At 41.2% G+C, this 72089-nt stretch overlaps 1 long non-coding RNA gene across 2 annotated transcripts; it reads left to right on the top strand.

The window, feature by feature from the left end:
* Positions 1 to 22407: 22407 nt before the first annotated feature.
* LOC124605727 lies at positions 22408 to 71155 on the top strand. 2 transcript variants are annotated; one of them, XR_006978673.1, is made up of 3 exons: positions 22408 to 22493; positions 42924 to 43034; positions 69169 to 71155. It is a non-coding gene; the product is annotated as an uncharacterized LOC124605727 (long non-coding RNA). The 2 variants fall into 2 exon arrangements; XR_006978672.1 differs by having other exon boundaries at positions 22478 to 22609.
* Positions 71156 to 72089: the final 934 nt, after the last annotated feature.

The following is a 72089-nucleotide window of genomic DNA, read 5'->3' as shown; positions in this document are numbered from 1 at the left end:
TGGGTGCCTCATTTGAAACGTTTTTACCTGCGTGCGAGCGGCGCGGTGTGGCTGGCCGTGCTGGGACCGGGAGGAAGGGCTAACAGTACACACGTCTGGGGTCATGTCGAACGCGGAAGTAGCCATGTCTAATGTATCTTGTCTGTCTAGCAAGTCCACTACTTCCTGCAAAGACGGATTTTTAAATCTGAGGATTTGTTTGAGGATGCGGTGATCCGCCACATTCTGCGCAATAGCGTCTCTAATCATTATATCCGCATATGAGCGTCCACATGAGCAGTTAAAGTCACAAGCAGATGTTAGTCCCTGAAGGTCCGCTAACCAAGATTTATTGGACTGAGTAGGGCCACACCGGAGGCGTAAGAATTTGTAGCGTATAGCTACCACATTCACACTGTCACGGAAGTGGGAGTTCAAAGCATCAATGACTTCGTCGTAAGTTTTAGTTTCTGGGCGGGTGGTGGGAAACAATTTCACGAGCACACGGTACAACACAACACCCGCGTTGGCAGTGAAAAAGGTAAGCCGCTCTGTACCTGATATGTAGTATGCTGCCAAGTGTGCCTCGAGCTGGGCGATGTATTCTGGCCAGCGTTCAACGTCAGCATTGAAGGCACGAAATGGTGGCGCCGTCGGCGACGGCGTCGGTACAGGCGGTGGCGTCGGAGGCCCCAAAGTAGCTGCAGTTTGTAGTGTGAACCAGTCCATTTATGGCAGCAAGCAGCTGCGCCATTTGCTGAGCCTGAAAACGGATAAGATCGGACAGCGAAGCCATGGTTTACACAAGTCTTATACTGAGGCTAGCACGAAAAGAAAGCAGTACCGAGCAAAGAAAGGAAACGATAGGAGACGAAAAAAAAAAAATTTAATTCCATCCTCGCCCCCAGCTTTTGTATCCCACCTGGAAGGGGGCACGTGGGTAGGAGCAGGAAAAGATAAAACACGTCGGTACTGCAGTCTTAATTTAAATCACCTTTACTCTAGCAAGAAGAATACATAACTTTGCAATGTGGTGCAAAGTGTCCCAGCCGTCTGCTCTTCATCAAAATGGGGAGAATCTGGAGCGGAGCTCGTGGAGCTCTCCCGCTCCAGCTAGAGAGTGCTGTCGTTGGTGTCTCATAGTGCCAACTTATGAAATTATGCCGTGGCATCGTTGCTATCGATACCACAGAACTGAACTTTGTGGTGTGTCTTAATAATCTATTCGGCAGAAAGCTGGCAGTCAAAAATGCCAAGCCTTTTCTCATTATGCAATTAGCGAGGTCCTTGCCAGTCCAGTGATATGCTGAGTCACATTATAAAACAAATTTAACAGAGCCTATCTGACTCTACCCCAATTTTCGTTTGAGTTAGCCCCTCTTTCAACCACAATATTCCGAAATTCCTCAAAAGCAGAACTGTATACAGAGGTTGGAAGAAAGCACAGGTCATACCTATCTACAGGAAGGGGCAGAGAAGTGATATATAAACTTACCTGGCAATTTTATCACTGACATCCATTTGTTATAGGATCTTAGAATCATTCCAAGCTCAAATGGAAGGAGACATCTCGAAGAGAATGACCTCCTCCAGGCCAATAGCATGGTTTCTGAAAACATAAATAATGTGAAACTCAACTCACACTTTTCTGATATGGCATACTGAAAGTCATGGATCAAGGCAGTCATGTAGATGCATTGTTTCTTGACTTCAGAAAGGGATTTGACTCAGTAGTACATCTATGCATATTATCAAAAGTACAATCATATGGGGCATCAAGAGAGATTTGTGACTGGATTGAGGATTCCTTGGTGGTGGGGAATCAGCATGTCATCTTGGATGGAATGTTATCGACAGACATAGATGTAACTTTAGGTGTGCCTCAGGTAAGTGCCCATGTAGTATATTAATGACCTTACAGAAAATATTAATAGCAACCTCAGGTTTGTCTTGGATGTTGCAGCTATCTCTAATGAAATACTCTCTGAAGAAAATTGCACAAAGAGTCAGTCAACACTTGATACAATTTTAAATGTGTGCAAATATTGGAAACTAGCTTTAAATGTTCATAAATGTAAAACTGTGCAATTTATAAAATGAAAAACGCATAGTATTTCATATAGATCAAAAGCAAATGGTGGATAAATATGCCAGATTGGTTTTAAGCTGACATTAGGTACCTTCATGCAAAGGTATCAAACATGTTGAAGGATACTTTTTGAGCATGTAAATATACCCTGAAAAACCAGTTTAATACCATTTTTTTCAAATAATAATGCTAGCCTCTGTAACGCAGAGCACGATGTGGCACAGTTAGTAAACAACAGTTTTAAATTAGAAGAAGAAAGAAATCCTAAACATGTTTATCATTGGCGATGAGAAACCCGAAAGATAATTTTTGGCACATAAGCACAGCACATTGATAAACACAAGCAGTTGCGAAGATTTTCCTCGCTGATACTTGATCAAAAGCTTGATTCATTCATTTTCGTTACAGAGAAAAATCTTTGACACATATAAGTAGATCCAAACATGGACATACCTATTGCAGCTTGTAACCTCCCCACAAAATTCTTTCTCATTTTGAAACCTCCCTACAAAATTCATTCACATTTAATCTAAGCTCAAAAACAGAAAAATTCCTAAACTTGTCAACAGTAAAAATTGTAATTATGTCGTTCACATTCAGTGTAATGTCCCAACAAAGAAAATAAATTCAGTAACCTGGTAATAATACAATGGAACTAACCTCTCAATTAAATTGTCGCTCACTTACAACTTTTCAATAATTGACTGTGAATTTAACCTGGTAAATTTTGGACATCAGCAGTGCTGCGTCGTGGCCCTGAAAGATCATTCTGAATAAAAAAGAGAAAAATTGTTACCTCAATGAAGTCACCGGATAACGCATATATATCTGCTCTTAAAATAATGTTTTCTGGCACAGCCCTGTGTAATGCTGGCCGATAGATTTGTCATTTATGAAAGCAAGCAACTGATTTTTCTTTTGCAACAATCGGGATGATCATGGATGGGAGAAATTAGTAAATTCTTTAAACTGAAATGAATGGTTGTTAAAAGTTACTTTTTATGAGAAAGATTATTAGTACAAGATTTTTAAAACTTTTACATGCGACTTGAGATGACATTACTACATATGCGCAAGGCTGCTTTTTACCTTATACAATAATACTCAGGCTCTGGCATCGCTGCACCGCGACCGGCCACCCAACACGATACACCAGACCAGACCAGAGCAGACTACCGACTAGCAACAACTTACTGCTACAGCTACACAGTTCCTACTGCAGTCAACACTGCTCTCTGGCCAGAGATTCTCTTATACCTTGCATATCGTAGGCAGCGCATGAGCAATACATCGAAATTACATCTGCTCAGACCTCTTACATAACCCTCCACTGGGGGGGGGGGGGGCAAAAATTTGGCAGCGATGTTGAGTCAATTGGACTTGCCATGGGCAACAAATTTTTCTATAATCTACTTAATTAACGAAGTTTACAGTCACAGAGTATATACATATATATAAGTGCAGAACATGAAATGAAATAGAGTGCACATGCACTGAGTACAGAACATATCAAGAAATGACAAAATGCATATGCAATGAGTACAAAACATATCAACAAATGACATAAAGTGCACATGCACTGTATATATTTTTACCATTTTACAAGAACTAGGAAAGGAAAGGGAAGGATTGCATCATGGTTGTAGCACAGTAGCTGCACTGAAAGCCCATATCTTTCTACAGAAGCACAACACCAAGTGAGACAATCCGAAGTTCTCTTCCCTGAAGTATTAATCAATGTAGCCAAGACACTGAAATGTTGTATTAATGTTCAATGTTATCATTTTAGTAGTACATTAGGTCCACCAAACAGTAGGACCATAATAACATTTCCATCGTTCAAGGTAGTGGACAGGATGATGTGTCAACACCACATTCTTGTAGAATCCATATTCTTTCACCAACGTAGAATTAGTGCAAAATCCAAATATAGTGCTCCATGATCATGAGGATGGACAGGACAAACGGATATTGCAGTAATTTCTGGTAATTAGGTCAGAAGGTGAAGGACATTAAGTCTTATGCTAGTCATCATTGAGAATTACACTAGTCTATCAACCGATTTGAGTAATTGTTGCCACTCATTGCCTAGTTACTAAACATTTCTGTACTATGTATGAAGTATTACAGAACATTATTCATAAGTCATCTAATTACAGTAAATATTGGCACTCATTGGCCAGTTACAAACCATATTTATGCATTATTCAGAAGTGATCATTCAAAACAGGAGTTAATTAATGGCATAGCATTTACATAATTCATTTAATTATAGTAATCATTAGCACCCATTGGTCAGTTACAAACCATTTTTATGCATAATTCAGAAGCCATCATTCAAAGCAAGAGTTAATTATTGGCATAGCATTTACATAAATCAGTTTTGCGCCCTAAAACCATAACATAACATTTACATAAATCATCTAATTACAGTACTCATTGGCATTCATTGGCCAGTTACAAACCATTTTTATGCATTGTTCGAAAGTCATCATTCAAAACAATAGTTAATGAATGTAGCATCAAGCTACTGTTATTCATATATGATATCATGTAAGTGACATAAGGCAAATTTAAAATATAAGAAACAGTGGCATTCATTGGCCAGTTACAAAGTATCCATATAGTTTTGAATGCAAAATCAGAGTTAATTATTGGCATAGCATTTATAGAGTATAACAAAAATATTATTTACACAAATTATTGGCATAGCATTTATGCATTATTACAAAACATCATTCAGTATTACTCAGAAATCATCATTTAAGTGACATAGGACATATTTAAAATGTAGCACACTGTAACTATTACTCAAGGTCTGTGGTCCAATAATACATAGAGATAATGGATTCAATGCATCTGAGAAATTTGCATTATATTTCGAACTAGAAATACATCTTAAACTAGTAGCATTATTTGGTTATATACTGGTAATACATTTTTTTGTGCTAGCAATGCATTGCGTTGAGATCGATAATTAAGTGCTGGGGCATGAAAATATTTGCTTTTGACTTATTGCTGGAAATAAGTATTAATAACGTCATTCGTCATGAGTCAGCTGTAGCAAGGTTATGAAACAAGTAGAGTATATGTAATCACATTCATGAATCACACACAAATGGGTAAAAAAAAATGCAAGTACTTGAACAGGTTTAATGACTAACTGCTTATAGCACATTAATTTCATGAATAGCTTCTCCTGGAAAAGGAAATACAAAATGGATTATTGAGCTGAAAGAAGAAACGCATATTGTGCTGAAAAATAGTGAACTTCGAATTAACAGGTAATGAAACGTGTACTCAATATGTATGTACTCTAGCTGTCCTTTCCAAAACATTCAGTCATTATACCATGTGACATAAGACATACTGTCAAAACGAAATGCAACAAAAACTTAAATAACTACATAGCATTTCTTAACTAATAGTAAATATAGAAACTTCATCATTATTCTCATCTGCAAAGAAAAACTTCATTACTATCATCACCTGCAAAGAAAAACATCATTATTCATATTAACATATTCTTCATATCATTATTCATTATCATCTGCAAAAAAGACACTTCATTATTCATATTAACATTTACTTCATACAACTATTCATAGTATAGAGTTTCTTATTTCTAGCGTATTTCGTCACTAAAACTAAGATGTGTAGTTCTGTCTGACAGCATTCATCAATCGCTTCGTATTCTGAAAGAAAAATACTTTGTTAAGACTGTTCTCATACGATGTGTATAGTATATTCTTGTTAATGCTTGTTAATTCTGATCTATTTACTCTTCATGACATGGTATTGCATTTTCTTTCGTTCATTCCGAAGGTGAAATTCCCATTTCATAGTAATTCACTGTGGTTTGTTTAAGTTATTTCTTTTACACGTTATTGCTTTCTGAAAATGATGAATAAGGATTAATATCTTGCATTTAAATCATATACTCATTAAATAAAAACTTGTTTCTAGTGATATAATTAAGCATACAGCATAGCATGACAGAAAACGTATTATGTCAAAAACATAGAGAGTGTTCAGGTGCAAAAATGTACACACAGTCTCATAATGCAGTAGCCAAAAGTGTAGAATAGTCAAGATATTGAGATATCATAACGAAAAATGTCAAAGTCAACTGGTGTTTGTTATATCTTAAAGATTTCGTATTGCATACAAACAAAACAGGAAAACAATCATACACACACGAAAAATGGAAAATGTGCACGGTCTGATATATAACGACAAGAAAAGCGACCTGCTAACCTTACCTTGCCGGGCACTTGCCAAGAAAAAATATGATAATCATCAGTAAGTAGTCACATAAATATAATTGCTTAAGTGGTCATAAAATATGTAAGTTTATCTGGAAAAATGTGCTCGGTCTGATGTGTAATGACAAGAAAAGCGACCTGCTAACCTTACCTTGCTGGGCACTTGCCAGGAAAAATATGATAATCATCAGTAAGTAGTCACATAGATATAATTCATAAGTGGTCGTATAAAAATCAGGAAATGGCATTACAGTGTGGTAAATCATAAAGTATATTCATTCAATAAAGGGTTTAATATTGGGGACATGGTGATTGCCTTTGCTTTTTCTGGTTCTCAAAGTTTCGACGTGCACTTCATTGGGGTGAGAAATGCTGCGAATTCGATATGGACCTGCGTATAGAAGCTCAAATTTACTGCATCTACTCTTTCCTCTGTTGGATACATAGTGTGTACATACTAATGTCTTCTGTCCAACGTGAAAGTCACGGCGTGTACAAACCTGTTTTTGCTGTCTTCTCCGGCGCTCTGCGGCACGTTTGATGTTGTTCAGCTCAATGTCAATTGACATGGTGTCGTAGTCGACGAGATGTAGGAAAGGATACTAATTCTTTAATTTTGTTAGGTGATTCAACATTTATCAATATAACAGTCGGAGATAGCATAGTAGATTCATTTGGTATGGAGTTAATACATCCTGGAATGACAGTATGTGTGTATCCCAATCAATATGTTTGTTATGGCAGTATATTCTACATAGTTTACCAAATTTCTTTCATTAGACGTTCACAAGGGTTCGAAGAAGCGTGGTACCTGGATATATAGATTGGAGAAATGTTTCTTGCTCGTAACATTCGTGTCCATATAGCAGATCGAAATTGTGGTCCATTGTCGGAAATTACTTTCAATACATGCCCTACATGAAATAGAAAATGTTTTAGAAATGCATTCAAAACAGATTTAGCAGTAGCTTTGCGTAACGGAGTGAAGGTAACAAATTTCCAAGTGAGTTCAACAGCGACAAAAATGTAGCAAAAACCTCCATTAGTTCTGGGAATCGGAGCAAAAATGTCTACAGCGGCCATGTGTCTCAATTTAACGGGTACAATGGGATGTAACGGACGAATATGTGAAGTCGTGTCTGACTTAGCTTTCTGGCAGATTTTACATGACGCTAAAACTCGTCGAATACGTTTCTCCATGTTGGCAAAATAACGGTTCTGTCTCAGTATAAGAAAACATTTTCTGGCTCCGTAATGTGCATAACTTAAATGAGTATACCAAATTAATTTGTTAACAAGTTCGTCAGGAATGCATAGGGTGCTGTCAGGGTGAGAGCGGCGAAACAGAGTATTATTGCGTACAGTGGAATGGTTTCTGATGGTAACATTATTCCTATCTTGCCAAAGGCGTTTAATATCTTTCCATACGTTGTCTTTGCTCTGCTCCTGTGCTATGTCTCGTAATGATGCCTAAATAAAATTTTCGAAAGCAACTTGTTGAATATACATGGCGTTAAAATTTGCTTGGCGGAAGTTGGTTACGATGTCTTGCTGATTGTTGCTGAGAGAACGAGGTAAGTCGTCTGCTACAACATTTTGTGTACCGGGAATGTGAACAATTGTAAAATTAAATTCCTGTAAATAAAGTTTCCATCTGCTTAATCTGTCATGTGTAAATTTTGCTGAAAGTAAAAACTTGATAGCTCTATGATCTGTGTAAACAGTAGTGTGTCTTCCATAAAGAAAATGCCTGAATCTCGTAACGCGATGTTTTTAATTACTGTAGAGCCATCTTCTTCAATTTCCTGAAAAATGTGTACGCCTAAAGCAGTGTTAGAACTGTCGGTGGCAGTGGAAAAATTTCTAGTTCGATCTGGGTGTGATAGAAGTGGTGCGTTCAACAAAGCTTGTTTCAGGTTGACAAATTCAGACTGTGCTTGGCTATCCCAGGACCAAATAGTGTTTTTACCCGTCAATTGACATAATCTAGGGGTGTCTAAAGCAGAGTAATGAATAAATTTACGAAAAAAGTTAATTAAACCCAAAAAGCTGCGTAGTTGTTTCTTCGTCGTAGGTACAGTAATGTCACGTAAAGCTTGAAGTTTTTCCGGGTCAGGCGCAATGCCTTCTGCTGAAATTACATGTCCAAGAAATTTTATACAAGTTTTGCCAAAGTGCGATTTGCTAAGATTAACTGAGAGTCCTTGTGCACGAAAAGTTTGCAACAGTTGTTCAAGAATCAGATTGTGTTCAGACCAGTTAGCTTCTGCAGTAAGAATGTCGTCTACATACGTTGTGATTCTGTCTTTTAGTTCTGTCCGAAGTATAGTATTCAAACCGCGAATAAGTGCTGCTGAAGAAATAGTTAAACCGAACAGCAGTTTGCAAAATTGATAACAGTCACCAAAACAGAGAAAAGCTGTGTACTTTCTACAGTTCGGAAGGAACTGAATTTGCCAAAATCCAGATTTCAAACCTAACGTGGAATAAATAGCAGTACCATGAAATTTCTGTAGAAGTTCTTCTAGTGTTTGAGGGCGATCTGTTTCATTAATAATAATGTATTGATGTGACGCGAATCAAGTACGAGGCGAAGTAAACCATCCTTTTTCTTATCAATATGGAGCGGGTTTATGTATAGACTAACTGCCGGTTCAATAATTCGTTGATCAAGCATAGGTTGCAATTCTTTCTTAACTTGATCTCTGTGAATGTATGGAAGAGGATAATATTTGGCTTTAAATGTATCGTGCTGTTTAACTTGAAATTCATACATAAATCCATACATAGTACCAGGGATGTAGTCAAAAACTGGAGCTTGCTGTAAAAGAAGATTGCGTAGTTGCGTGCGTTCGTCGTCTGGATTTGCACTGCTCTGTTTAACTTTATCAGAAATCATTTGCATAACGTCATAGTCGGCTTCGTCTGGAGTATTATAGTTGTGTACGTACGTATCTGTGAACAATGTGGAATGACAGTCTATGTTACGTGATGCAGAAATGACCTCTGTATGATTAATTGTTTGTTCTTCTGCAGATAAAGAGTGCTGAAATTCTATAGCCAATTGTACATTTTCATCCTTTAACATTAAATAGGAATTTTGAAAGTCAATAATTGCGTCATGTTGTACCAGAAAATTCGTACCTAAAATAACGTCTTTTGTCAATAAGGGAACAACCCAAAAATTTGAGTGAAACGTATGACCTGCAATACAAAATGATATGTGTGTCTGTAACTTTACATCTACTCCTTTACCAGATACTGCTCCTTTTACTTTAGTTTTGCCTAATGATAATGTAGGGTAAATATTCTCTTTGTTGCATTCGTTGAAAGTTTCTTCATTTATGACTGACTTAGGTGATCCAGAATCGATTACTGCTGACAATTTGGATGATCCAATCTTTACTTCAATGACAGGGTGTGAAATGGTTTTTTGAATAACTGGTTTTTCATGCAAAAGAGTGTCTCGGATGTCGTCAAAAGTAATGACATTTTCGTGAACAAGATTCTGTGTGTCAAAAGTATTGCTTGCGTTACTGGAAGATGCAACCTGTACTGAATTTAGTCAAATTCTATCTGACGTGCTATTATTTTCGGGAGGATGCTGTGGCATTTCAACTATTTGTACTGTTCTGTTATTTCGTCCTGACGTATTACGTTCGGGATGATATCTACTGTCTGGTTCATTCATGGTAATTTGTTGATGTGGATGATTCTGCTGCTGGTAAGACCGACTGTTATTAAACGTACGCTGAAAATTGTGCTCATTACTTTTACGTCTGTCATAATAATCATTGCTATACGGCGCGTTGCGATATGAGTTGAAACGGTGTGTTTTCTGTACGTAGTGATTTCCTTGTTGCTGCGCGTTACTATTTGGTGGAGCTGACGCTATACGTGTAGGCGGCGAAACATTAAAGCTTGGTTGACCTTGCACATTACATTGTTGGTTAGGTATGCTAACCGGCTGGTTTTGTTGTCGTTGTGGATAAAACCCTCTATTGTAGCCAAAATGTGTCTGCGATTGCTGAAAATTTTATACATACTGATGATTACAATTTTGTCTGTTATTAAAATTATGCTGGTTGTTCTTGTCATTTCGGGAGTGTCTAATAAAAACTGTCACTTTCAGGTAAAGCTTGTCATATCAGGTTTTCTTTATTCATTCCTAATTCTAGATAGATCGATAGTTGAATAGCTGTTTTGATAGATATAAAGGATAGTAAAAGAGAAGGCAGCAGTGCAGAAAACTAAAGAGGAAACAGCACTACTACGGCCCGGGGCCCTGTGCACGCTACGGCACATATTCATCGAAGTGTAATGAATCCCCTGAGGTTAATTACACGCTGAAAATAAATTTTGGTTTCTACATTACAGGCCACTCCGGTGAAAATTCTAAAACAAATTGTTGTATCCAATCCAATTCTAGTTTCTGCATTACAGGCCAAGCTGGTGAAAATACGAAAGCAAATTCTCGTATCCAGTCCAAAGCGTGGCTCTGTGTTTTGTCATTATTAAGTACCTTAAATTTTCTCACGGTTAGAAACTGCTTATAATCAAAATAGTCTTCTCTGAATGTCTGAACTGGTTCAGGATTGTATGCTAATCTGTTTGTCTGTGACTGTTCGGAATCTAACTCACGTACTCTCTGTAAATTACCTAAATTATACTGGCTGTGTGAGTCTGACAAATGTTCAGAAAGTGGCGTATGCTGTGATGTGTTAAAGGCTGAAATATTTTTCATCTCCGTCACTTCTTGCTGTAAAGATAACAATTTGCTACGTAATGTATTATTGGACGAACCTATCTCACTGATCGTCTGCTGTAAATTTTGGAATTCGGGTGTTTGATTAAACGAAACAGGTGACGTAACGTCTGATTTGGTGTCATTATTACTTTCGATAACGTCAATACGACTGGCCAATTCATCATATTTTTCAGTCAGTACTTTTACGTGATCGTCGTTTTTAGTGTCACAAGCATTAATTTGTTTTTGTATTTTACGTGTGGTTTTGTTCAATTTCTTAACGTCTGCTTTGATGGCATCGGGATCCTGTATTAATTCCAACTTTTCAAGTCTGTTGGTCATTGTCTGAAAGTCTAATGTGTGTGTGTCTGTTTTTGTTTTAAGATCGGAGATTTCATCATGCAATTCGGTGTTCAACTGTATGATTTCGTCTGATACTGTAGCAATATTGTTGTCTACGTATGTTTTTGCTTTCGTAAACAATTTACGCTTATCTTCCTGTCTCTGTGCAGTAATTGTTTCCATGACTTGTTGCTTTACTTTATTCTGTTCCTGTATAAAATTACGGTAACACGTTTCACTGTTTTGTAGGTGGTGATCAAAACGTTCGTCAATTTGGCTGTTCTGTTGGTCAAATTTCGTGTCTACTTTCGCATCCAGTGTACGTGAAAGTTCTGCTGACATTAATTTAAACTTGTCATGTAACTGTGTTGCGTTTTCAGAGCATTGTTTAGCGACTGCGCTAATTTCATCTCTAAGTAATTTAGTTGTGGCTGCATGTGTATTACTTAATTCTTGTCCCACAGATCTAATTTCTTCACAACTGTTCTGAGCACAAGCCTTAATTTCCTCACGTAATTGTTCTTTAGTACCATGACATTGCACGGTAACGGCTGTAATCTGTGTCACTAAATTGTTTGTTCTGTTCATTAAGGTTGTCATGTTTTTCATTCGACTGTTTGAAACTTTCATTGAATTGTTTGCACGATTCATTAAGTTGTTTATAATTGTTGTCTGGTTTTCCACTCAGTTGTTTGAAATAGTTGTCTTCTTTTTCATTGAGTTGAAGTAATAATGCGATAACTTGATCCCAGCCAAAATTAGCGACCCTATTTTCTGTGCTGTGTGATGATGTATCTGCATGTGTCACGTTTTGTGTAAACATTTGACCATTATTTGATTCACGAAAAGGTTTGCTACTCAGATGAGCACTGTTGGTCACTACATCGGAATCAAATAAATTTGACATATTTTGAGTACACTGTTCACCTTCGTCAGAAACAATTATCTGTTCGTTATGTCAATTTTGCAAATCAGGCGTGTCAAACTGGACAGTGTTCATTGTAATGAAACATGCCGCGTCATCAATTGTTACATTTACTCTGGACATAATTGCATTTGTTTGCTCATCATTAGGATCAAAATCATTACTAGTGGTTGGTACGCATTGATTATCAGTAATTAGAGGATTATCGCTATTACACTGAGTGTCACAAGTATTATCGGTCAAATTAACCGAGTCGGCTATTTCACTCATTGCACATCGCGATGTACTGTTAACAGTTTTTCGCGGCATTCTTCACAAATCAAAATTAAGCACAAAATGAAACAAATAGGAAATATAAAATGGAACAAACACAATTACAACAAAGAGCAATAAATTGCCGATGATCTGTGAAAGAAAGAGTGACAAATTAGTAAATGCGTTGCGCCAGATGCAAACTACATTTAAGTAAATAAGAGCAGATATATGACTACTTTTCAGAAATTCACAAAGAAATACGATCCTGGCCAGTTGTCGCCAAATGTAACCTCCCCACAAAATTTGTTATTCACATTAACCTCCACACAAAATTCGTTCACATTTAGCCTCCCCACAAAATTCATTGACATTTAGCGTAACCTCAAAACAGAAAAATTCCTAAACTTCTCAACAGTAAAAATTATAAAATAAAATAAAAATAAAATATAATGCATATATATCTGCTCTTAAAATAAAGTTTTCTGGCACAGCCCTGTGCAATGCTGGCTGATAGATTTGTCATTTATGAAAGGAAGCAACTGATTTTTCTTTTGCAACAATCGGGATGATCATGGATGGGGGAAATTAGTAAATTCTTTAAATTGAAATGAATGGTTGTTAAAATTTACTTTTTATGAGAATGATTATTAGTACGAGATTTTAAAAACATTTACATGTGACTTAAGATGACATTACTACATATGCGCAAGGCTGCTTTTTACCTTATACAATAATACTCAGGCTCTGGCATCGCTGCACCGCGACCGGCCACCCAGCACGATACACCAGACCAGACCAGAGCAGACTACTGACTAGCAACAACTTACTGCTACAGCTACACAGTTCCTACTGCAGTCAACACTGCTCTCTGGTCAGAGATTCTCTTATACCTTGCATATCGTAGGCAGCGCATGAGCAATACATCTAAATTACATCCGCTTGGACCTCTTACAAGCTTCAAGATGCAGGAATGGAAATTCTTGCTGTGGAAAGCTTTTGTAGAATTTTTTTGTACTTTATATGGCCAAGAACTAGTCTGTCAGCTGTGTATTGCACTGTAGGTCGATAAGTTCCATCTGTAAATGATTCGCAGCATCTACAGCTGACGCTGGAAAAGCTCTTGAAAATCAACAAAGGGGACACACTTGTAACATATTAAATTGTGCTCAAAATTGCTGCTTAGTTTTGACAATTATTGGTGTTTATTGATATCTAAAACTTTTGTGGGCCAAACGGAGGGTAAGGAAATGTGTAGTGGTTTCAGACAATAGTTCGCTATCCCAAAGAGCAAGCTTCCTTTCAAAAGCATTTACTTTTTCCATCATGTCAGAAATTAACTTATTTTCATCTTGCAAATCGACACAATGTCCATGAGAAATGCATGATCTAATACCAGCAAGGATCTTCTAACTTCAGTTCACTCTTTCTCTTCTCATGTAAGGAATGTACTATGGTCAAACGTAAACAAAAAAATCTTTTCAGCATTTTACCTCGAGTTAGCCAGTGTGCTTTTCTATAGTGAGGTATGTCTTTATATTCCTCTCCTAATTCCTCCAAGAACTGCTGAAACTGGTGATGGGTAAGCTCATGTGTTTTCAGATAGTTTACAGTATACACAGCAATTTACATGACGTTTTCTAACGTTACTGATTTTGTATAAAGTGGCTCTCAATGTAGAATGCATGAATTCCATACAACATCACTTCTGTGCATCCTACCTTTTGTGCATCAGTGTTCTGAGTCTCTCTGATGGCTTTGTATTGCCAGTGCTCTACTGTGGTCACTGACATTAACAGATTTCAGTTCACACCGACATACATACAAATGAAGCAGGCAAAAAGGAATACAAACGTCTCAAAAATGAGATCGACAGGAAGTGCAAAATGGCCAAGCAGGGATGGCTAGAGGACAAATGTAAGGATGTAGAGGCTTATCTCACTAGGGGTGAGATAGATACTGCCTACAGGAAAATTAAAGAGACCTTTGGAGAAAAGAGAACCACTTGTATGAATATTAAGAGCACAGATAGAAACCCAGTTCTAAGCAAAGAAGGGAAAGCAGAAAGGTGGAAGGAGTATATAGAGGGTCTATACGGGGGCGATGTACTTGAGGACAATATTATAGAAATGGAAGAGAATGTAGATGAAGATGAAATGGGAGATGCGATACCGCGTGAAGAGTTTGACAGAGCACTGAAAGACCTGAGCCGAAACAAGGCCCCGGGAGTAGACAACATTCCATTAGAACTACTGACAGCCGTGGGAGAGCCAGTCCTGACAAAACTCTACCATCTGGTGAGCAAGATGTATGAGGCAGGCGAAGTACCCTCAGACTTCAAGAAGAATATAATAATTCCAATCCCAAAGAAAGCAAGTGTTGACAGATGTGAAAATTACCGAACTATCAGTTTAATAAGTCACAGCTGCAAAATACTAACACGAATTCTTTACAGACGAATGGAAAAACTGGTAGAAGCCGACCTCGGGGAAGATCAGTTTGGATTCCGTAGAAATACTGGAACACGTGAGGCAATATTGACCTTACGACTTATCTTAGAAAATACATTAAGGAAAGGCAAACCTACGTTTCTAGCATTTGTAGACTTAGAGAGAAAGCTTTTGACAATGTTGACTGGAACACTCTCTTTCAAATTCTTAAGGTGGCAGGGGTAAAATACAGGGAGCGAAACGCTATTTACAATTTGTACAGAAACCAGATGGCAGTTATAAGAGTTGAGGGGTATGAAAGGGAAGCAGTGGTTGGGAAGGGAGTGAGACAGGGTTGTAGCCTCTCCCCAATGTTATTCAATCTGTATATTGAGCAAGCAGTAAAGGAAACAAAAGAAAAATTTGGAGTATGCATTAAAATCCATGGAGAAGAAATAAAAACTTTGAGGTTCACGGATGACATTGTAATTCTTTCAGAGACAGCAAAGGACTTGGAAGAGCAGTTGAACGGAGTGGACAGTGTCTTGAAAGGAGGATATAAGATGAACATCAACAAAAGCAAACCGAGGATAAGGGAATATAGTCGAATTAAGTCAGGTGATGCTGAGAGAATTAGATTAGGAAATGAGACGCTTAAAATAGTAAAGGAGTTTTGCTATTTGGGGAGCAAAATAACTGATGATGGTCGAAGTAGAGAAGATATAAAATGTAGACTGGCAATGGCACGGAAAGCGTTTCTGAAGAAGAGAAATTTGTTAACAACGAGTGTAGATTAAAGTGTCAGGAAGTCGTTTCTGAAAGTATTTGTATGGAGTGTAGCCATGTATGGAAGTGAAACATGGACGATAAATAGTTTGGACAGGAAGAACATAGAAGCTTTCGAAATGTGGTGCTACAGAAGAATGCTGAAGATTAGATGGATAGATCACATAACTAATGAGGAGGTATTGAATAGAATTGGAGGGAAGAGGAATTTGTGGCACAACTTGACGAGAAGAAGAGACCGGTTGGTAGGACATGTTCTGAGGCATCAAGGGATCACAAATTTAGCATTGGACGGCAGCGTGGAGGGTAAAAATCGTAGAGGGAAACCAAGAGATGAATTCACTAAGCAGATTCAGAAGGATGTAGGTTGCAGTAGGTACTGGGAGATGAAGAAACTTGCACAGGATAGGGTAGCATGGAGAGCTGCATCAAGACCACAACAACAACAACCGACATACTGACACTATCAATCGTTTGCTCGACAGCTTGGAGTAAGTGTACACCTGTCATAGTCCATTTCAGAGACCAAAATGTCCCTTTGTTACATGCAGAGTGTTGTCGACACCTCATATGTGTATCATTACTTGAGCTTTATCTGTAAGATCTGTTGCTTCATCCAAAGCAACAGAAAAAGCAACAAAGTCCTTAGCCTTATTTATTAACTGTCTATGCACATTGACAACCATAACATTTACATGTTAGGTCACTATTTGTTTGGAAAGACCGATTTCTTGAAACCTGATAACGTTTGTGGGATACAATTGTTCTGCAGCATCAATGAGACAGTCTTTCACATACTCCCCTTTGGAAAACGGTTTCCTGGATCTTTCTGTTCTCAATGCAATTTTGAAACTTGCTCACAGTAGGTAGATGTACTGTGATTGTCATTCTGGAAAACTGAAAACATACATTGTATAGTGAAATAGATAAATATGGAGTACAAGAAACGAAGAGTTCAAGGGATATCAATTATTATGACTTACATTAAAATCCTGTTGATGTGACTCATCCATTTTCGTAAGCGCACTTAGTTTGGCTTGCCGTTCTTCACTGTTCATTACACTAACCTTGTCTTTATGAAATGAGTTGTAGTGTCTTTCAGTCATGAACTTGCGCTGGTCACATATTATTTGGCGGCACAAGAAACACTGTGAGCTTCACAAACTGCTGTAAAGAAGAATTACAGTTCGCAGTCGTATTTAAATGACTGAGAACACAGATCTCCCGTTCTTTGCTTTTTTCCAGCCCTCGCCATTTCCACGTACTTCTCACATAAGGCTACAGTCGCCAGAGGGAAATAGGAATGAATGTGCTTCAGTCCTTGTGGTACCGTGTATACAGGGAGGCAGAACCATCGTCGTTCATTTGGTGTACGTTACTTGTCTAGTCACAAATGTCGCTCTTCCGATTTGTCTGGTGGCTGAGATATGCACTCCTGTGCCGCACTTCCGCACTTTTGACACTGTGCAGCATTTGAGCAGTGCTGAAATAGAATTATTGCTGCATACTCTTCATCTTTCTGTACCAGTATAAATGCAGACTTTGGGTGGTGAAGACTATTTTTGTTGCTATCTGTATGTTGCTGAATGCTATATTATGATGATTGACTTCTGACAACAAACCACATTTCTCTACAGATATGTCTCCAACTGATCCCCTTCTTTGTGAAGAGTAGATTTCAGTGCTTTTGTGCAAGTTTATGGAAGCTGTTCTTCCTCTTATATTTCATGCGTAAGATATTTCATTTCGATAATTGCTATTTTGTTTCAATCTTGCAAGAGTTATTTAATGATTTCATCTTCCCTGGCTGTTTTATTGTTGTCCAAAGTATTTACAGTACTCTTCAATATTTTATGTTCTGCGTCTGGTTGGGTGTTGTCTTATTGTAATTGAATGTCTCAAATGGTGATTCAGAGATTAGAAGCTTTTCAAAATATTTGTCCATATGCTGAGTGTTTTCCAACTCGGTATATGCCACATAAAGGGTGTTCGGAAATTCTCGTTACAGACTTCTAGAACTTGTAAGGGAAGTGAGTAGACAATAATTTGAATTGCAACTCATGTCTAGAAGCATACCGTTTCGTTGCTACAACCATTTGAAAACATGTTGGTAAGGTAACCACTTTCACAAGTAATTGATTAAGTGTGGCACAGAACATCACTTGTTTTACAGTTCCTCTCCTTAATAGCCAAAGAAATTACTCTTGTACTTGTTGACTGGTTCTATTCAACATTGTGCAGTATGGCCTCTTCCAAATCGAGCATGCAGCATCTTCTTGGAGCACCGCAGCCCTGCCTGCTGATGGTAATGATGCCCTTTCTCGAAGTTGTTGCATAATTGCGCTGATAAGGGTGTGTGATGGAGTCAGACATTGTGGAGAATGTTCTTGATAAAGGTGACAGGCAGCAGCTTTTTCAATACCGTAAGCTTCGCCATTCACAAGGGGCATGTTGGTGTAGTCTGCAAATATGTACTCAACCATGTTACTCTAACACTCATAGACACATGAATGAGGCTCGAACCAGGACTGAGAGATAGGACAGACATCGAATAGAATCAATGGATTCGACATAACAACTCAGTCTACCCACTGCATACCTACATAGAAAATATGTTTTCAAATGGCTGCAGTATGAAATGGTACTTTTCCTTACATGAATTCCTATTCAAAATATTATGTACTCACTCCCCTCAACAAATTCTAGATGTTTGTGATGGGGATGTCAAAACACCCTGTATAATTGAGTTTGTAGGATTATATGTTATTATTTTAGTCATGAATGTCCTATAAAACTGCAGATTACTTTTTAAAATTCTCTTCTACTTAAATTTTCCTTCCCATATTTCCTCCTGAGATTCAGATAATTTCTTTCATGAATTTTGTTTCGTGTTTTCAATTGTTTTCTATGAACATCATTCCACACAAGCTTTTCCACACTCTTCAGTAGCGATAACTCTTAATACAGATCTCCATACATATCTCCTGCTCTTCTCTGTTGAACCATTTCCTTTCAATCAAAGGAACTCTTAATTGTTCCAATCTGTGATGCTTCTTCTGAGTCACATTCATTGAATAGTATTGGCTGGTTCTATGCATATCTTTACTAAACTTTGTCACACTGGTTATATTTCTGGTCTGCTTTTATCTTGGAAGAATATTGATTAAATGTCTCTTACATATTTAAACCAGTCACTTGGTATTTCAATTAGTCCTGCTGTGGGCTGGATAAGTCTTGATGATCTTCCTGAGTTTTCTTTCTTTCTCTAGTTGGCCATAGGTACCTTGAAGAAATGTAATGATACTCTTCCCTGGAATTGTGGACAACATCTTCCCAAAATTATTTTACTTTCTCTGGGTATGCTCTCTTATTCTATTTCTTAGGCGCGTTTATTGAGACCATACACTGGGTTTGCTTTCCAAAGGGAGACTCTATTGTTCTTGGAGCTTAACTCAGCACTGACTGCTAGGATTTATTTCTTGATTAAAATATTTGTGCTCAGTCGAGCTGTACTCTTCATTTGCTGGGTTTTACCTTCAGAGTAAGACACCTTTCTGATTTGAAGATGGTCTCAGCTGGGTATCTAGTCTGCAGAAATGCAAATATAAAGATTTTTTATTGAGTCAGTATACCCATGACACAGTTTTCCAGTTTTAGGTAGTAATTTATATTGGTCTACCTTATAATCTCTTGTTTGTTAATGTTAGCTCTCCCAGAATATGTCAGCATACTGACATTGTCTTTGACAGTGTCTGATTGGTTACCATTTGCAGTAGTACCCCACAGCAGTTCACTTTCTGTCATTACGATTCACAGAATCTGGCACAAATGCACAAATGTTGACAGAATCGTAATTGAAGGACTCATTCTCACTGAAGTACCAGGATGCGTTATGGTTATTCTTTCATGACTTCCTTAGATGTCAATCTTCCTCCTTATATAGGGTTGGAATTGACAGCAGCAGTACTGGTTTACTAGACCTCACTTAGTTCTGTTAATTTTGATCATATTGTTAACATATTCTCTCGTTTTCTTGTTGTAATTCTTCGGATGCTATCATATAACATGAGATGCTCACATAATATATGAATGCGTCATCTCATGGCGATATGAACTAATAAAATCTTCTCAAGCTCTCAGCTGTGTCAGGTGGTTAAAATCCCACAAGCTTTCGACCGAGCTCTCCTCGCCCATTGCCAAGTGGTAAATGATTGCCACATCGCCATGGCCGCACCGTTATATAGCCACGCTCCTGGCTATGATGCCACTGGTGCTCTTTTCTGCGTCAACTGTGGTTATATTTTCATCCAGCATCCATCGCACCCAGTTCAACCATACGATGGGCAGGTCTCAGGCTGTGCTGAGATGCAAACCGCCATACTTGTTGATGGTGTTTTCAAATAATTTTATTTTTGCTGCTCCCGCTATCCAAAAATTCCTTTATCCTTATAATGACAGATGTTTTGTTGAATAGAAGTCACTGAAGATCGTCTGAAGTGCGTTCTGCCATGGCCGATTTTCCAGGATGACTTGATGAATATATTTTTACAACAGTGAATAATGAAAACAAAACAGATTTACAAATATTGCCATAATAATTTTAGGACTGAATATACGTTTCGTTGAGTAGTTATTTGAATTTTATCACTTAAAAGGAAGAAAAATATACTTATGTCAACAATAAAGGAAGCAGTATATAAGAAATGTTTTAAACATCAAGTCAATAGTACTAAAAGTCAAAAAGATTTTAATTTTCAAAGGAATGACGAAAAACCTTCAAGGAAGTTTCACCAGCTTGCAATGCAGTGGGCAACAACTGAATAATTCCAGATGAGACCAACCAGTAGCATCATATTGAGTGGGTTGTGGTAACAAAATTATGAAATGAGACTAACCATTGGATAAACCTTTTATTTTTCGATTACTATATGAACGAGCACACAATCACATGTTAACTTAATTGTTCATCTTCTAGGCTAGGGGTTTGGTCATGTGCAGTTGCGTTATGCTCTGATCAAACCTACTGAATCATAAAATCTCATCCTAAGGACCATTCAAGGGATAAATTGCAATATACAAATAAATGTGATACTGTTTATCAAATAAGATGATATAGAAACAGTCCATTAGACAATTACATACACTGCGAAAACAAGTTATATCTAATAATGATGGCCTTACAGAGGCTACTACTATACACAACGAAACAAATGTAATTTGAAATAGTGCAGTCAAAGCAGGCAGAGCATATACAGGCAATGTTTAACAGATCCAACTGGCATTGTGCATTGCACCAGAATGTCAGTCTGAATGAATTCCCCACATTTAATAGTTATAAACAATTTCACATGAAAATACTAATAACTTTGCTGAATTATGGAACAAACAATGATTATATAGGAGTTGTCTCTGTAGTGGGATTTCAAAGCAGACTTAGGTTTTTTGTAGCTCTTTAAGAAGCGAGTTATCGTTTTTGCTGAATATATATGAAGAGCTGAGAACCATAATGGCCTAAAACACATCGTCGTCGACTTTGAGACTGTAGCATGTATGCATGCTCTTGACATTTGTCGATTTGATGGAGAACCAGTTTTATCTGTATATGTAGGCCCACACTGTGAATATTCACGAAAAACTGTCTCACAGATTTCTTGGACATTCATTTGCATATGGACCCAAAACATCAAGAACAATTTCATTGTTCTACACTGCTCAATTGTTATCTAGGGTTGATAACATAATTTAGTGTCTACATCATACTTGCAGTGGTAATACTTTATGCCCGGAGGTATACAGGCAATATTGGCTGAACTAAAAGTCACAGAATGAGCTTAAAAAATATGATGATAAGAAGGACCATTAAGTGTTGGAACAAGTCCCAACTGTTTGTGTGGTGGAGTCAGTAGCTGTTCTTTATGTTCTGGTTCTAGTTTCACATTAATTACAAACTTTACAACTGTCAAAAATACACAATTGTCACGAGCCTATATTTGGAAATTTTGTGAATTAGCATTAACAATAAATATAATCTTAAATATTAATTAGTACTCCATAACGAAGTGGATACATTATTGTTTCAGAGGAAGTACAGGATACTGAGTATTAAAAAAGAATTAAGATCTGTGAGATTGTAGGTTTCTGTATAAAGTTCAATTTCACAAACATCCATTTGTCTCAAAAGTTTGTTTCTGTTCTGTGAGTCCTTATTGTTCTCAGTGCCTCATATATTTTAGTTTGAGACACACTCAGAACCTCGTAATGCTGCTAACCTCTGTAGCCAAGTGATGGCTCACTTCCACCGCTCCATTACGTGGCAATCCAAGCGTCATTCTCTCAATGGCTGGCTCCGGTCCCAGCAACCGCGTGACGACTCTTATTTACCGGTCTGACCTGGTCAATACACTGCAACTTGCCAGCCACATATCACTCAGTTAAACCTTCAGTATTATGGCTTTTATAAGCATATGACCTAATGCTCGTAACTTCACAACTGGAATCTAGGTATCTCCATCTGTGTCGCCAGTAACAATGTGTAAATTTGGTTTAACTAGGCGTTCTGTTACTTTCGGTGTGGAGTATCTTTTAGGTGTGATGTTCAGCGTCACGTAGTTGACACTTGACTATCGTTTTGTGGCGGTGTTTTTGTAGTGATTTTGTTGGGAAGGAGTGTTCTTTACAGGTATGACAATAAATTGTGACGTTATCGACATGACCGATTGTTGAGATATTTTCCATCTTGATTGTATGTCGTCACTAATAACTTGAGCATGTAATTGACTCCACATGATATTGGATGTAAGTAATTAATGTCGTTTACTCCTCAGCTAAAATATTAAAGGACTATGTCACCGAAGATCACTGCAGCCTTTGATCACTGAGTGGTAGAAAACCGGTTCAAACATTTGAAAAATGAATTTTCACTTTGTTTCTAATGTACGGCGCCACCAAGTAAATCTTAGTGATTTTTTTCTAATTTTGTTTAGGTTTACGTTGTTTTCTTAGCTTTCGCAAAAGTCATATTTATGCGCAAAGATTAATGCTTGTTTGACGGTACGGTAAGTACGGCTTCGATTTTTTGGGTAGAGCTAGGTCTGTAAGGAGTTTAGTACGCTTTCAGGTTATATTGACATTTATTTATAAGAAATGATTTTAATTTTGTTTTAAATTAGCTCGCAGCACGTCTCTTTTTGAATATGAGATGCTTATTTTGGTTAAATCTTTCACAGCAGGTACTACTGAGCCCCAGATCATGTCTCAGACTAACTGCTCTCTTTTTGTAATACCAATATTCTGTGCAAGTGCACGAGCCCATAACTCTGTTCCATAATTTATGAACGGGGAAACTTCCATATAGTATCCAGTCTTCACCATTTCATTAAATGCTGTTTTCTGCGGTTGACTTAGCAAGTGTATTGTATTGCTTCTTTCCCTGTACACAACATTTACTTGGTTTTCGCTTCATAAGGTTTCATCTAAGTGCAAGTGAAGAATTTTAAAGTCTTCATTGTCTGAAATTCTATCACGTCTATAGATCTATGTACGTAGTCTGCAAGCCACTGTATGATGCATGGTGGAGGGTATCTTACGTTTCTGCTACTCATCCCCTTTCCCATAAAGGGAGTGAGGGAAGAATGACTGTCTGTATACTTCCATTTGAGCCATGATTTCTCTTTGTGTTCAGAGCTCTTACATGAGGTGTCTGTTCGTGGCAGTCTTTCGCAAATACCAGTTTTCTAAACTTTGTCATTAATGTTTTGTGAAAAGAACATCGTCTTCCCTCCAGGACTCTCCATTTCAGTTCATATAGCATTTCTATGACACTCATATGTTGCTGGAACCCACAGGTAACAAATCTAGCAGCATCCTGGTTCTAAATTCCTTTAATCCAAACTGGGGGGGGGGGATCAAAAAACTCGAGCAGTACTCAAAAATGGGTCTACAGTTTTTAATTGTCATTATGGAAGGACCTTCCAAGCTCCTTGAAATTTATTTCTGAGCTCTCGAATTGCTTTGTGTGTATTTTGTTCTTGTACTTCGTCAAATTCAGTAATGCTATATGCCATGTATTAGTGTATGATCTTGAGATGCAATTCAATGTCTAAAATTATGCTACAAATTGATACATAAAATACTTATGTTTAAAGTGCTTAATCCCATAGACAAAGTTTCTTACAGTTAATAATACCACTTACCAAAAAGAACAGGTGATTGAAACTACCAAGTTGGTGAGTGTCTGTCCCCTATCCAGTACTGTTCATGTTGGAGGTTTCCATAATAAAAACACATTCTTAGGATACATTTCCTAGTACTTCTGCGTTATTTTATAGAATGCCTATATCTTCATTGGAATCAAATTGTCAGACTGAATAAATTACAAAGGATTTTGTGACGCTGGCCAAGTGGTTCTAGGCGCTTCAGTTCGGAACCGCACGACTGCTACGGTCGCAGGTTCGAAATCCTGTCTCGGGCATGGATGTGTGTGATGTCCTTACGTTAGTTAGGTTTAAGTAGTTCTAAGTTCTAGGGGACTGATGACCTCAGAAGTTAAGTCCCATAGTGCTCAGAGCCATTTGAATGATTTGATTTTGTGACTTGACTTGACATGAGCTCCTCTATCAGTTTGAGTTGTACAATTGATCCAAGGATTTTCATTTCGTTAGTGGCTTGTTTTTGTAGAATATTGTGTAGTGTGTTTTAGGAGTAAATAAATAGTTCACAGCTGAGATATTTAAAGTGATATTAAATATGTGGGAGGCACCAGCTATGGACAACAAGTGAGGATACTGTTATTTTCTGACAGTTATGTTCCTCTATTTATTCTTTGCTTTAATGTTTTTGATAGCTCTCTGTTTATCCATTAATAAGTGGCAAATTTCATATAATCAAGAAAACAGATATTACTTGATAGTATGAAGAGTTTCTGTATATGCAGACTACGTCATGCGCAGCACCTATTAAATGACCACAAAAGGAAACAGCAAATTCAGGCACGTTGCTGACTGAGATGGTGACTTCGCATTACAAGGCTGGACAAGATTCGATGAAAGAACAGTGTTCGTGCTTGCAAGAAGAACTAAAGAGAAACATTAGTGAACTGCAACTGTGAAACACAGCACATAATGATGAGAAGTTGCGTTGATAGTAAGTATATATGGCAGACATCGAAACTGCGCTGTCTAACATGGCCACCAATCCAACAATGAAAGTGCAAGTGCTGAAGTTCCTACTGGAGAAACCGTAACTGTGGTTTGCTATGTTTAGAGTTAGTATTTACACAGATCCATGCAACGAAAGACTATACAAAGTTTGCAATGGCAGTTAATAACCTGAACAATCAGGCTGTCAGATGTCATTTGGAAGCCACCTACATGCCAGCAGTATCGACTCTTGCAGGACATGGTTGTTGAGCACATGGGCAAATCTTTGGATCAACTGATGAGGCAGTTCCTATAGTTAGAAAGTATTGGTGTCAGGACGCCTTCTGAATTCTGGTGACATCTGTGGAGGGGGCAGTGATATCAGATGAGACACTGTTGTGTGTGGCTCGTGTAGCTAGCACTGTCAGTGTGCCACTTGTGGGACGGACAACTTAAGTTCTGTGCCATCAGTCGCTGATGAGGTGCACACAATAGTGGGACAGGTGAGCACCTCAGCAATAACACAGGTATTTGATGATTGCAACACTGGCAAAGCCATTGTTGCATGAATGGCTTCAAGGAAATCTGTTTATAAGCAGCTCCACAGTCTAAAGCTACAGTTGGATGCAGTCCAAAAAAATTATCGGCACTGGAGTTGAGCAAACAAGACAACTTGCAGAGAGATAAAGTAGAGGGGCATTCATTCGTAAAGCCGACCGAAGTAAGGGCCTGATGGACTAGATGATAGGGTATGTTGGTGCCACAAAGGTTCAGCGTATGACCCATGAGGTGCACATTTCCCTACTCATTCCCAGATGGCCCCTGCAGTCTGCTGTATTTGCAGCAGGCCACGTAGCTTCACAGAAGTACCAGAATATGTACAAAGGGATGGCCATCACATCAACAGACTGTGATGATGGAGTGATAGAAGACGGGCAGGTTGCAGCACTCAAGATCAACCCAGTTATTAGAAACAATCTCTCCATGCCCATGCTGTCGCTGAAAGGAGGTTGCCCGCTCACATTGTTGCACTGCTTGTACGTGACGCACAGAAAGGCAAATCAGTGTTACCTGATTGACTTGTACTCACACATTAGCATGCCTCCATTAATCGAAATTGGAAAGAGGCAATGGGCGCAACATTCCACCTAATTGTTGGTAACAACTTGCCCATCATGACTTACGGTGAACAGAGGGCAACAGTGGACCATTCCTTTCAGAAAGGTTTTCAAACGGAGGTTCTTACTGGCTGATAAGCACGAGCCAGTTTTAGGTGCAGATTTCATCCACCAACACCAACTGATGTTACACTTGAGCACAGTGCAAGTTAGATGTTCGGGTGAGATGCTAACAAGTACAATAGACAGAAATATATAAACAACACAGTCACTGTACCTGATGATCAGTTTAACCTGAAATGAGGCAAGAGGTTCTAAGTAGTGGGCAGAAGATGTTGCATGGTATCTGCCTGTTCAAGGAGAAGGTGGAGGCCTTACAAAGCATACCTTGGCTGACTGATTATCAGCAATTTTGAAGATTCCTTAGGTTTGTTAGCTTTTACAGACACTGTCTACCGGGGGCAGTCAGGTACAGGCACCGCTGACAAACACACTAGCATATAACAACTCTACATGCCAACAGCCCCTATCTTGGACACAACAGGAAGCCTTTGAGAAGGTAAGATCTACTTTGAAAAGAGCAAGTTTACAAAGAGCGGTACTGTTGTCTCACCCAGTTCATATTGTGCAGTTGTAGTTGCCAGCCAATTGGCTATTGGTGCAGCACCCCATAGAAATGTGGAGGACAGTTGGAAGCCTTTAGTGCCTTTCTTCAGAAAGCTATGGGAATCCCACACTGAGTGGAGTACATACGTTCAAGAATTACTGGTTATTTATAAAGTTATACATCAATCTTTGAAGCTTGGCACTGATCATTTTCACTTTCCAAGGAGTGAGAGAAGATTGTTCACCTCAGCAGTTCTGCCAGCTGGAATTAATCAGACAATTTACTACCAGTATAAGGCACATCAAAAGGGAAGAGAACATAGTGGCAGGTTTTTCCCGTAAAAATCAGTTCAGTATCTCTCGATAAATTGCAACCAATTGAGAGTGGAGCGCCCCTTAAGATTGAGCAAGTGCATTTATCTGGCATTTATTTGGCATGATGTGTCCAGGACCTCACTGAGGCCATTTGTGACTCAGTTACTGCAAAAATCCATTTTTGACAGCGTTCACCTCATGTATCCCAGTGTGAATGCTACTGTCAAATTGATGACAGAGAACTTTGTATGGCCCAATGTGAAGAAAGATTGCTGCGTTTGGGAAAGGTAGTGGTTGGCCTTTCAAAGATGCGAAATTGGCAGACATCTGCATCAGACAGTGCGAGACACTCCCGAGGCAACAAGACACATGCATATAGACCTTGTGGACTGAATCCCATCATGAGAGGGATATCATCATTTGTTTATGGCCATGGACAGACAGACACGTTAAGCAGAAGCAACTTTTATCGGGGGTATATCAATGGAGATAGTGGCAAGGCATTCCTGAATATTTGTATTTCTTGCTTTGGATGTCCACCTCACATCACCACAGACTGAGGGCAACAATTCTAGTCAATGTTATTTCATGACCTATTGAAATTATTTGGGTTCCAGCACCACCAGCAAGCAATAGAATATTGTGGAGTGATGGCATAAGACCCTAAAGGTGGTACTTATGTACCACAGTAGTTGCTGTACAGCGGCCCTAACACTGGTCTTATCAGGACATTGTGCAGTGTTTAAGCCAGACTATCAGAGAGATTGTTCATAGGGAAAAGTTTTGTCTGCCGTTGGAGTTTCTTTCATCACAGTCCCCTCCCCTGCGGGTCTGGGGGTTAAAATAGGCCCGAGGTATCCCTGCCTGTCGTAAGAGGTGACTAAAAGAAGTCTCTTACTTCTCGGCCCTGTAAGTTCAGGTCCCATTTTATGGTTTGACCTGCCACATTCCAAATTCTACAGAAGTGCGGGCCATATGGGGAAGGACGCCTTATGTGGTGCATGATTTATCCATAGTGCCCTTAGATTTGATCTCCTGAACCTCTTGTTGTGGCTTTGCATCGCCACTTGCAATTAAACCATTTGGGTGAGGACACTTTCCAGGGTATGTCACCTTCTTCCGTTATCTCCTGTTCTCTTTCGCTCTCATCGCAATATTGGATTTCTCTGTGCCCAATATCCAGCACTGTAACCAGTCCGCTGTGGTGGGGCCGTCATGTACCCATTTGGTGGTAGTCCCCAACAACAGAGTGATCGCACTGCTGGTGCCTAAGCTGTAAACCCCGCACATATGCCAAGGAGTAGATACCTGTCTTCCTAGGGTGTTAGAACTCCCGGCAACGGCCACCATGCCAGGTGGCCTTTAGTGTGGCTGGGTGGCACCCATGGGGAGAGCCCCTGATCGGAGTGGGTGGCATCAGGGCAGATGACTCGTAATGAAACAGACTAAGTCATCTCTTGCTGGTGACCGTATGGCACCAGTAGTCCCTAAGAAGGGCAAGATGGAGTACAGTGCTGACAGATATGACTCTAAATTGTTTCCCTCCCTCACTACACCGTGGGAGGAATGTAGGGCTACAGAAAAAAAGAGAACCATATTCACCTCAGTATTTAGTCTGTAGCAGAATGGACAGGGACTCCTTTCTACCTACGAGCCCTCAGTTTTTTGTTGAGCATCTTGAGGATAAGTTTGAGAAAGTGACAACACTGTCCAAGATGAGAAGCAGTGCAGTCTTGATTCAGACAGAGTCCCCAGCCAAATCCCAGGCATTACACACTTATGACCAGCTGGGTGGTACTCCTGTTTCTGTCACTCCCCATAAAAGCCTTAACAAGGTCCAGGAGATTATTTTCAAGCGTGACCTCCTCTTGCAGTCTGACGACGAGTTCCTCACCAATCTAGAACGGTGGGGTGTTCATTCCATCTTGCACGTTTACAAGGGATCCAAAGACAACATGGTTGCTACCATTGCCTTCGTCTTGGCCTTTGTGAATGATTCATTGACTGAAAAGGTCAAGGTGATGGTTTGCCTCTGTGACGTTAAACCATACGTCCCTCCCCCTATGTGGTGCTATAAGTGCTGGAAAATCGGTCACTTGTCGTCCTGCTGCACTTCCAGTGCCACATGTCGAGACTGGACGTCCACTGCATCCAGGTACTCCATGTGCACCTCCTCCCACTTGTACTATCTTTGGAGAGCAGCAATCCCCCTGCTTGCCAGACTGCACAGTACTCCAAAAGGAGTGGAAAATCATGGAATACAAGACCCTGCACCGGTTGACTTACCAAGAGGTTAAATGTAAATTTGAATGATTACACCCCATTTGGTTGACGTCCACATATGCTGCAGCTACATTACCATCGCCGTCACATGTACCAGTCGTACCGCACACTGTGTCACGAACAATGGGCAGAGGGCCCATTGTTCGTGACATAATACATCCATCCTCTTGGTGGTGGGGGGGAAATCTCCTGCTGTTGCTCCCAAATTACCTACTTCGGGAACAAGTCCCCCCCCCCCCCCCTCCAAACACAGGAGACATCAGTCCCCTCCCCCTAGCTGGAGAAGCAACAGCCTGCTCTGACTCCTCTCATGAGGAAAGGGTCCCAAGGTCTCCACTAAAGCCACAGCAGACACTCACCAGTGGCTAAAGGAGCCAAAAGCTGCTGGACGAAGAGCTTCATGGTCTTCCTCCATGCCTGAAGCTACTTCAGAGAAGTCCTCCCAGCAAGCCCTGAAGAGAAGCGAGATGGAAAGGAAAGCCCTCTCGTTCACTGAATGTCACAGTAAACCCTATAACGCTCCATTTACAGAGTGGGAGCTTCTCAGCACTCTTTCACATTGCACCAGCACAGTTCCTGGGCCAGATCGGATCCACAGTCAGATGATCAAACATCTCTCGTCCTACTACAAGCGACATCTCCTCCTCATCTTCACCCGTATCTGGTGCGATGGTGTCTTTCCATCGCAATGGTGGGAGAGCACCATCGTTCCAGTGCTCAAACCTGGTAAAAATCCACTAGATGTGATAGCTGTTGGCCCATCAACCTTACCAACATTCTTTGTAAGCTGTTAGATCGTATGGTAAGTTGGCGGTTGTGTTGAGCCCTGGAGTCATGTTGCCTACTGGCTCTATGCCAGGGCGGTTTCCGCAGAGTTCGCTCTACCACTGATAATGTGGTTTCACTCGAGTCTGCCATCCGAACAGCCTTTTCCAGACGCCAACACCTGATTGCCATCTTTTTTGATTTATGAAAAACTTAAGACACGACCTGACGACATCATGTTCTTGCCACATTATATGAGTGGGGTCTCCGGGGCCTGCTCCCAGTTTTTATCCAAAATTTACTATCACCCCGTACCTTCCGTGTTCAAGTTTGTGCCCCCCCATAGTTCCCCCAATACACAGCTGAATGGGGTGCCGCAGGGCTCTGTCTTGAGTGTGTCTCTATTTTTAGTGACCATTAACGGTCTAGCAACAGCTGTACGGTCGTCCGTCTCACCTTCTCTGTATGCAGATGACTTATGCATTTCGTACTGCTCCTCCAGTACTGGTGTTGCTGAGTGGCACCTACAGGGAGTTATCCACAAGGTGCAGTTATGGGCTCTAGCCCGTGGCTTCCAATTTTCAGCCACGATGTCGCGTATCGTGCATTTCTGTTGGCGTTGCACCATTCATCCAGAACCAGAACTTTACCTTAATGACGATCCACTCACTGTAGTGGAGACATATCGATTCTTAGGACTGGTTTTCGATGCCCGATTGACGTGGCTTTCTCATCTTTGTTGGCTGAAGCAGAAGTGCTGGCAGCACCTCAATGCCCTCCTCTGCCTGAGCAACACCAACTGGGGTGCAGATCGCTCTACGCTGCTGCAGCTCTACAGAGCCCTTGTTCAATCCCGCCTCGACTGTGGGAGTCTGGTTTATGGTTCAGCGGCGCCCTCAGTGTTGTGTTTACTGGACCCAGTGCACCACTGTGGCGTTCAACTGGCAACGGGAGCTGTAGGACGAGTCCGGTGACCAGTGTCCTGGTAGAGGCCGGAGTCCCTCCATTGAAGTTTAGGCGTGCACAACTGCTCGCCAGTTACATTGCATACATTCATAGTTCTCCTGAGCATCTGAATTACCATCTCCTCTTCCCATCCACGGCGATTCATCTCCCACATTGGAGTCCCAGGTCAGGGCTTATGATTGCACGTGTCTGATCTCTTCTGTCTGAAGTGAAGTCCTAGCCTTTACCTCCTATACTTGAAGTCCATTCACGTACACCTCAATGGTGTACGCCTAGGCCGAAGCTTCACCTGGACCTTTCACATGGTCTTAAGGACTCAGTTAACCCCACGGCTCTCCGCTGTCACTTCCTGTTGATTCTTGACATGTACCAGGACCATGAAGTGGTTTACACTGACTGCTCGATGGTTGATGGTCACGTTGGCACAGTGTATGTTCATGGAGCACATATTGAGCAGCACTCCTTGCCAGACGGCTGCAGTGTTTTCACCGCAGAGCTGGCGGCCATTTCTCGTGCTCTTGAGTGCATTCGCTCATGCTCTGGCGAGTCGTTTCTTCTCTGCACTGACCCTTTGAGCAGCCTACAAGCTATCAACCAGTGCTACCCCCTCCATCCTTTGGTATCGGTCATCCATGCCCATCTATGCCCTGGAACAGACCAGTTATTCTATGGTGTTTGTGTGGACCCCCAGACCACTTCGGAATCCCAGGACATGAACTTGGCGACAGGCTGGCCAAACAGACTACACGGAAACCGTTTCTGGAGATAGGCATCCCTGTAACTGACCTGCAATCCTTACTACACCACAGTGTTTTTCAGTTTTGGGAGACGGAACGGCATAATCTCATTACGCACAACAAACTGCGTGCCATTAAGGAGAATACGAATGTGTGGAAGACTTCCATGCAGGCCTCGCGCGGGGACTGTGTTGTTCTCTGCCGGCTCCTCATTGGCCATATGTGGCTAACACGTGGCTACCTCCTCAGTCGTGAGGACCCACCTCGGTGTCACTGTTTCTCACATATGACTGTCGTCCACGTTTTGCTGGACAGCCCACTTTTAGCCGCTCTGCAGCGGACTTTTAACGTTCCCAGCACCCTACCTTCAGTGGTTTGCGACAATGCCTCAACAGCAGATTTAGTTTTATGTTTTATTCATGAGCATTTAGTCTTCTCTGAGGCTACCACCCTCCCTCCATTTTAACTCTGTTGCACTTTCTTTGCATTTATTTGTCTTGGTGGTCATCTTTTCCCTACATGTGTTCATCTCGCCTTGTCTTTTTGGGGTGGAAATTTTAGTGTATTGCAGAGTGGCTGGCTCATCCTCTTTTATTATTGTGATCAGCTAGCTCAGACCATCTCCTCTATGGTTTTAACACCTTCTTCTACTTTTCCTTGTGATGTATGTTTTTTCCGTTTTTTGTTTGTTCCATTCGTTTTCTTTTTAGGTGTGGTGTTGGGTGTTTTTGTACCTTGAGCCTTGCTTGCGTCAGGAAAGAGGGACTGATGATCCTGTAGTTTGGTCCCTTTATACCCCAAACCAACCAACCATCACAGCCAGTGTCTATGGAACTGGAACTGTCAAGCTACAGAGAGCCAGGCTACTCCCATCCTCAGCTTCATGTTACCAGGCTCTTACATAAAGAAATTGTGACTTGCTTCTGTGTGATGTGGACAGAAGCTGCTACACACACTGTGACTGCCACTGGACTCTGGACTTTACAGAATATTAACATGCAATGAACATATGGTCCAAATAGCGTACAATGATCAAATAATCGACCTCTGACAATGCCACGGGAGAAGGTTAAATCAGCAAATGTGCTTACCGTCGACATGCCCACACAACTGCAAGAGTGAGTGACTCTTACACTACACAGGCAGTTGCCACCCCACCCGATATGTGCACCATGCAGCCAGTAGGAGCACCACCTTCTGCACAACAAATGAAGCCATAAGAGAAGCCAAAGAGCCTGTTGACTTACACTAGGGTTGGTCAACGAGTACAGCATGAATTCCCATTCTTAGAGTTCCCGCTCTACTGCAGTACGGGGTAGGGGGCGAGGTGGCTCTATGGGTACACCAGCTACAGACAGCGAGTGAAGAGACTAGCCGAAGTGTTGAGCTATATTTCCCCATTTATTCTTTGCTTTAATATTTATGACAGTCCTGTTTATCCATTATTAAGGGGTAGTTTTCATGTAATTAAGAAAATAAATAGTTATTGCTTGGTATTATGTGGAATTTCTGTATATGTAGACTACACCATGAGCAATATCTGTAAATGTGTGAAAAATTAAAAATGTTATTTAAACTGGCAAGCCTCCAAAAGATCATCATGCATGAGCTTAAAATGTGAACTATTGTTCTGTAGCAGATTGAAATATATGAATCATACGTGTAGCTATCCAAAGGTGCCATGCAGTCCTTCTTGGAAACAGGAATGACCTGCATCTTCTCCAGATTATTTGGAAGTGTTGTTAGAGAGTTTAGTGCAGGTTTACACATACTTAGGTGTATTTGTTGCAATAATTTTTTGAAGTCAATCTGTAAATAGTCAACATAATTTAAGTGATCCATTTCATCAGCTTTACTCAATGGAATAGTTGGTGTTAATGCACCTGTCCTGTACAGAACGTAAGAACATTGTATGTTAATTTTCTGTCCTGAGATCGCATCATTTACAGTGATTCCATTAGAGGTGTGTACATTCTGTTCAAAAGAGAAAAAAAAGAGTCGTAAACATTCTGCAGTGTGTATGCAGTCATAATCAGATGCAACTTCTGATGGTATAAACAATATTGAATATTTTGCATAAGAAGGATCTTTCATTCAGCGGTGTCAATGTTTGTTTAATAAATCTAGTCACAAAATTAAGACATAGAAACTTTATTTGTTCATCCATTCGATCATACGGCCCGATGCTGTTGATGTGGACGTGTGTAAACCACACTATGACACTGGGGAAATTACCTACTGGTGCATGAACATACCTGCTATCCTTGCTGCATTGACACTGTAGACAGCACTTTATGCAATCTTTCTTTTCCCCCTGGCCACATGAAGCAAGCTATAACTAGATGGAGCATAGACCTTGTAACTGGGTGGCTCTGACTGTGCAGGGATTCGAACACTTGCTGACGTTAGTTCGGATTATGGACGTGGCTTGGCTGGGGGCACATCAGAATACAGTTGTTCGCCACTACCAGGATTGTCTGTGAGTTGTAGTTGTGATGATGACTGCATGTCTAGTAACAGGTCTTGAAGCTCATGATCTGATTTCTATGCTTCTACAAGTGCTGTATAGTCCATTGTAGCAATGCTTCCAATGTGAGAGAGGCTGTCTGCTGCAATGTTGTTCATACCTGAGATTTGCGGGATGTCCATGGTGAATTGGGCTACATACAGCAGCTGATTCTGTTGTCTTAGCGAGCAGCTCAGGTTATTTTGCTAGAAGGCGCATGTCAGCAGCATGTGGTTAGTAAATATTGTGAAAGCACGAGCTTCGACATGAGGGAAGAAGTACTTAATGGCTTCGTACATCACCAGTAATTCCCTGTCATACATTCTCCATTTCTTCTGTGAGACAGTTAGCGTTTTAGAAAAGAAAGCTAGCGGCTGCCAGGTCTCGTCGATACATTGTTGAAGTACACTGGCTATTGCTGTCTGACTTGCATCTACTACCATAGCCAACAGTGCATTCGGCTCAGTATGTGCCAACAATGCCACATCCGGTATTGCTTTTTTAGATTTCTCAGACACTGTGAACATATTGTTTGTCCAGGTAATTGCTAAGTTACCTTTATCCTTTGGGCCCACCATTGCAACTGTCAGCAGCTCTTGAATTAGCTGCATGCGGTAGGTACTGTCGAACAAAGTTCAGCATGCCTAAATAGTGTCTTAATTTTTTGTAGGTGGCTGGCTAGGGCAGCTGGCAGGTAGCCTCAACCTTGTCCGGCAATGGTAGCGAGCCTGAGGGGGTACTGCGGGGCACTACACAGTTTATCTGTGGCTGTCCCAAGATGCATTTTGCCACTTTCAGTACAATTCTGTATCCACTCAGTCTTAGGAAAACCTGAGCAAGATGCTGGCAGTATTCTTCTGATGAAGCGGTGAACACTAAAATGTCGTTTAGGTATGCAAAGCAAAACGACGGAACACACAGCACTGAATTGACAAACCTCTACCACACCTGTGCCGCATTCCAGAGGCCGAAAGTCATAAACTTGCTCTCAAATAAGCCAAATGACATAATAATCGTGGTCTTTTGAATGTCCTTGTCTTCCACCGGAATCTGTGTGTAGGCCTAGTGCACTGTATGCACAAGTGCCGCTCAACACATTGTTGTAGTCGCAGAGCAGAGATACCGGGTATCTGTCAGGAATTGTGGGCGTTCAGAGCTCCGTAGTTTCTGCAAGGCTGCTGTATAGTGCACTTCTTAGGAACGAGGTGCAGGGATGAAGACCAGGGTCTGTCAGATGGATACGTAATGCCCTCTTTGATCATTTTATTGAACTCTGCTTTCACTATCTTCAGCCTGTCCAGTGCTAATCTTCGAGGTCGGCAGCAGTTTGGTGGCTCCTCATTCAACTTGATGTGATGCACAGTGTTGTGTTGGAAATCCTTCGGTATGCCTGGGGCCTTTGTTAACACTGTTAATCTTTCAGCAGCATGGCATATTCATCGTCCATAGTGGTTATCAGTCGTGCAAGTTGCATGGGTGTCTGATGCCGGAAGCCTAGCCTGTCAGTCTGACGGTCTACAAGGCAGGCTTTGGACACATCTGGCAAAAGATTACAGTATGCCAAGATCCAGCTCTATTCTACGTCGGTCATTTGTGGAGATAAGCAAGTTATTCCCAGCCACCAGGCAGAATGTTGTACGTGGTCAGCACTGGTGTAGCATCATGCTCAGGTAGATGCATAAACCAGAACCGATGTCTATCAGGTACTTACGGCTGGTGCATTGATCGCTGATGAGTAGGCGCTGTGATGTTGGCTGGCAGTCTGACAAAGTGCTTACGATTGATTGCAGCTGGCGTTTGGGTACATGCAGCAGTGTTGCCCATGTTCCTCAAAACGTCAGTGGTACCAGCAGACAATCTTCTGCACATCAGGTGTTAGCGCAGGCAGGCGAGATGCAGCCCTGCTGGGAGAGCACCTTCTATACCTTTGTCGGCTGCAATCTCCACCAATGCTGAAACATGCTACCAGGTAACTAAACTGTTGCATCACGTGATCGACTTTCGCTGTTAATGCCTCGTACTCGGCTCGCGCTACCTTGGTGGTTGTACTTGCACAATTAATGCCGTAATGGGCACAAGTGACACGTTATCCAGTACTTTGTCGGCCAATTCTGCCACAGAGTCTAGCAATATCTCTGACTGCGACCTTGATAGACGGAGCAGGCGACTGCTCTAGATCGTTCACAACAACTGATTGGGTACAGTACCTGTGTTGATTTTGCTTCTGATATGACACAGGTACTGTGATGGTCTTTGGTCGCCAATATCCTCTTGGTCCAGCAGTCAGTACCTGTCTAATGCACTCCTCTTCAGATGCGGTAACATAGAGGATCAGTTCCAACTTCAAACAGTCATACACATTCCAATGATGTCCTGAACTTCTTCTGCGTACTGCTGTTCCAATTGGCTCACCACCGATGCAAATTAGTAGCATCTGCAGTCACACCAGAATAGAAAAAATTTCTTTATACCTGGGCAAACAACAATGCCGGGTTGTGTGGCCAGAACAGTGGTAGCCTCATGGCTAGTCTGGGCAAGGTCGGGTTCACAGTGTCTGGACTTTCATCCATTGTGTTGTTTACTTGTGTTAAGAATGTGCAGGTAGCCTATCATGTCGAGGTCACCAGTTTTGCATATGTGTATTATGAGAATCAGGCCTTGAGAGCCTTCTGTGCCAGCTACAGGAATAACGTGTACACCAGAATATCTTCAACACAGCAACAGAACTTTGATTGATGAACGCTAGACTAGGAATGCAAGAAGATATCAATTATGCTTAGTGAGCTCATTGTTTGCTTGCATTACTAGATACATTGTATACAAGAACCTGTACAAGACTAAAGGTAAAGAACATAGAATAATCAACGTACACAAGGAATAAAAGCTGTGTGCATCACGAGAACAAAACACAGCGCTCCTAGTGAAACGCACAGAACTACTTGGAGCATGCATGAAAATTGACACTTGGAGTCAGGTTGAAACTCGTGCACTAACACCACACGTCAGATGATTGCTGCGCTTACTAAAATAGTATTTTTTATTTATAACAAAGGTACATAAAATAAGAATAATGGCAAAAAACATTAAATATGAATAGTTGATTTCTAAAACCCCATGTACACTTCTGGTTAAAAGAGAGAGAGAGAGAGAGAGAGAGAGAGAGAGAGACTTAAAAGGAGAAATTCATACTCTGCCTGTCGCTTCTCCAGCCTGTGCACAAAAACATCCAGAGCCATTGTTTCCTGTCATGCAGACAGAGGTCTTAGGTTTTCTTCTCAATTTTTGGCACAACTGTAATGTGCAATACAACTGCATAAGAGAAACTGGTATTGTTGTTAGTATTCTTGGGAAAATGGGCAAGAAGCTTGTACCAATAGTTACGCAAAAAAGAGTGAAACATTTTTGGGAATATTGAAGAAATATTATGCAGAGAGCTAAAATTCTTGGAGAGGAACATGTGAGTGGGAAAAGACAATCACAGACTGATCCTGCAGCTACTGCTTCGTTTCAACTACAGGCAAAATGTTCAACTTCCCTCGTGTCGCTATGCAAGAACAGATCTACTTGTGCCGGTTGACTGTGTGCTGAATTTTGTATACATAATCTACAAACGAGATCATCTGTTATTTTATCCCTGTCACAAAGAGAATGCAAAGAAAGGACCCAGCGAAGTTTGTTCTTTTTTATTAAGCTACATCACTGAGTATGTAGCACCAGATGTGAAAAAGTTTCTTCTGCTTTGAGATAACCGCATACAACAGGACAAACACAACACAATGATCCATCTGCAGTCAGCTCTTGTGGAGTTTCACTGGTTTGAAATAATATATCACCTTTAACTTATCCACGGTCATTCATTCCTGCCATGCGATAATGTGTTTGGGGTAACGAACAGAGTTCTCAAGAGAGTAAAGAGAATGTATGAAATTCAGGAGTGTATAGTAACTGCAAATCGTAATTTCATCATGTACTTGGTGGATGGAAATTAAATAGTAGACTTCAAGAAGTGATAGCCATTAATTTATAAGACAACTTGCTTTTCTATTGATTCATAAAGATGAGGTATTCCAGGGGCTGGCAAGGTACCACTAAATATTTCAAAATTTCATCATTATTATTGAAAATCTTCATGCTAGGAATTGTGGAAGCATTGGCTTCAGCTCAATAGTTTTGCTTGAAATTTTATAATAGGAAGAAACCACAATCACCAGATGAAAAGTGATTCAAGCATGTGAAAGTATGTATAGAAGTGAAGAAACTGGAAGACATTAAAAATTATGTACAATTTGTTCCCCATAGTGAAAACGTCATCCTTCTGGAATGAAATATTAACTTGGCCAGTTGCAGATGTGCAGAAAATTTAGGTAGGCCTGCTGTACTGTAAACATGAAATACTATTTTGTTTTGTTGTATGTTTTTCGGTCTGTAAACAGCATTAATCTGCAAAACCAATGAAACATGTCTTTGTGCATGACTGCAAAAAACACAGGAGCAGTGTACTGCTTTCTAAATGAATGTAGTTAATTTGTTTCTGTATTTCTTGAAATTTTTTTAGCAATTTGCATTGATGACGAAAACAGCCTAAATCCACCGCAAAAAAAACCTTTTATGGTACAAATAGCATACCAGATTGATGTTGGATATTAACAGTAAACTTATTGAGTGCTGCTTAATCGTCTGTTTAAGTTTCACCTCATTCTGTATTGTTTTTCATACTTTTTAAAAATAAGATCAATGTTTTTGCAATCTGCAATATATCTATATTGTTGTGACAGGTGAAATCACTTTTGTCCAGTCACAGCCATGGGTTCTGTGATTGTTCAGGGAGAAGGCTCGTCATACTAGAACACGTGAAATATTAGTTCACTTTATTACATTAATGAATAAAAGATTTACTTAACTTTGACACACTTCTTTGCCACAAAGCTACTGGATAGTTTACAGCTCTCCTGAGCTAGCAGTGTCACAAATTAACGAACTGTTATCTTGAAGTATGATGTTCAGCCTTGACAAAAGTGTATGTCTATCTGAAATTTCACAAACACTGACCTTCTTGATGTTATTGACAGCTGAAGTTGAGGTCTCGAACTGGGCTGAGCTCTATATTGAATTCAGTGTGAGGTTGCTGCTGTGACTGAGAGGGAGGCATTATTTTCTTGAGTGCCTCCCATATCCCACTGTGGATTTCAGTGAGCCCTCACTGATGTCTGTCATATTGATTCGCATTGCTGACTTTCGTGTGACACCACAATCTCTGGACAGTACCTCATTCCTCTCCCCCAAATCTCTGCACCATCGTCATGTATGGTGGATGAACATGACTATAGCTGGGGGAGATCTGGATGCGGACACAGATGATGAAGCTGGGAGGGAAACTATGTCTAACGGTGCCTCCCTGCCCACACCCCAGTATCAACTGTGAGGGCTTTCAGGAACATCAGTCAAAAAACCATATACCATATGCAGGGTGCACACTCACATCCAGAGACATAGATGTTGTGGAGGACTGCAAGGCAAAAGGATCCTCTGCAGCAGCATAATGACCTGGACATGGCTCATACACAGACATTGTTTCGGGCAGCTGTGCAGGAACTGGCACCAGTGATATTGGCATTGGCGGTGTTTCCATCTCAGTGAGCACTGTAGTGGATACTGCCGACCATGACTGGCGATGAAATGGCTGTGACTGTGGATGAGCACCCCAGTGAAGTGAAGTGCTGGGTCTGTGAACAAACATTCTGCAGTACGTTCATGAACATACTTGTATGCTGCTGGTTGTGGTGGCACCACAGAATCCAGCCAAACAGTGGACGACATAAGTGTCTGATCACGTTGGTAACAACCCCATGCTCGCAATGCTGTTTATTGCCAAAGACTTCATCCTGCAGCTGAAACTTTTTCCAACCTGGCGGAATGAATTATTTCTGTGGTTGCCACAGGAGATGTAACAAGGTACAGCGTCTACGACCATGTAACAATTGTGCCAGCTACTTCCATTCCCGTGACAAGGAGCAGCAGGAAGACAAAGAAATTCCAGTTCCTGTTGCCGTGTATAGGAGGAACAGAGTTTCATGATGTGTCTTTTCAGTGTTTGAACGAACTATTCAGCTTCTCTATTTCACTGTGGGTGAAAACGTGCAGTGATCACATGGTGCGTGCTATTGTTGGCACATAACTGTCGGAATTAGCTGACATGAATTGTGGACAACTGTCAGAGACAATGACCTAAGGGAAACCTCCAGGACAAAAAATAGAAGATAAAGAGAATACGGTGCTTGGTTTGCAGTAATGGTGGATGTTACGGGAACAATGAAAGGAAACTTACTGTAAGTACAGAATGTTCCAGAATGGACTCACAAAATCAATGTGAATGCACTGTCACAGTCCGGATGGATGTGGCCACTCAAAAAAGTGTTGTGGCTGAACTGAGTGATTTTCTGCACAAGTTTGCAACGAGCAGTCACCTGCTCAATTTGAGCATTTGCGCCCTACCACATACAATAACAGCAGATGAGTTGCTTTTTGTCAACTATGCCCAAATGTCCGTAATGCGATAAAGACAGAACTTCTCGCTGTAGGTATTGAGGAATCACAGCCTGTGCATTGTTGTTTTCTGTAGGCAATAGTAAAACATCTGACTGAGTGCAAGTGCGTGAAAATGCAAAAAATAGCGTTGTGCAACTGGATGGGAGAGATCCTGTCCAACTCCGTGGATACTCCTGACACACACATTGCAAAACAACTTAGAGCTGTGTCAGAAGAACAACTTAGAGCTGTGTCAGAAGCAGAAGCAGTTGCTGTGGCAGCACGCCAAAAGTTGAGAGAAAAATTTTGAAGACCTTCAGTATGCTGAGAATCGATTTGAAAACATTATTCCTCTGACGAGTCAAATGCTGTGTGTAGGTACAAATCGGTAACCAAGACGACATGTCAGCATTTGAATGTTGGGTAGTGGGCCTGTGGAAGAACTCGTGCTGATAATTAGACAATATCAGAGCCCAAAGTTGCAATTTTTGTGCTGTCCGATGGACAGTGGGCAGTGAAGTGTGCCTCTAATTGTGCCCTGTAGTCCCCTTTTCCTGATTGTGATATGATCAAAATTTTGGAGCAGCTACTGGCAGTGTTGCTGCTTATTTCTGTAGTAAGGACATCAGTTGTCCAACAGTGAGCAGCAAGCATTCTATCTGCTGTTCCTGAAAGTGTGCAAGACTGGTTAGAGACATTTCCTGTAGCCAGACATGTTGAAATATAGTACACACACAAATACAACTGACTAGAAGCGGAGGAACAAAGTTTAGAAAAAAGAAATGTACAACAGGCAGACAGCTGGTGTGAATTATGAGCCGGTTAAATGGCGATCATTGTCACCATTTGTTGTGACCAGGTGAAACCACTTTTGTCTGGCCACAACTGTGGGTTCTTTGATTACTTTGGGAGAAGTGTCATCATATTAAAACACCTGAAATATTAGTCCGCTTTATTACATAAATGAATAAAAGATTTACTTAAATTTGACACATTTCTTTGCCATAGGAGAACTACGTAATTTACAGCTGTCATGGACTAGCAAAGTGTCACTTGAACCACTAATTAACAAAAATTCTTTTGAAATACAGTGGTCAAGCAGGAACTCTTTAACTAACTAAAAACTATTTTTTAGTAAATATGCTTTAAGATATGTTGGGTCAAGGAATATTCGATACTGGTCATTCACTTTGACCAATAACATTATGTTAATGGCTGGTGTGATGTCACCATTTTGACATGTGTTTTGACAATTTGGTTGTTAATTGTCGAAGCCAACAAATGTGGGGAAAAAAACTGTTTATAATGATTGATTGATCTGTAGCTTAGCCTGAGCTCTACGTTAGGTCGGAATGTGACAGTTTAGTTATGAGTTGGCAAAGCCTACAAATGTGAAAGTAAAAAACGTGCTTGTGGTGACAGACTGATCTTTAGATTAGGCTGTGTGAAAGAATCACCACTTACACGGTGTTATAGTCACCATGTTGTTTACAGTGCTTGCTGCATGTTTCACCGGCCAAAGCCGACAACTAATATCGAGCATTCCTTTTTATCTGACATGTTTTAAGTTTTCCTAGTTCTTTAAAGCTTTTTTTATCTCTTTTAAAAGTTTATTATGTACCTGGACTCCTTGTTAAAACATAGCAATTTGGGTCTTAACTTCATTCTTTCTGTCCAGGTATAGCATATACTGCATCTGGTTCGATGCTCATTTACAGATCTGTTTGCTACATATTGGTCAATTTTTTCCTGTGTAAAATGTGTGGTGTGAAATATGTAATCACTAGGAACTGTCTAAATACAGCTGCCTCTAGTGCCAAAGGAACTTGTTTCCTGGTGTCACAGCACACGTCCCACTGCCCCATTTTTACTTTTAGTCAGTTTTTTCAACTGTTCCTTTAATCAACAGTTCTACAGAAAAATCCACACTTCATCAGTCAACTGAATTTTCAACATCCTTCTAAAAGACCGCATTTCAAATACTTCGATTCAGCTTCCTGTTTCAGTGTTGTATTTTAGCCCTTATTTTGTCATTGCATCCAGTGTTCCAGTAACTTTATAAACAGAGAGACTGTTTACTATCTTAGGTTTTAAGCATATGTATATTTATTTACTGTTACATAAAATATTTGCATTTTCTTATTTTTTCAGATATAACATAAAGATGAGCAATTTAAGTGGACATACTTCAGTATCCTATGAAAGTGATTTTATACAGTTGACAGAACTTGCGGGAATAAAAATGCAACCAGAAATAATCAGGTAATTGTTGCGAATTTTTTTACTCACTACAGTGGGATGACAACAGAAATAAAAATATAGAGATTTGTTCATCAAAAAAGACCCAAATAATGCCATACAATCATAATACATACAGAAATCAACTGGTTTGCGAAAATATCACTACAAAATGCACAACTGTCACAATATGTTTAGTGCAGTCCTTTCCTAGACTTAGTGTTTGCCATAGACAAGGATATCATCAGGAGGGCCTGAGGGAAGTATGATAGGATTGCTTTTGTTCTCTATATACATAAATGATTTACTGTATAGGGTGAGCAGCAGTCTGTGACTATTTGCTGCTGATTCGGTAGTCTATGGAAATTTTTCGCTGTCCAGTGACTGCAGGATGATTTAGAATTTGTGTTTGGTGTGATGAGTGGCATCTTGTATAAATGTAAAAACTGTTAGTTAATGCGGATGATTGGGAAGAACAATGGTGTACTGTTAAAATACAGTATTACCAGTGTGTTACTTGGCACAGTGACATCGATTAAATATCAAGGTCTAATGTTGCAGAGTAATGTGAAGTGAAATTAGCATGAAAGGTCAGTAGTAGGGAAGGCAAATGAATGGCTTTGGTTTACTGGGAGAATTCTAGAACAATGTATCTCGTCATTAAAGGAGACCATACATAGAACACTGTGACCCATTCTTGAGTACTGCCCAGGAGTTTTGGATCCCCACCAAGTCAGATTAAAGGAAGACATTGAAGCATGACCACTGCCAAATTTATTAGTGTTAGGTTTGATCAGCAAGTGAATGTCAGGAATATGCTTAATTAGCTCAAATGAGAATCCCCTGGGGGAAATAAAAAAATTCTTTTCATAAAACACTATTGAGAAAAATTAGAGAAGTGGGATTTGCAGCTGACTGCAGAATCATCCTACTGCTGCCATCACATGTTTCGCGTAAGGACTACAAAGACAAGATAAGAGAAATTAGGGCTTGTATGGAAGTACATAGACAGTTGTTTTCCTGAGCTCCAGTTACTACTGAAACAGAAAGGGAATGACTACTACTACTACTACTACTACTAGTAGTAGTAGTAGTAGTAGTACAAGGTACCCTCCCCTGGGTATCTTACGGTGACTTGCAGAGTATGCATGTAGATGTGGATGTTAGTTAGTTAGTTAGTTTCACATTCCTTGCATCATTTGCCTGATAAATCGTAATGATTTGGCACGATTGGTTTTACATACACATCACAACTTTATATATATGTGAGTCAGTAATTCCTTTCCACATTGCAGTCATAGGAATTCTTCTACAGAATGGAAGGTGTTGTCCAGGAGAAACTTTTTTAGTTTCTTTTCTTGTAAGTTATCAGAAGTTTTTGTTGTAGCATTGTGTACACCTTTTTGTGCTAAAAACAATGTTAATGTGGAGTAATGAGTCTAGCTTTCCTATTGTTACTGTATTTGAACTGCAGGAGGTTATTTACAATAAACTCCATGAGGAGATGAATATACTGTGAAGCAGTAGTCAGAACACTCAACTTTTTAAACAGATATCTACAAGATGAATATGAGTGTGCACCATATATTACTTTTACAGCACATTTTTTGAACAATGAAGATTTCCTTTCTTAAAGATGATTTACCCCAGAAGATTATTCCGTATCACATTACTGAATGAAAATATGCAAAATGTGGCAACTTAATAATTAGTCCCTCACCAAGATATGAAATGATCCTAAGTGCAAATGTGGCTGGAATAAGCTGTTTGATGAGTTCTGAAATGTGTGATTTCCAGTTTAAATCCTCATCAATATGAACACACAAGAATATTGAAGTTTCCACCGTATTTATTATTCTGCACCATGTGTTACACTTGTCATTGCTGCAGTACTCATAGGTGTGCAGAACTGACTATGCTGTGACTTTTTAAAATGGAAAGTGAGGCCATTCACAGGAAACCAGTCAACAATACTTTTAAGAACATTATTTACCATTTCTTCTGTTTTTGTACATATGCTTGGATTGATTACAATACTGGTATTGTCTGCAAAAGAACTAATTCTGCTTGTTGTTTAGAAGCCAGAAGATCATTTACAAATACGAGGAACAATAGTGTATCTAAGATTGAGCTTGGGGAACCCCATACATGATTCATCCCCAGAAGAATAATGTCCCTGGACTATATTGGTTGAGTTACTAAACAACCTTTTGCTTTCCTTCAGTTAGATATGAAATTATCTGCTGGTTGGCTATACCCTCAGTCCCTCAAAATTTCAATTAATCTACGAGAATATTGTGATTCGCACAGTCAGGTTGCAGAAAATACAATTCTGCACTGTTCTATTATTTAATGCTTGTAAAATTTGGTGAGTGAACAAATAATTTGCTTTCTCAGTAGAACAAGTATACTGAAATCCAAATCGTGATTTACTAAGGATATTACTGTTGCTTAGGTGATATACTATTCTAGAATTCAGCATCTTCTCAAAAATTCTGGAAAACGATGTCAGCAGTGAAACAGATCAGCAGTTATTGACACCTTTCCTATCACCATTCTTATAGAGGGGTTTGACAATGGCATATTTCAGTCTCTGGAAAAAGGCTTTGCATTATACATTTCGGAGAAGACAGGTTGTTATATGCAGCAGATCTGTTGTACTCTATTGGAGACACCATCAGAACTAGATGAACTTATATTTTTGTCACTATATTGTTCATATGGTACATAAATGTGTGCCAGAAGCTGCCTGAAGAATATATGATAGAGGAAAGCTCTTCACCACAGTTTGAACAATCATATGAAACATGGAGGTATTTTTGTGGTGAATAGGTTTAGAGAAATAAGTAAAAAATAATTTTAAGGGTGCCATCGGGATATCTAGTGGATAAAGGAAAGAGAAAATACAGAATTGGACAGAAGTACTAGAGACACATGCATTCATTAATATTTAACAGAAAATACAGATTGTGCTTTAAATATATGAAGAGTAGCTTCATTTATTGGATCTTGGGGCATATGTACACAGAAATGTACAGAAGTGGCTGTCTGTAGTACAAAACATGTCTTTGTAGAGTAATAAGAGGAAGGTTTGCGACGGTAAGTAGTAAGAGAGGAAAAGTAGACAAGACCAATTTTTTATCTTAACTATTTTATAGATATTCTGAATATAATATAGCAATCATATGAAAATGAGATTAAGCCAGTTCCCAAAAGATCTTAAATACATACTCATATTTTCCCAACCGAGTGACTTGGTGTGGTGGTTAGCACACTAGACCTGCATTCGGGATTGGACTCACATTTAGGAGGATGGGGGTTAAATCCCGCATCTGGTCATCCTGATTTAGGTTTCCGTGATTTCCCTAAATTGTTTCAGGCTAATGCCAGGATGGTCCCTTTGAAAGGGCACAACTGATTTCCTACCCCCATCCTTTCCTAGTCTGAGCTTGTGCTCCATCTCTAATGACGTCATTTTCTATGAGATATTAAACACTAATCTCCTCCTCCTCCTCCTCCTCCTCCTCATATTTTCCCCACATATAGCAGTAATTATGTCCCTTTCATGTATTCTAAAAGTATACGAACATGACTTAAAATGAGGCAAAATGTTGTGTGTTTGTTGAGTGCACTATTTGTTACAAATAAGTAACAGTGATAAGCAGTTTACATGACAATGCTATAATATAGGAATAGAAAAGAGAATTCAGTGAAATATGCTGTGATAAAATATAAAAAGTAATGTTGCTGCACTGGATCTTTATCGACACTTGCAAAACTGATTGTATAGTATGTTGTTGTTGTTGTTGTTGTGGTCTTCAGTCCTGAGACTGGTTTGATGCAGCTCTCCATGCTACTCTATCCTGTACAAACTTTTTCATCTCCCAGTACCTACTGCAACCTACATCCTTCTGAATCTGCTTAGTGTATTCATCTCTTGGTCTCCCTCTACAATTTTTACCCTCCACGCTGCCCTCCAATGCTAAATTTGTGATCCCTTGATGCCTCAGGACATGTCCTACCAACCGATCCCTTCTTCTAGTCAAGTTTTGCCACAAACTTCTCTTCTCCCCAATCCTATTCAACACCACCTCATTAGTTATGTGATCTACCCATCTAATCTTCAGCATTCTTCTGTAGCACCACATTTCGAAAGCTTCTATTCTCTTCTTGTCCAAACTATTTATCGTCCATGTTTCACTTCCATACATGGCTACACTCCATAAAATACTTTCAGAAACAACTCCCCGACACTTAAATCTATACTCGATGTTAACAAATTTCTCTTCTTCAGAAACGCTTTCCTTGCCATTGCCAGTCTACATTTTATATCCTATCTACTTCGACCATCATCAGTTATTTTGCTCCCCAAATAGCAAAACTCCTTTACTACTTTAAGTGTCTCATTTCCTAATCTAATCCCCTCAGCATCACCCGACTTAATTAGATTACATTCCATTATCCTTGTTTTGCTTTTGTTGATGTTCATCTTATATCCTCCTTTCAAGACACTGTCCATTCCATTCAACTGCTCTTCCAAGTCCTTTGCTGTCTCTGACAGAATTACAATGTGATTGGCTAACCTCAAAGTTTTTATTTCTTCTCCATGAATTTTAATACCTACTCCAAATTTTTCTTTTGTTTCCTTTACTGCTTGCTCAATATACAGATTGAACAACATCGGGGGAGGCTACAACCCTGTCTTACTCCCTTCCCAACCACTGCTTCCCTTTCATGTCCCTCGACTCTTATAACTGCCATCTGGTTTCTGTACAAATTGTAAATAGCCTTTCGCTCCCTGTATTTTACCCCTGCCACCTTTAGAATTTGGAAGAGAGTATTCCAGTCAACATTGTCAAAAGCTTTCTCTAAGTCTACAAATGCCAGAAACGTAGGTTTGCCTTTCCTTAATCTTTCTTCTAAGATTAGTCGTAAGGTGAGTATTGCCTCACGTGTTCCAGTGTTTCTACGGAATCCAAACTCATCTTCCCCGAGGTCGGCTTCTACTAGTTTTTCCATTCGTCTGTAAAGAATTCGTGTTAGTATTTTGCAGCTGTGACTTATTAAACTGGTAGTTCGGTAATTTTCACATCTATCAACACCTGCTTTCTTTGGGACTGGAATTATTATATTCTTCTTGAAGTGTGAGGGTATTTCGCCCGTTTCATACATCTTGCTCACCAGATGGTAGAGTTTTGTCAGGACTGGCTCTCCCAAGACCGTCAGTAGTTCCAATGGAATGTTGTCTACTCCGGGGGCCTTGTTTCGACTCAGGTCTTTCAGTGCTCTGTCAAACTCTTCACGCAGTATCATATCTCCCATTTCATCTTCATCTACATCCTCTTCCATTTCCATAATATTGTCCTCAAGTACATCGCCCTTGTATAGACCCTCTATATACTCCTTCCACCTTTCTGCTTTCCCTTCTTTGCTTAGAACTGGGTTTCCATCTGAGCTCTTGATATTCATACAAGTTGTTCTCTTATCTCCAAAGGTCTCTCTAATTTTCCTGTAGGCAGTATCTATCTTACCCCTAGTGAGATAGGCCTCTACATCCTTACATTTGTCCTCTAGCCATCCCTGCTTAGCCATTTTGCACTTCCTGTCGATCTCATTTTTGAGACGTTAGTATTCCATTTTGCCTGCTTCATTTACTGCATTTTTATATTTTCTCCTTTCATCAATTAAATTCAATATTTCTTCTGTTACCCAAGGATTTCTACTAGCCCTCGTCTTTTTACCTACTTGATCCTCTGCTGCCTTCGCTACTTCATCCCTCAAAGCTACCCATTCTTCTTCTACTGTATTTCTTTCCCCCATTCCTGTCAGGTGTTCCCTTTTGCTCTCCCTGAAACTCTGTACAACCTCTGGTTCTTTCAGTTTATCCAGGTCCTATCTCCTTAAATTCCCACCTTCTTGCAGTTTCTTCAGTTTTAATGTACAGGTCATAACCAATAGATTGTGGTCAGAGTCCACATCTGCCCCTGGAAATGTCTTACAATTTAAAACCTGGTTCCTAAATCTCTGTCTTACCATTATATAATCTATCTGATACCTTTTAGTATCTCCAGGGTTCTTCCATGTATACAACCTTCTTTTATGATTCTTAAACCAAGTGTTAGCTATGATTATGTTGTGCTCTGTGCAGAATTCTACCAGGCAGCTTCCTCTTTCATTTCTTAGCCCCAATCCATATTCACCTACTATGTTTCCTTATCTCCCTTTTCCTACACTCGAATTCCAGTCACCCATGACTATTAAATTTTCGTCTCCCTTCACAATCTGAATAATTTCTTTTATTTCATCATACATTTCTTCAATTTCTTTGTCATCTGCAGAGCTAGTTGGCATATAAACTTGTACTACTGTAGTAGGTGTGGGCTTCGTATCTATTTTGGCCACAATAATGCATTCACTATGCTGTTTGTAGTAGCTTACCCGCATTCCTATTTTCCTATTCATTATTAAACCGCTCCTGCATTACCCCTATTTGATTTTGTGTTTATAACCCTGTAGTCACCTGACCAGAAGTCTTGTTTCTCCTGCCACCGAACTTCACTAATTCCCACTATATCTAACTTCAACCTATCCATTTCCCTTTTTAAATTTTCCAACCTACCTGCCCGATTAAGGGATCTGACATTCCACGCTCCGATCCGTAGAACGCCAGTTTTCTTTCTCTTGATAACGACATCCTCTTGAGTAGTCCCCGCCCGGAGATCCGAATGGGGGACTATTTTACCTCCGAAATATTTTACCCAAGAGGACGTCATCATTATTTAATCATACAGTAAGGCTGCATGCCCTCGGGAAAAATTACGGCTGTAGTTTCCCCTTGCTTTCAGCTGTTCGCAGTACCAGCACAGCAAGGCCGTTTTGGTTATTGTTACAAGGCCAGATCAGTCAATCATCCAGACTGTTGCCCTTGCAACTACTGAAAAGGCTGCTGCCCCTCTTCAGGAACCACACGTTTGTCTGGCCTCTCAACAGATACCCCTCCGTTGTGGTTGCACCTACGGTACGGCTATCTGTATCGCTGAGGCACGCAAGCCTCCCCACTAACGGCAATGTCCATGGTTCATGGGGGAGTTGAAAGTCGATTTCTGCAGGGACTACTTCAACTTCAGAATGGGATCTCTCAAACAGAATTTTCACAAAATAATCATTCATGTATAGTAGTGGGGGGAAAAATAGTTTTTGGAGAGGTAAGTTCTTTCCTGTTAAACTGTGGTTTATTCTATTTGAGACATCTTTCATCCACTCAGCTATTGAACTTCTGGGAGGCCAGTTAGCAGTTCACTCAGTCTCTTCAATCTAATCAACACCAAAAATTAGACTGTTAATATTACTTTTGTCCTCCACCTTTTCAGAATACCTTAAAAATGTAATTTTGCACTGTCAGTAATAAGAGTCAAGCACTTCCAAAAACTGCTTTCTTTAGAATGATTATTTTCTGAAAATTCTGTTTGAGAGATCCCTTTCTGAAGTTGAAGTAGTCCCTGCAGAAATCGACTTTCAACTCCTCCTGTCCTCCCCCCCTCCCCTTCACTCCCCCCCCCCCTCCCCTCCTCCCTGCTGGAAGTGTAATGGGAAAAGTGGTAGGAAAAGATCTCTAGTTGCTGTGCAGCAACTATCGTTCAATTAATCAAATTGCGGTTAAGTGTACCATCTCTTAAATGTAATGGTATTACTCATCTGTCTAAACTTGATAATTAGCAACACTCTGTAGTTATAAATAAGGAACACTGTCTGCCACCTATGCTGCACAAATAAATTCAAATAGAATCTTCACAGCTCATAGCATAAGGATGTGAGTCTTGCTTGATTTGATCATAATACATTTTGTGAAGTCTACCCTACTTCTTATCTTAGAAGATAGATTAAGGAAAGGCAAACCTACGTTTCTAGCATTTGTAGACTTAGAGAAAGCTTTTGACAGTGTTGGCTGGAGCGGCCGTGCGGTTCTAGGCGCTACAGTCTGGAGCCGAGCGACTGCTACGGTCGCAGGTTCGAATCCTGCCTCGGGCATGGATGTGAGTGATGTCCTTAGGTTAGTTAGGTTTAAGTAGCTCTAAGTTCTAGGGGACTGATGACCTCAGAAGTTAAGTCGCGTAGTGCTCAGAGCCATTTGAACCATCTTCCAAATTCTGAAGGTGGCAGGTGTCAAACACACAGAACGAAAGGCTATTTACAATTTGTACAGAAACCAGATGGCAGCTATAAGAGTTGAGGAGCACGAAAGGGAAGCATTGGTTGGGAAGGGAGGGACACAGGGTTGTAGCCTATCCCCGATGTTATTCAGTCTGTATATTGAGCAAGCAGTAAAGGATACAAAAGAAAACTTTGGAGTAGGAGTTAAAATCCATGGAGAAAGTAAAAATTTTGAGGTTTGCTGATGCCATTGTAATTCTATCAGAGACAGCAAAGGACCTGGAAGTGCAGCTTGAAAGGAGGATATACGATGACATCAACAAAAGCAAAACGAGAATAATTGAATCTAGTCTGATTAAATCAGGTGATGCCGAGGGAATTAGATTAGGAAATGAGACGCTTGAAGTAGTAAATGAGTTTTGCTATTTGGGGAGCAAAATAACTGATGATGGTCGAAGCAGAGAGGATACAATTTGACCCGAAGAAGGGATCGGTTGATAGGACATGTTCTGAGGCATCAAGGGATCACCAATTTAGTATTGGAGGGCAGTGTGGAGGGTAAAAATCGTAGAGGGAGACCAAGAGATGAATACGCTAAGTAGATTCAGAAGGATGTAAGTTGCATTAGGTACTGGGAGATGAAGAAACTTGCACAGGATAGGGTAGCGTGGAGAGCTGCATCAAACCTGTCTCTGGACTGAAGACTACAAGAACAACAAATAACAATCTTAATGTCAATTGTTTAACACATTTGAAAGTTTACTACGTTTTTTTATATGCTCATTACACAAAGAATCTTAAGTCCCTTTGGTTGGGAGAATTTATCATTATTGTGTTTTTGTAAATATTTTCAAAAAGATAACTCACAGAGTTTACTATAGTACAAGGGCCATCCAGATAGTAAAGAACATTTCACCATAATAATAGCACAGAAACTGAACGTACGCATTTTGGCATATAATTTGCCTAGTTTTCCACAGTTGCCTTTGACAATAACTTCTTGTACCTCGGCACCGGTTTGTGTATACTCTCTTCATACCATGTGGCTGCTTGGCTATTCAACCAGTTCATGACAGCATCTTTCAGATGATCATCATTTGTGAATCATTTACCAGCAAGATGCTCCTTCATCTTTGGAAACAGGCAAAAGTTCGATGGTGCCGCATCTGGGCTGTAGGGAGGATGCTTGAAGATGTCCCACTAGAACTCCTCACAAAGAAAGGCTAGTATTTTCAGGACAGTATGCAGTCACGCATTGTCATGAAACAGAACAGTTTGAAGCAAGAGCTTGCCTCTTTGCCAGTTCTGGATAGTCGGATGAAGATGTTAAAGGGTAGCACAGTATGCATCACTATTGATTGTTGTGTTGTACGACATGAAATCGATGAGTGGGACTCCTTCACTGTCCTATACTACTGAAGGCATCAGTTTTTGAGTTGATGAAGTTTGTTCCAAATTGTGTTGCTGCTGTGAAGACAGGACCACACCACTCCATAGACTACATTTGTTACACCCTCACCATAAATGGTAACAAGTCTGCAAGGAATGTCATAGGGTCTAACATTTTCTACCTGCAGAAAATGAATAACACCCTGACTGTCACAGTCGGCGGGATTTACAGTCAGCACAGCCATTGTCACAGCTATGTCTGCACTTACCATGTGGGAAGGTCCAACTCACAACCACATGTGGCAACTGTCTACATCACACTGAAAACCAGAAATCAACAAGCGGCTGCTGCAGGGCAGGTGAGCAGACTGTATGCACCAACATGATTTACTTGCTGGATGACGCTCATATATCTACCATCTCCTTGCTGTGGCCTTTGAAAGCCTAGTTCTTTTCTGTTGCTCATGTGTCATCTGTCTGTTGTAAGTGACAAATGTCCTCCGGAATGAATCTTTCACTCTGCAGTGGAGTGTGTGCTGTTTAGTAACTTGCCTGCAGATTAAAACTGTCTGACAGACAGGGACTCTGGATGGGAAACCTTGCCTTTCAAGGGGAATGCCCTTAACGTCTGATACATAGACATGACACCTGATCTCAAGGCTTTTCATGTGCCAGCATCACTGCCCTACTTTCCAAACTTCACGGAAGCTCTTTTGTGTACCTTTCTGGACTAGCACTCCTGGAAGGAGGCTATTGGGGAGGAATGGCTTAGGCACAACCAGGTGGATTGTTTTCAGGGTAAATCTTGCATTCTTGAGTGGAATCTGCTCTGTATGCTGAACTGGCACACAAACCCAGGACCTTATCTTTCACTGGCAGTATTCATACTGATTGAGCTATCCAGACTCACGACCTGCCCTCACAGCTTCACTTCTGCTAACACATCTTTTCATTCTGGAAACAAGTCCCTATGCTGTTGCCTAGCTATTTCTTCACAGTACCCTATTTTCCAGGAGTGCTAGTTCAGCAAGGTATGCAGGAGAGCTTCTGTGAAGTTATGAAAGCAAGAAACAGATAATAGAACACATGAAACTTTGTGATGAGAGTGTGAATTGTGTCTGGGTAGCTCGGTTAGTAAGAGCACTGCTTGCAAAGGGCAACGTTCCAGCTTTGAGTTCCGACCCAGCAGACAAATGTACTCTCCCAGTGAGAGCACTGAACATGCCTCTGTTCAGATTAAGTGATGGTGAGTAAGGAGTTTGGGTGGGGGTGGGAGGGGGGGGGGGAGGAGGTAGGGAGAAGACCTTCAGCTTTGCAATGTTAGCACAACCTAGTTCAGTCTGTTCAGAGCATTGCTAATGTCAGCATTGCCTATTTAGTGCGATCCTGTTTTGAGTTTAAAAAAAGGGGCATTCTCCAGTGTAATTTATCCCTTTTGTAAATGACCAAAAGTACTTACAGTGTGACTAGTAGCATCACAGCTTTTTGTCATTTTGAGCATTTCTTCAGCCCAGTTGGAAGTTTGTGCAACTTCCTTGTTTCCACTTCAGGTGATTAAATTGTTACTGTTTTTTCGTGTTAGTTGAAGCTTACAAGTTGTTTCCCGAAAGTCAAGTAGTGTATATTTTTGCCACTCCCTAACGGGTCGCAGTATGTTCGGGCTGTTCAAATTAGGTAGGGGGGTGGAGCACTTCAACTTTGCAGTGCAGGCCAGGTCAGTCTGCTCAGAGTATCTGGTGCCAGGATTGCTCATTTAGTGCACCCCTGCTTTGAGACCACATCATGGTGAATACTTTTGTCGGGCGATCGAGGTCTGCATAGGCCTTCAGGAAGTCTGCTCTTTCCTATGTACAAATCATGAAGTAGACGAAGAAGTCTTAGGGAGACCAGGAAGGGGTGGACAATGATCCCCACTCTGGACAGCCGTAAGTGTAGTTTGTGTGCATGGGTTGTTGAGAGCAGACGATCGAATGAGTGTTCAGCTGTTAAACCAGTGTGCGTCATATCATTACAGAAGAATTGACCTTGTGAAAGGTGTGCACTAAGCTAGCCCTTACACTGTTGATGGATGAGTAAAAGGCCAATCGAGTATTGATCGCGAGTAAACTGAAGGAATGCGTGGCTATTGAACCAGATTAATTGGACATATTTATTATTGTTGCAGGGATCGAAAATGGTCAGTAAAATCAGTAAAAGTCAGTATTTTTCAGATTGGTCTGTATAGTCAGTTTTATGCATAGTTTTTTAAAGAAAAGTTTATGCGATAAAAAAGTTTGTGGCTGGTAAGTAATGTTTTATGTTGCAGATGGATTGAAAAATTAAAAATGCCATTGAGAACTCTCTGCTTTATGACTTTAACAAGTTTGTTCTGACATTAGAACTAGATGGCAAGAGACTTAGAACAATAGCCAACTGTTGAAAAATACTTTCAAGAGTTCATAAGTCAGCACAGAAGCAAGTTGATGAGTTCTCTGAACTACAAGAATATAGTTAAATTATTAAAAAGACAAAACTTACAGAGCAGAAATTATTTGCTTGTACAGGTGCTTAAACATGTTCACAATTCACTCTTGTTTTGTTGTTGTTTTTTTCCCCTAAAGAGAGAGCATTTAATGCATCTGATCTACAGTGAACTCTCAATTTTTGTGGAAAACACATGAATTGATTTTGTGTTAGTGGTTCTTAGTTAAGTCTTCAAGCATTTTGTGATAAATATTACTCACCAGTGAAAAACATAGTGTTTGACACTAGAGAAATTGAATTTATCAAGAAACTAATTGCTCAAGAAAGATGCTAAATTCCTAAGCAAGCTGGAAAGCTCTATGTGTTTGCTTGTATTTATATCTTGGAAAATTCTTGTTTGGATAAACCTGTGTTGTGGTGTGTTTGATCTTTGCATCCTGCAAAGAGGGTGAAAGAAGGATCATACACAACATTGTGAAATTAGCTTCAGTTCTCCCAATTGAGAGTACATTGTACATGCGCTAGTTGATGAAGGGAGTAACTGACATTAGAGGAGGAAGAAGAATCAAGTAGAGACAAGGAGCCAGTGGATGTTTATGGGAGTTAGTCAGTTTTTTTGGACAGATGTATACCTCTGGAGGAAAAAAATCCACTACTGTTACATAAATCATGAAGGCTGTACTTATACTTTCGCATAGCAGCACAGGTGTGGAAAGGGGCTCCCATTGTTGGGGAACATGTAGAATGAAGATGCTGCAAGAACTTTGGATGCTTATTTGACTGTAAGAGATGCTCTAATAAATGTGGTTAAGGTTAAGGCTCACTTTGTAATCATCACTCAGGAACTTCTTCAGTTGGCACTTACAGCTCATGTCAGATACAAGCAGTACTGCAAAATTAGAAGAGAGTGGCCGAGGAAGACCTGAGGAAACAAGAACAGAAAGAAGAAAAATTATCACAAGCAACTGTGAAGAGTAAGATTGAAAAAGTAAATATTGAACACAGTGAATGAGCACTGAAGAAACTGAAAGAGAAAGAAAAGGAGTAAAGGTTCACTGTTGACCGATTACCGGATGACATAAGAAACAGTAAATAAAAAGGACTTGGTGGGAAGTAGTGTGACCCAAGCAGTGTTGGGGAGAGCTATGAAAATTAGGAAATGAGAAGTGAAGAAAATGAAAGACATAGAAAAGGTACAGAAAGCAGTTGATAAATGAAAAATCAGTGTTATAACTTCTAAAGAAGCAAAAAGTCAGACTTTGTGACCTGATCTTGTGAAGAAAATGAGATCTTTTCCACATTACATTTAAAAATTGTAAACATTTTGTTTGTATTATTCTGAAATTTGTACTGTACAGCTGACTTTAAAGCTTTTTCTTGTTTTAGGTATATTTGTGCTGAACTGAAGAACATCAGTATTATTATAAAGCGCAATTATTTTCCTGATTATTACTATTATTATTATTATTATTATTATTTGTAATTTTAAAATAATTTGTAATTTTAAAATAATTTTGTATGTTGACTAGCTTAGCACCTGCTGCTTCAGTCAAGTTAACTGTGTGGTGTGCACAGATCTAACTTTCTTTCTTTTCTTTTTTAATCGAATTTTTATGTTGTTCGCAAATTGCAATGTCTTTTAAACTTCCCCGCACATTAGTTAAGGCCGTTGAAGAATGATCTTTTCCAAACTTACTTCTGACTAAAAAAAGATTCTGGCAACTATAGTCGGAGTCTTAGTTAATTCTGCTTTTGAGCTCAAATCATGATATTTCCATGGAAACTTTCACCCCATAACATGTGTTTATACAGAAGCCAAATAAAAATTTTCATAGATTTAGCTTTAAATATGTTTTAATATAACAAAATATTTTCAGAAAAACTGCATGTCCTATTTCACTCCCTTAGGGGTTAAATTTCCAAAAGCACTGAAACAGTCCCCCCTCCCCCTCAAGCTTGGAAGTGAAATATCAGTTTCCATAGATGTAGGTTTAAAAATGATTTTTTGTGACTTCAGCAATGATCTGTTTTCCAAGAAAGCTGTCGCCCACTGCTGTGTTGTGATTGTGGTTAAGTTTCCAAAAATACTGAAGCATGCACTTTAACTTCTGACGAGAATTTAGACAACAATTTTTGTAGTTCTTAATTCAAAATTGCCTTAATAATGACATTCTCAAAAAAGAAAAAGTTCATCCCGTACTTAGCTCCTTAGGGATGGAATTTCAATCAATTCCATAGTAAACGACGCCTACAGTACAAGATCGACACTCTCTCCAAATTTCAAGTTTTTCCTTTAGTGGTCTGGATTCGGCGATGAGGAGCCAACAAATCAATCAAATCCTATTTCATCCCCTCAGGGGTCGAATTTCCAAAAACATTGAAACCTGTTTTTATACTGAGAAGGCAAATACCAATTTTCGTAGATGTAGCTTTAAAAGTGCTTTAGTAGTTCTTTAATAATGATTCCTAATGATAAATTTGAGTCAGTATGTTGTGTGTGTGTGTGTGTGTGTGTGTGTGTGTGTGTGTGTGTGTGTGTGTTTGGGGGGAGGGGGGGGGGGAGTGTCAGTTTTTTAATCAAAATGTCTAGTAAGTCAGTAATTTCAGCCAGAGGTTGTCCCCAACAATGATGACACGAGGTTATTTCAATATGACATGAAGTAGTAAATGGTATACCTTGGCTTCTGGGAAACAGGTGGTGGCAAGGATGAACAGACCCAAATTAGAAAACAATGTTGGTAGTCTGTCTGATGCAGAGGGTGTTTTTGACAAAGAGTTTGTACATAAGTGACACTGTTAACACTGCCTACTGTGTGAGTGTTCTGGAAATATTGTGGAAAAGGGTCATCCACATGTGAAAAGACATTGTAACTACCTGTGTTAACACTGCCTACTGTGTGAGTGTTCTGGAAATATTGTGGAAAAGGGTCATCCACATGTGAAAAGACATTGTAACTACCTGTCTGCTGCATCATGACAATGCTCCCAGCAAATTTCATTGTGTTCGTGAGTTCCTAGCGAAGTGCCGCAGCCACTGTATGGTGCTGACATCACTCTGGTGACTTCTTTGCTCAAGCTCAAAAGCATACTCAACGAAAGCTGTTTTGACAACAGTGAGGCTATCTGAGTGAGTATGACAACAGCTTTAAATGAGATTCCCATCATGGCCTTCAAAGGGGTATACCGCGCATGGGAGAGATGGTGGAATAAATATATAAATGCTCACAGTGGGGACTCTAAAAAACATAATCCTCTTAAAGATACTGTTAATAAATCTTTTTTAAAAGGTATATTTCATGATTTTTGGGACACACCTTGCATGTCAGTTCATTGTTTGATTAGTACTTAGTTCCTACCTGTGATTTGCCTGTAGTGTTGCAGTGTCGTTACATTTTAGTCCATGGGCCAATACAGATATGTGACACACTTAAGACAGACTTGTGTTGAAAAATATGTTTAAGCATAGTCAAGTCACAGTCCACTAAGAACAGGTGGTGGTTTTACTGTGATGCAACTATGATCCTATCCTGTAATTCATATAGAGTGCATGAATTTCTTTGGTAAACCTCTTCTTTGGCCGAACCCCACAAGAAGTAGTCACAAGGGATGAGGTATGGGCTTCTCGCACGCCATTCAGAAATGGCAGAATGGGGGTGGAAGAAGATGCTAGTACTGCCTCTCGTAGTATGCAGGGACATGGCGGGGGCAGGATAGTCATCAGCAAGGTGCAGCATCGAGAGGCCCTTGTAGGGGAGGCGGGTTCGAAAGTGTTTATCCAGCCAGTCATGAACGATGCAGGCAAAATGAGGTGGTGCTCTGTTGTGCTGAAAGAGGATATCCACAATATTGTCCCATTGCTATATCAATGGCCACATGTATCCATTCAGCATCTGGTGATATTGGTTGCTATTCATGGTGTCTCGCAATATGAATGGTCCAGTGAGATGATCCCTTGTCATACTGCACCAGACTGTCAATTTTGGGCAACTTCGTGAGTTTTCAATTGTCATTTCTGGTTTTGTTTCTGCATAGTAATGACAGTTGTGTTGATTGACACATCCCCAGTGTAAAATATTGTGTCATCACTCCAAATACTGCTCTTGACCGAGCGGTCTAAGTTGCTGCAGTCATGGACTGTGTGGCTGGTCCCGGCAGAGGTTCGAGTCCTCCCTCGGGTGTGAGTGTGTGTATTTGTTCTTAGGATAATTTAGGTTAAGTAATGTGTAAGCTTAGGGACTTATGACCTTAGCAGTTAAGTCCCATAAGATGTCACACACATTTGAACATACTGCTCTTGAACAAATCAGGCCAGTTGTTATGCCATGGCAGCATAATTTCCTCGTTTTCCATCCACCTGTCACAATCCTCCAACGATAATTCCAGAACATAACATGGTTTCTGGATCAAGTGATTCTTTAACACAACACACACCATGGGACTGCTGATTTCGCTCTTACAAGCTGCCTGGCTTGTTGATTTACCAGGACTGCATGTGAAGACATCCCTCATTGCTGCCACACTTTCTGGAGATTGTGCCACCAAAGGTCTTCTTCCTCATGGTTTATCCACAACTGACCCAGCTGTCATTACCTTGGTGAGACAAATCTAAATGGTTTTAGCGTGAAGTGTAGCATGAGAGCCATGAACACCCTTCACACACTTCAAGTGGTGAAGCGAACTATGCTCTTCTGTAACGTTAGCTTTCCTGCCATCTTGTCGTTCACCATAAGAAGGTGCTATGGACAGTCAGGGTATTCTCAGGGATACTGGAACAAAACACATCAATGTTAATTAATAAATATCAACAGTCACAAAACTTATGGACATTTAAAACCAGGAAGCGACTTCTCACGTATCCTCTAGAATGTCAGACAGTGGTTGTAGCTAAGTTGGTAGATCACATGGCTGCTTTCACAGGTGGCCCTGGCTTTCATGAAGTAGAAGACACCATTGACAGGGCAGGAGTAGATAGTAGTGGCAGGATTTGCATCTAGGTCTATTGTAGGGATGGTAACCAAGGGGCAAGGAGTTGGGAATTGGGTGGGGAGGGGGGGGGGGGACATATGGATTGACATGTATACTGCATTGATTCTGTGGGCAGTGGAATGCCACTGTGGGATGGGTGGTCAGGATATTTCTCATTCCAAGGCATGACAAGATGGAATTGAAGCCCAAGTGGGGAATATGATTCAGTTTGCTCCAGTCCTGGGTGGTACTAAGTGTTGGGGGTGCTCCTTTGTGGCTGGTTGTTGGGTCAGTAGGTGACTGGGGAGACAAGAGAGATATCAATTTCTGGACAAGGTGGGAAGGGTAATTTTGGTCTCTAACGGCTTCAGTGAAACCCTTGACACATTTGGAGAGGGACTGTTCATCACTGCAGATGTGACAAAGGAGGATGGCTAGGTTGTTTGGAGAGACTTTTTGGTGTTAAACTGTTGGCAGCTGTTGAAGTGGAGGTACTGTTGATGGTTGGTAGGTTTGATGTAGGCAGAAGTACTGATGTAGGCATCCTGGAGATAGAGGTTTATGTCAACAAAGGTGGCTTGTTGGATCGAGGAACACATGGTGAAGTGAATGGATGAGGTGAGAACTCTCTTTGCAATGCATCCTTTGTTCACATAAACCTCGGGTGTTGACTTTCACTAGAAACTGTTCTCTGCTTGCCTCTGTCCCCTTCTCTGCTGTCACTCCAGCCCTACATATACAATCTATCCTGCCAGTGCACCTCCATAATCCTTTCCTCTTCTCTACTTCTCCCCTCTGCCTTTCTCCCCCGGCACAGCCTCCCAGTGCTGCACCCAGCTGCTAGTTATCCTGTCCCTGCCATATTGCACACTCCCACAGGCAACACTAGCATCTTCTCCTGCCCCTAACCTACTACACCTTCTTCACCCCCACCCCCATGATTCTTCTATGTGCCCACTATCGACTGCAGCTGAAATCGCTGCTCACCTCACAAGGAAACATCATCATTTGACCTCTTTATTTTGAGGAGAAAAAAGAACACATGCAAAGATATCAACCCCGCCAAATGATTTCATATGAATATTTGGGCCATAATTTCATAGTATGCAGTTATGACCTTCTGAACCTACATCTTTTAAACATTCATGCACAGTGTTTGTCACTCACTCTGTCCCACTGCAGACACCTAATGACCAAGTAGAAGTACTGTACATTGGACTGAGTAAAAGGTTTGTGTTCACAAAGTTGGTGAACAAATAAGGGATAGTGTGGCACCTCCAGGGGCGGTAGAGAATGAAGATCAAATTGCTGTGTTTAAATGTTGAAGAATGAGAGCCCTTGTAAGTCGTATGTAAGAAGCATCATTATATCTGGTTATTAACTAACTTTTATACAAGGCAAATGAAAATGTATGGGGCTTTCTTTGTGCTATTACTTATATATTTCAATTTAATTGTAGAAATCATAGATAACTTCATGTGTGAAGATGTGGCAGGCAAAATAGTAGACTGGCATTCGAAGCCTCCTTACATGAGGATGGTGATGATGATAATCAGGCTGCCCTTTCACCACAGTCCCAGTCTTCAAAGAGCTTCATTGGCACAATAGAGCAGGGATGTAAAAAGGAGGAAGTGAGTGATGATGCAGCCTGCTGTGGGATGAGTGACAACGTGCAAATGTTTAAAAGCTGCGCATTCAGAAGGTCGTAACTGCATACTATTGTAATTATGGCCCAAATTTTCTTGTGGGATTGATTTCTGAAACTAATATCTTGCAAATGTGCTTTTATCTCCTTAAAATAAGAGATCAGGTTGGTGATGTTTCCTGTCAGACGCAGTAGGAACTTACTGCCCGGAGATGACAGTGCATGCACATGCGTGCACCCGTGTGTGTGTGTGTGTGTGTGTGTGTGTGTGTGTGTGTGTGTGTGCGTGCATGCGCGTGTGTGTGGGCGCGCACGCACACACACACACACACACACACACACACACACACACACACACACACACATGCATGTGTTTTTTCTTCAGTCTTTGGGGACTATGATGCCCCCCCTGTGGGTTCGGGGGTTAGAATAGGCTCGCGGTATTCCTGCCTGTCGTAAGAGGCGACTAAAAGGAGTCTCAAATGTTTCGGCCTTATGTGATGGTGCCCTCTCGGGTTTGACCTCCATCTTTCTAAATTATTCCGAAGAGCGAGCCAATTGGGGAAGGGCGCCTTACATGGTGCACTGTATCCGTCGTGCATTGAGACCTTTAGCCGGCTTTTTCGTCGTTGCAATGGTGTCCCGCTCGTTTTCCATCTCTTGGGCGAGGATACGTCCCTGGGTGCGATTACCACGCTGCACCCTGCGGTGTTGCTTTTAACTGCGACAACGACCTTGGACTTTTTTGCGCCTAAGATCCAGCACGGTAGCCAGTCCGTTGTGGTGGGGCCGCCATGTACCCTCTTGGTTGTAGCCCCCTGACAACGACGAGGTGTTCACTTCGTCTGGCGCGTCCATCGGGGTCCGAGGGATCATCAGGTGGCCACTGGTGCCTTCATCTTGGCCTTTGAGGGTGATGTCTTACCCGAAAAGGTTAAGGTGATGGTTTACCGTTGTGATGTGAAGCCGTATATCCCTCCTCCGATGCGGTGTTTTAAATGCTGGAAGTTCGGGCACGTGTCATCTCGCTGTACTTCCGGCATCACGTGTCGGGATTGTGGACGTCCTTCGCATCCTGATACTCCATGTGCCCCGCCTCCTATCTGTGTTAACTGCGGAGAACGCCATTCCCCCTGCTCGCTGGACTGTCGGATCTTCCAGAAAGAACGGAAGATAATGGAATATAAAACCCTGGACCGCCTGACCTACTCTGAGGCTAGGCGGAAATATGAGAGACTCCATCCTGTGCCAATGACGTCAACGTACGCCGCTGCTGCAACGACGGTTCTTCCATCTCCTGTGTCGTCCCATACGGTCGACCATCGGGGACATCAGCTCCCCCTTCCCAGCCGGAGAAGCGTAAGACTTCTTCGGCTACTCTCGCCAGGAAGGGATCCGTTGGGGACCTCCCTTCGCAAGTTCCGACCAGTGGAAAAGCGGATGCCCGCAAGTGGTTGAAACAACCGTCAGTCCCTGGTCATAGGGCCTCACGGTCGTCGTCTGTCCCTGAGACTGACCCAGTGAAGCCCATGAAGCCATGAAGTTCCAGCGTCACAAGCGACATCCCTCCATAGACCACCTTATCGCCTTCAAACGGCTGCGTGCGCGGGCCCGCCTCCTTATCTGCCAAGGCAAGAAGGACTGCTGGGAGCGGTATGTGTCCACCATTGGCCTCCATGTCACTCCATCGCAGGTCTGGGCCAAGATTTGACGTGTATACGGCTATCGGACCCCTGTCAGCGTCCCTGCGCTCTCACTGAATGGAGCAGTTTGTACTGACTCCGACGTCATTGCAAACCGCTTAGCAGAGCATTTTGCTATGAGTTCCGCTTCTGTGAATTGCCCCCAGGCCTTCCACTCCATGAAAGAGCGGGTGGAACGTCGGAGCCTTTCTTTTCGCACCCACGCTTCTGAATTTTACAATGCTCCATTCAGTGAGTGGGAATTTCACAGTGCCCTTGCCGCTTGCCCTTCTACCGCTCCCGGGCCCGATCGCATCCACTGTCAGATGCTGAAACACCTTTCAGTGGACTGCAAGCGACGCCTCCTCGACCTTTACAACCGTCTCTGGGTTGAGGGTGAGTTTTCGTCGCAATGGCAGGAAAGCATTGTCATCCCCGTTTTGAAACCGGGCAAGAGCCCTTTGGAGGTGGGCAGCTACCACCCCATTAGCCTCACCAATGTTCTTTGCAAGCTTCTCGAACGGATGGTGAGCCGGCGCTTGAATTGGGTACTGGAGTCTCGGGGCCTCCTGGCTCCGTCTCAGGGTGGGTTCCGTAAAGGCCGCTCCACCGCCGACAATCTGGTGAGCCTGGAGTCGGCCATCCGTACTGCCTTTGCCCGCCATCAGCACCTGGTCGCTGTCTTTTTCGACATGCGGAAGGCGTACGATACGACATGGCGTCATCACATCCTTTCTACGCTTCATGGATGGGGTCTTCGGGGCCCTCTGCCGATTTTTATCCGCAGTTTCCTGTCGTATCGTACCTTCCGCGTGCAAGTCGCAGCCTCATATAGTTCCTCCCACGTCCAGGAGAACGGCGTGCCGCAGGTTTCTGTTTTAAGTGTCTGCCTGTTTTTAATAGCCATTAACGGGCTCGCTGCGGCCGTGGGAAGTTCTGTCTCCGCTTCCCTGTATGCTGACGACTTCTGCCTTTACTACAGCTCTACTGTCATTGCAGCTGTTGAACGTCAGCTACAGGGCGCTATCCGCAAGGCGCAGTCTTGGGCTGTAGCTCATGGGTTCCAGTTTTCGGCAGCCAAGACCTGCGTTATGCATTTCTGCCGGCAACGTACTGTTCACCCGGAGCCGCAGCTTTCTCTTAACGGCGAACTTCTTTCAGTGGTGGAATCACACAGGTTTTTGGGGGTGGTTTTCGATGCCCGGTTGACTTGGCTGCCTCATATCCGGCAGCTCAAACAGGCGTGTTGGCGGCATCTCAATGCTCTGCGATGTTTGAGCCACACCCGCTGGGCTGCCGACCGATCTACCCTGTTCTAGCTCTACCAGGCATTAATCCAGTCTCGTCTGGATTATGGGAGCCTGGCTTATGGCTCAGCTTCCCCATCTGCGTTGCGGGTGCTGGACCCAATCCTCCATAGCGGGATACACCTTGCCACTGGTGCTTTCCGCACCAGCCCTGTGAACAGCATACTAGTAGAGGCAGGTGTCCCTCCACTGCGGATAAGACGCCAACAATTACTGGCTGCTTATGCGGCCCATGTTTTTAGCTTGCCCGGGCATCCAAATTACCGTGTCCTATTCCCGCAGTCAGTCGTCCATCTGCCAGACCGTCGGCCCCGGTCGGGTTGTCCGACTGCCGTACGCGTCAAGGAGCTTCTCTCCGGGCTTGGGTTTTTCCCTGTTCCACCTCCTTTCCTGGCACCTCTGCGTACACCACCGTGGTGTGTTCCTCACCCTTGCTTTCGGTTCGACTTGGCACAGGGCTTGAAGGACTCAGTCCCTCCAGAGGCCTTCCGCCGCCGTATTTATTCCATCCTGGCCACGTATCAGGGCTCTGGAATTGTTTACACTGACGGTTCGATGATTGCTGGTCGTGTCGGGTATGCGCTAACTCTAGAGGACCATTCCGAACAACGTTCCTTGCCGGATGGCTGCAGCATTTACACTGCTGAGCTGGTCGCCATCTTTCGTGCCCTAGAGTATATCTGCTCCTGCTCAGGTAAGTCCTTCGTTATCTGTAGCGATTCCCTGAGCGGTTTACGAGCTCTCGACCAGTGTTTTCCTCGTTCTCGTCTGGTGATGGCTATCCATGAGTCCCTGCATACTCTTGCACGTTGCGGCCGCTCTGTGGTCTTTGTTTGGACCCCAGGCCATGTTGGGATCCCCGGGAATGAGAATGTTGACCGCCTGGCGAAAGAGGCCACCAGTCAACCACCTCTGGAGATTGGCCTCCCAGCGACTGATTTGTGGGCCCTATTACGCTGCAAAATTTTCGATTTATGGGACGCTGAATGGCACAACCTGCCCGTACCAAACAAACTCCGTCGTATCAAGGCGTCGAGACTGTGTGGCGGTCGTCCATTCGGGTCTCCCGTCAGGAGTCTGTTGTCCTCTGCCGGCTGCGCATTGGGCACACTCGGCTGACACACAGCAGCCACTTATTGCGCCGTGAGGACCCACCTCTGTGTTGCTGCAGCTCCGTTTTCTCTGTGGTGCACATTTTATTGGAGTGTCCGCTTTTAGCTGTGCTCAGGCGGACGTTCGCACTGCCTGACACGCTCCCTGCTGTGGCTGGCTTAGTTTTACGTTTTATTCGGGCAGGGGGTTTTTATCATTTAATCTGAGTGTTTGTGTTTTATTTTATCGTTTTGTGTTGATTCTGGCTTTTGGCCTACGGTTTTAAACTCGGTTTTTAATGTGTTCTCGGTGATTGACATTTCCTTTTTTTGTTCCTATGGTCGGCCAGCCACCGTCACACTCTGTGTGATTTCATTTGTTTTGCCTGGTCTTTATCTCCGTTTCTCTTGTTCTGTGTCGTCTGTGTTCTATTCTGTTAATCGTTTTTCTTCTCTGTGGGTGTTTTTAGGATTTGGAAAAAGGGACCGATGACCGTAGCAGTCTGGTCCCTTTAATCCCACAAACCAACCAACTATGATGATGCCAGATATTGCATTCAGTGGAAAATCCATGTTGGAATTCCAGATATTGCATTGATATGTTTAACTGGATCTCTGGAGTATGCCTGTGTTTTACACTAAGTGGTAATACTTACCTGTAAAAATGTTGAATGCCTTGAATGCGTTTTGCTCCACAGTTTTTAGATATTTGTTAAAGAACATCTTGTGAACACCATGAGCTGCACTGAAATTCTTTATTGTTTGGGTTTATAATCCATCAGCAGCAGCATATTATGTATCCCTATATCAGTGACGTGTGTCAGTTATAAATTCCCTATGATGTTCAGCTTGATCTCCATGTCACAATAAGCAGGTTATCGTGTATGTTACTACTTTCTAATCTTATTTAGTGACTGACATGTCTTTGACTTGTGATTTCATTGTTTTCGCTATGACTTTTTTGTCAGACATGATCTAGAATTTTCACTCCTAAGATCTGACCACAGTAACATACATAACAACATGTGTACAGGGCTATTACAAATGATTGAAGCGATTTCATAAATTCACTGTAGCTCCATTCATTCACATATGGTCACGACACACTACAGATACGTAGAAAAACTCATAAAGTTTTGTTCGGTTGAAGCCGCACTTCAGGTTTCTGCCGCCAGAGCGCTCGAGAGCGCAGTGAGACAAAGTGGCAACAGGAGCCGAGAAAGCGTATGTCGTGCTTGAAATGCACTCACATCAGTCAGTCATAACAGTGCAACAACACTTCAGGACGAAGTTCAACAAAGATCCACCAACTGCTAACTCCATTTGGCGATGGTATGCGCAGTTTAAAACTTCTGGATGCCTGTGTAAGGGGAAATCAACGGGTTGGCCTGCAGTGAGCGAAGAAACGGTTGAACACGTGCGGGCAAGTTTCACGCGTAGCCCGCGGAAGTCGACGAATAAAGCAAGCAGGGAGCTAAACGTACCACAGCTGACGGTTTGGAAAATCTTACGGAAAAGGCTAAAGCAGAAGCCTTACCATTTACAATTGCTACAAGCCCTGACACCCGATGACAAAGTCACACGCTTTGAATTTTCGGCGCGGTTGCAACAGCTCATGGAAGAGGATGTGTTCAGTGCGAAACTTGTTTTCAGTGATGAAGCAACATTTTTTCTTAATGGTGAAGTGAACAGACACAATGTGCGAATCTGGGCGGTAGAGAATCCTCACGCATTTGTGCAGCAAATTTGCAATTCACCAAAAGTTAACGTGTTTTGTGCAATCTCACGGTTTAAAGTTTACGGCCCCTTTTCTTCTGCGAAAAAAACGTTACAGGACACGTTTATCTGGACATGCTGGAAAATTGGCTCATGCCACAACTGGAGACCGACAGCGCCGACTTCATCTTTCAACAGGGTGGTGCTCCACCTCACTTCCATCATGATGTTCGGCATTTCTTAAACAGGAGATTGGAAAACCAATGGATTGGTCGTGGTGGAGATCATGATCAGCAATTCATGTCATGGCGTCCACGCTCTCCCGACTTAACCCCATGCGATTTCTTTCTGTGGGGTTATGTGAAAGATTCAGTGTTTAAACCTCCTCTACCAAGAAACGTGCCAGAACTGCGAGCTCGCATCAACGATGCTTTCGAACTCATTGATGGGGACATGCTGCGCCGAGTGTGGGAGGAACTTGATTATCGGCTTAATGTCTGCCGAATCACTAAAGGGGCACATATCGAACATTTGTGAATGCCTAAAAAAACTTTGAGTTTTTGTATGTGTGTGCAAAGCATTGTGAAAATATCTCAAATAATAAAGTTATTGTAGAGCTGTGAAATCGCTTCAATCATTTGTAATAACCCTGTACTGTGAGATCCACATAAAGCTAGACATCATAAAGAAATTATAACTGACATGCATGTAATTGATATGGAGATACATGATGCCATTGATGATGGGTTATATACCCAAATAATAAACGTTCGAAGTTCAGCTCATGGTGTTTAGCAGATGTGCCTTAACAAATATCCTTTGTTTTTATGATTTCTGAAGGATTATAGCAATTTCATGTGCTGTTAAGTTTAAACTTCCTACAGAGTCTGAGAAGTACAGCATTCTGCAATTCTCTGCCTATGCATTCAATCCATAGAGGTGTTTACAATGAGTTTATGGCTGTGGCCAATTCAAGCAGCAGTACAGACCAATAACGATCTTTGTCCAACTCTGCGTATACCTATCTGACATACTGCGTAGTAGTTATTCTCGCCCATATGACCATCAGCAACAGTGATTGGTGGTACAACTATCTGCAGTTTGATTACAAACTTCAGTCAGTAATGATGTTCCTGCCTTTCATTGACTGTTTTGTGTCAACAGAGAACAATGAGGTAATACCCAATGAGACTTGCAGAGTGGTGATTTGACATTCAATATGCCACTCCTGCAGGTGCAACCACTGTTAATTATTATTAAATGTACCATCCCACACAGAGAAGGGACTGCTTGACACTGAATGACTATAGCTATTCATGCGTAACTAGTGTGTGTGTACTCATTTTTCATTGGTCTTTGGTGAGACAATAATTATGTATTGTATTTATGGTGTTCTTCTTGACATTTTGAGTTAAAAGTAGGCTGATTAGCAAACTCCAAGTCTTTCAGGATCAAGTAAACATTTTGAAAGTATTTTTTACTTTATTCGGAAGCTAATAATTACAAGTCTTTAGTTCATTGAGAAAAGCAACAATAATTCAGCGTGATAAAATTCTAGAGAAGCGTCCTGGAAGTCACTCTAGGAATGTGAATGTGGAAAAAGTTGTGTGTTGACTGCAAGAATTTAATCCATTTGAATTGTGCATTTGTAGCCATTTCCTTTCAGTGATCTGCTTCTTGCATTGTAATCTTCTGTTAATTCAAATTGTGCTAATTTTTTCAATATTACTTTATCTTTATTTGTATTAGGATACTCCTAGAATTGCTCAGCATGAACATTCATCCCACTTCGATTTACACTATTCTACGTCATCTTTGTGCCCGACATGGACAGAAGGCACGTGCAGCTGCAGCCTGCCAGAAGCTCGCAAGCAAAAGTAAAAAGTAGAAAGTAATGTTATCTGTTGTGTTTCTAGTTCAGCCCAATTGTCATTTAATAAAAGCCAACCTGAATATGATGTAAATCAATCAGTGATTTATTTACTTCTTGTGTGACGGTTGTAAAGTGATGTATAAATCAAATATATGTATAGGTCTCATCACTCTGAATTTGTTAATAGGCACCTCAACGACAGGTAGGAGTTGTAGGAAGCAAACTGGCAACAAAGCACTGTACTGTATTTATATTTAAGGCTTTTTGTGTATCATATCTATATCTTTGTTAATAAATAATTGTAAAAAACACACATTTGGATTTCAACACCAATTATGTCTTTCACTCTATGCGTTTCAGGTAAATGATTTTATTTCCTTTTTAAACAAAAGAAGAAGGAAAAAGAAGCAACTTTCACCTCAAATGTCATTCTTGTTACACACTTGGTTATAATTAGTTTTTTTAATTTGTTTAGTGTACTTTCCAGTCACATTAATGTGACCATCTGTAAAAACCTGAATAACCACCTTTGACTGTGGACTGCTGTGAAACATGCAGGAAGAGAGTCAGTGAGGTTCTAAAAGTTGCCGAGGGGTGTGTAGAGCCGTGCCATTTCCAGTGCTGTGACCAGCTGTGCTAGGTTTCTTGGTTGAGAATCAGTGGTGTGAACAGCCTGATCAAGGTAGTCCCACAAATTCATGATTTTGTTCAAATCTGGGGAGTTTGGTGGCCAGGGGAGTACAGCAGACCCATCTTGGTGCTCTTCAAACCACACACATACGGCTGGGAGCTGTGTGACACATTGTGTTGTCCTACTGGTAGATGCCATTGTTCCAAGGAAAAAAACTGCAAGTAAGGATGGACATGGTCAAGGATATATGCATAAATATGGTGATCCATTGTGCATTCCAGAATGATGTGATCAGCCAGTGTTTGCTTTCAGATGTTTCACACCATACATGCCAGTGTTCATCTGTCTGCCGGAGCATAAAATATGGTTCATCTGAATGTGATGCAGCTGGGAAGGCCACCTGTTGCCACTCAGTGGACATCCAGTCGTGGTACTGGTGTGCAAATTCCAGCCTTTGTCACTGTTAAACCTTCCTCGCATTCATTTTTCTCAGAAAATAGAGGAGCTGTGTTTATGATTATGGATTACGATTAGAATAGCGTGGATGCATAAGCCAGGCAAGTTCTGCGGACATCCATATGCAACATTATTCCCTGAGCAGTCGTTGAGGAGACACTGTTCATATGGGCAGTCAGTTGCTCAACAGTTGCACATCTATTCTCCTGTACACACATTTGCAAGTACCATCCACCCCTGTTATTTATGACCTATAATGCACAGCTGTTGCCTCGGTGCCGGTTTTGGATAGCAGCATTTTGCCATGTGCTGTATACTTTAACCACAGCAGCAAGCAAATAAATTACAAACTTAGCCGTTTCGGAAATGCCTCTACCCTTGGCCCAAAAGCCGGTGGTCGTGCTCTTGCAGAAGTCAGATAAATCGCTCCATCTCCACGTTATGATAATGAAATCATTGTTTTCGGTGTCTCCCCCCGAAAAGCTTTGTGTACCCTCCACTGCTAGTGCTTGCACTTGTCATTTGTGAGTGGTTATTTGCACATCGATGTCGAACGTAAGTGATGGTCACATTAATGTGACGGACCATGTATATCAACCATGTCTCTGTTACGACATTTGGCACTGTGTGCACAGCTGGAGCAAAAGACAGAGAAAGGATCTTTAGTGCAGCAAGGAACATTAATTAGCATTTTTGCATTGTAATATTTATGTATTATTATTGAATGTTTGGTAGTTATCAATTGAGTTTCAATAAAGACTTATGGATTACTGGCACATCGAATTACATGGTAATTATGTTATTTGCAGCATGATTACCCATATTGGTGACCCCAACATGATTTGATAAAAAAGAGTCGGAACTGGAAAACATTTTTTTTTTCCTTTGTAACGATGACAGTGACAGCAGACATGCTACTGCTTTTGATGGAGACAGAAGTTAAGGCAGAGCCAACCACAACTTCAGCTGCACTGGAGTGAATGGTAGCCGAAAGTAATCAGCTAGGTAGGTATAGCACGAACTGACTGGCTCATGCCAAGCTCCCACAGTTCTGACATAACTGTCCATGGATGTGGTTCACACATATAGAAGCCATCCTTCAGCAACAAGGTGTGTGCACAGATGAAGACAAATACTTAATAACTTAGAAGGGACAGTTGTGTAGTAAACCAAAGATATTCTAGGGCAACATTCCTACTCACCGATAAAGGAGACATTGGTGTGACATTACACTTTTGTACTGAGGATTCACCTGCAAAAAGCTTTTGATGAGGAGCAGATTGGCAACAGATCACCATCACAGATATTGCAAGCTTTAAGTGTGCTCTCGCTGGTCTGGAGTTACTGCCAGAACAGTCACTATGGGTGTTGTGGCTCCATAAATTCCTGGTCTGCATCCACTAAGTTGTGACAGCACATCATGATTTTCCACTATGCAAACTAACGAAGAAAGCTGATGCAATAGCAGCTGTCATGTCCAAAATTCCAGCAGACTTTAAAATTGAAGGTGTACCCAATAGAAGTCACATCATGAGTATTGAAGCAGCAAACATTAACACAGAAGCAAATCAGGCACGGCAGGTGCACACACACCAGCGCATGAAAAAGGGATGGAAGCGTTGGAAGATCAGGTTGAGTGGCTAAATTTGAAGCTCTTGGCAGAACAGGACACATTTCGACATCACTGCGAGCGTGCTCATGAACATCAGA

Source organism: Schistocerca americana, chromosome 3 (genome assembly GCF_021461395.2).
Source record: "Schistocerca americana isolate TAMUIC-IGC-003095 chromosome 3, iqSchAmer2.1, whole genome shotgun sequence".
NCBI classification, from domain to species: Eukaryota; Metazoa; Arthropoda; class Insecta; order Orthoptera; family Acrididae; genus Schistocerca; species Schistocerca americana.
This window is presented reverse-complemented; position numbering and strand designations above follow the sequence as displayed.